Source organism: Henckelia pumila, chromosome 2 (genome assembly GCF_033568475.1).
Source record: "Henckelia pumila isolate YLH828 chromosome 2, ASM3356847v2, whole genome shotgun sequence".
Taxonomy (NCBI): Eukaryota; Viridiplantae; Streptophyta; class Magnoliopsida; order Lamiales; family Gesneriaceae; genus Henckelia; species Henckelia pumila.
In genome coordinates, this window is record NC_133121.1 from 4275603 (window position 1) to 4339840 (window position 64238).

At 35.6% G+C, this 64238-nt stretch overlaps 6 protein-coding genes and 1 pseudogene across 6 annotated transcripts; 4 read left to right on the forward strand and 3 right to left on the reverse strand.

Annotated features, from left to right (window-relative positions):
* The first annotated feature begins 7828 nt into the window (after window positions 1-7828).
* LOC140884485 (protein argonaute 16-like) lies at window positions 7829-9682 on the forward strand (annotated as a pseudogene).
* A 14554-nt stretch (window positions 9683-24236) lies between these two features.
* LOC140884120 (plasmodesmata-located protein 7) lies at window positions 24237-25993 on the forward strand. The gene is made up of 3 exons (XM_073290795.1): window positions 24237-24998; window positions 25121-25237; window positions 25523-25993. The coding sequence occupies exons 1-3, from the start codon at window positions 24281-24283 to the stop codon at window positions 25528-25530; spliced, it is 843 nt and encodes a 280-aa protein (XP_073146896.1). The 5' UTR covers window positions 24237-24280; the 3' UTR covers window positions 25531-25993.
* A 5914-nt stretch (window positions 25994-31907) lies between these two features.
* On the forward strand, window positions 31908-33234 carry LOC140884624 (glutathione S-transferase F12). Its single transcript, XM_073291424.1, has 3 exons — window positions 31908-32093; window positions 32224-32272; window positions 32752-33234. The coding sequence occupies exons 1-3, from the start codon at window positions 31947-31949 to the stop codon at window positions 33189-33191; spliced, it is 636 nt and encodes a 211-aa protein (XP_073147525.1). The 5' UTR covers window positions 31908-31946; the 3' UTR covers window positions 33192-33234.
* A 3874-nt stretch (window positions 33235-37108) lies between these two features.
* LOC140877071 (glutathione S-transferase U19-like) lies at window positions 37109-37993 on the reverse strand. The gene is made up of 2 exons (XM_073280560.1): window positions 37676-37993; window positions 37109-37508 (listed from the first exon to the last, which is right to left on the reverse strand). Exons 1-2 carry the CDS (start codon window positions 37991-37993, stop codon window positions 37164-37166), a joined length of 663 nt encoding a protein of 220 aa, XP_073136661.1. The 3' UTR covers window positions 37109-37163.
* Window positions 37994-38604: 611 nt separating this feature from the next.
* Window positions 38605-44846, reverse strand: LOC140881447 (autophagy protein 5). The gene is made up of 8 exons (XM_073286773.1): window positions 44587-44846; window positions 44169-44293; window positions 43203-43269; window positions 41882-41971; window positions 41272-41359; window positions 40173-40319; window positions 39656-39778; window positions 38605-39061 (listed from the first exon to the last, which is right to left on the reverse strand). The coding sequence occupies exons 1-8, from the start codon at window positions 44713-44715 to the stop codon at window positions 38724-38726; spliced, it is 1107 nt and encodes a 368-aa protein (XP_073142874.1). The 5' UTR covers window positions 44716-44846; the 3' UTR covers window positions 38605-38723.
* Window positions 44847-46386: 1540 nt separating this feature from the next.
* Window positions 46387-48270, forward strand: LOC140883766 (protein ALTERED XYLOGLUCAN 9). Its single transcript, XM_073290351.1, has one exon. The coding sequence runs from the start codon at window positions 46746-46748 to the stop codon at window positions 47844-47846; it is 1101 nt and encodes a 366-aa protein (XP_073146452.1). The 5' UTR covers window positions 46387-46745; the 3' UTR covers window positions 47847-48270.
* Window positions 48271-50460: 2190 nt separating this feature from the next.
* On the reverse strand, window positions 50461-58858 carry LOC140879869 (uncharacterized). Its single transcript, XM_073283815.1, has 16 exons — window positions 58638-58858; window positions 58467-58550; window positions 57625-57765; window positions 57433-57503; window positions 56124-56217; window positions 55496-55573; window positions 55269-55335; window positions 54166-54251; window positions 53989-54039; window positions 53329-53376; window positions 52961-53081; window positions 52704-52884; window positions 51672-51809; window positions 51464-51576; window positions 50915-50980; window positions 50461-50818 (listed from the first exon to the last, which is right to left on the reverse strand). The coding sequence occupies exons 1-16, from the start codon at window positions 58821-58823 to the stop codon at window positions 50706-50708; spliced, it is 1638 nt and encodes a 545-aa protein (XP_073139916.1). The 5' UTR covers window positions 58824-58858; the 3' UTR covers window positions 50461-50705.
* Between the last annotated feature and the right edge of the window lie 5380 nt (window positions 58859-64238).

Sequence of the window (64238 nt, forward strand, 5' to 3'; positions counted from 1 at the left end):
CCAACCATGTGCATGCACAAAATCTTGATGTGGGCAAAGCACAAGACATCGACTCAACCACAGAGGCGACTCAACCCCGCGATGCAAGAGGTAGTGAAAAAGGAGGTAATCAAGCTCCTTGATGCAGGTATTATCTACCCTATATCTGATAGTGAATGGGTGAGTCCAATTCAAGTAGTGCCTAAAAAGGGAGGGATGACTGTAATTAAAAATTCCAGCAATGAATTAATTCCTACTAGAACTGTTACGGGGTGGCGGGTTTGTATTGATTATAGGAAATTGAATGATGTCACCCATAAGGATCACTTCCCCCTTCCCTTTATTGATCAGATGGTTGAGAGACTTGCAGGGCATGCGTTTTATTGTTTTTTGGACGGTTATTCCGGATATATGCAAATTCCTATAGCACCTGAGGACCAACGCAAAACCACTTTTACTTGTCCTTATGGTACTTTTGCATATAAACGGATGCCTTTTGGGTTGTGTAATGCCCCTGCCACTTTTCAGCTATGTATGATGGCTATTTTTCATGATATGGTTGAAAATTTTATAGAAGTGTTTATGGATGATTTCTCTGTGATTGGATCGTCATTTGATGCATGTTTGCTTAATCTGAAAAAAGTGTTACAGAGATGTCAGGAGAGCAATCTAGTATTAAATTGGGAAAAATGCCACTTCATGGTGAAAGAGGGCATTGTTTTAGGGCATAAAGTGTCTGAGGTAGGTGTGGAGGTGGACATAGCAAAACTTGAAGTAATTGAAAAACTGCCACCTCCCGCGAATTTGAAAGGAATTCGAAGCTTTCTTGGGCACGCGGGTTTCTATAGGAGATTTATTAAGGATTTTTCTTCTATTGCTAAACCCCTTACTAATCTGTTGATCAAAGAGGTGCCGTTTAATTTTTCTGCTGAGTGCTTGCAGGCTTTCCAGATTTTGAAGCAAAAATTAACAACTGCACCAGTGATAGTAGCACCTGACTGGAATTTGTCGTTTGAGTTGATATGTGATGCCAGTGACACTGCATTGGGAGCCGTGCTTGGACAAAAGAGGGACAAAACACTTCATGTGATTTACTACGCCAGTATCACCCTGTCAGCCGCCCAACTTAATTATGCAACTACTGAAAAAGAGCTTCTCGCAGTCGTGTTCGCCTTGGATAAATTCAGATCTTATTTAGTGGGAAGCAAATTCATAGTTCACACAGATCACTCGGCATTGAAGTATTTGATGAGCAAAAAGGATGCTAAACCCAGGTTAATTCGTTGGGTTTTATTGTTGCAAGAATTTGATTTGAAAATTGTTGACAGAAAAGGCGCGGAGAATCAAGTTGCAGACCACCTTTCACGCTTGGAAAATCAAGGAGCTGATGCGCAAATAATTCATGACGATTTTCCAGATGAGCAGTTGTTTGAGGTAACAAAACTACCTTGGTATGCAGACATAGTAAATTACCTCTCAAGTAAGTTTCTTCCCTCACATTTAACTTATCAACAGAAAAAGAAATTTTTCGCTGAGTTGAAATATTTTTTGTGGGAAGAACCTTTTTTGTTTAAGATATGTGCAGATGGCATAATTCGTAGGTGTATTCCAGCGGAGGAGGTAAGCCCTATACTCTCACACTGTCACACATGTCCGACTGGAGGTCACTTCGGCGTGGGTCGTACCGCCGCTAAAGTACTTCAGTCGGGATTTTATTGGCCTTCATTATTTAAGGATGCATATACCTATGTGCTTGCTTGTGATGCTTGTCAGAAAGTGGGTAATATTTCTAGGAGACACGAGATGCCCCTTAATAATATTCTTGTTTGTGAAGTTTTTGATGTATGGGGTATAGATTTCATGGGACCGTTTCCTGTGTCTGAAGGGAACAAATATATTTTGGTTGCGGTCGATTATGTGTCTAAATGGGTTGAAGCACTGGCTTGTAGGACGAATGACTCTAGGGTGGTTATAAAATTTTTGAAAAAATTCATATTTTCTAGATATGGAATCCCTAGAGCCATAATTAGTGATGGAGGAACCCACTTTTGTAACCAGCAATTTGATAAGCTTTTGACAAAGTATGGGGTCACTCACAAGGTGGCAACACCTTATCACCCCCAGACTAGTGGGCAAGTTGAGATTTCTAATAGGGAGTTGAAAAGAATTTTGGAAAAGACTGTGAATTCCAACAGGAAAGAGTGGTCGAATAAATTAGATGATGCATTATGGGCCTATCGAACTGCTTTTAAAACACCTATAGGAACTTCTCCCTTTAGGTTGTTATATGGCAAAGCATGCCATCTTCCTGTTGAACTTGAGCATAAAGCACTATGGGCTACTAAATTTCTAAATTTTTATATGCAGGCTACAGATGAAGAACGTTTGCTACAATTGAATGAACTTGACGAGCTTAGGTTGGATACCTATGAGAATGCCAGAATTTACAAAGAAAAAACTAATAAATGGCATGATAAGCGCATTGTCTCACGTGAATTCGAGATAGGCCAAACTGTTTTATTATATAACTCACGTTTGAAGCTCATGCCAGGAAAGCTACGAACGAGATGGTCAGGACCGTTTACTATCAAGCAAGTGATGCCGTATGGTACTATCGAAATTCATAGTCCTACAACAGGAGCTTTCAAAGTTAACGGGCATAGGATAAAAATTTATCGACGTGGTATAGTGGATCCAACACAGACCACCATCGACTTTCAAGACCCGATAAATTAAAAAGGGAGGTACAGTCGGGCTATAGACTATAAATTTAGCGCTGTCTGGAAGGCAACCCAGTGTTCTTTTTTCTTATTTTCCTTGGTTTTATTTATTGCTTTTTAATTAATTATTGAAGTTTTTGTGTTTCTTTTCGAAATTTTTTTGAAAAAAAAAAAAGAAAAAGAAAAAATAGTTTTTATTTTTCTCGCTCGAGCGAGAAGAGTTCTGACCCCGACATCATTTTGGGCTCGCTCGAGCGAGCCTCCTAGCTCGCTCGAGCGAGCGGGGAGTTTACAGAATATAGTCGGGACCCCCTTTCTTCTCCCCTCATTTTTTCTTCTCTCAAATTCTTAGAACCCTAAATCCCAAAATCGCATCTAATTCGATCTCACCAATTTGCAGGTTAAATTCTCCGCTTCCGTTCGCTCCTCTACTCCAGTTATACTCAATCCATTCCCCTCACCTCCGTCCGGCCCTCTCCAAGCCGAATTCCTGCACGCTGTCTCTCCTCCACTCCAGGTATAATCCAAGCTTCTATACAGTCCGCAATCTCTCGCCGGATTTTGCTCAGATTACTTTGAATTCAATGGGTCCTAAAAGAGCATGATTGGATGACGCCTCTACATCTCAGCGAGCTCCGGCATCTTCATCTTCCTCGGGCATTGCCGAAAAATTCGTTAATGCCGCTGCAAAAGAAAGGTACGACCGGGCTAAATTGAATTGCACCCCTATTCCTAAGAGGGGTGTCGAATTAACTCATAGGGATAGTGGTGTTGCGATTGATATAATGAATAGGAATTGGGAATTTTTCTGCCAACAACCAAAGGCGGCAGTTGTGCCTTTAGTTCGAGAGTTTTATGCTAATGCTGCTGAAAGAGAGGATGGTAAAGCCTTTGTTAGAGGAAAAATAATTTCTTTTGATGAACATGCTTTGAATGCTTTACTTCAAACTCCTACGGTTGATGATAGTTTTTATAAGAATTTGAAAGTCGACCCCAACTATACTGAAATTCTGGAGCAATTGTGCTATGAAGGGGCGGCTTGGCATGACCCGGTTGCATTTTTACATTTTCCTGAAAAATATATGTTATTGGACTCATCCACCTGGTTCGCATTTGCTGCTAAACGTCTGATGCCTATATCTCACACGAGCAGTGTGAACATGGCAACTGCCATTCTGTTATATGCTTTGAGTTTGGATTGCCCGATCAATGTCGGTAGGCTTATTCATAGTGAGATTCGTCGCTGCATCTATACACCATCTCCTCTGGGTCTTTTCTTTCCTAGCATTATTTCAGAGTTATGCATTCAAGCTGGAGTCCAGGTTCGAGCTGACGAGGAATGGCTGCAGCCACGACAGCCTATTGATGCTGCACTTGTTGCAAAGAAGAAAGCAAAGAGGAAGAAGGACTTTCCTCGGGCAGGACGCGCAAGTTCTAGTTCTGCTCCGGCACCTCCTCCATGACATCCCCGTCGTAGGCCATTCATGAGCTCACTGCTTTTGCTCACGTTCAGAATGATTTTATGGCAGCTGCGACCGCGAATTTCCAAAGGATAGATGCTCTTCTCTCTGGCCTTACCACACAAATGAGGCTCGACACCTCATCTATTCCTGATGCTGTGCCATTCCCGCCTCCATTTCATTTTCAGTACGCTGCTCCAAACCCATCATATCAGGAGCCACCATTCCAGCACCCGCCTGCACCACAGGATGCTTCTGTTCCACAGCCTCCTCCAGAATATGAGGAGGATCCCGATGCTTTTGCACCGCAGTAGACCAGGGAAGTTCCTTTTTATGTTTTGTGCATTATGTTTTTAGTGTTGTCCTTTGCATTTGTTGTGTGTTTGTCAGCGTTTCTGAAGCATTGAGGGCAATGCTATAGATTAGTATGGGGGGTGTTTAGTTATAATGTTTCGTGTTCATTTTGTTTGCATTCATTTTATTTCGTCAGTTGCATATAGTTCGTTTACATAGCATATCATTTCGTTACTGGTGTGTTGAGTAAAGAACGAATTGGATAGCATGGCCAATGATGAGATTGTTTTTGCTCTGTTTTGAAACCGTAATCCATGTCCATCTGCCTGTCTGACCACTACGAACTGGTGAAACCAATTAGATGAATGATCTTTGATTTACTCGGTGATTTGTACTAGAATATGAGTTTGAAAAATGCAAACCAAGAGATGATTGAGGCATCGTTGTGATTTTTGGGCCTAATTTTCTTTGAATTCATTATCTCTAGTGCCCTCTTGAGCCTTCACTTATATGAGTACGTGAGGTACATTTTCTGAAATTGTTGATAATCATCGTTCACTGTTGATGATTGGTTGTTTCTGCACTGATTGAATTTGTATGAGTTGATGGTGAATTGAAACGTGTCTAGAACTAGTTTGAACACTCTTCGAGGCGCAATACGGGCAAAACTGTGATTAGGGATAATTTAGGCAATTTTTCTGTGAATCGTTTGAGCTTTTCAAGCTACCCATTGATACATTCTATCCCTAGTACCTTATTTGAGCTTTAATGAAATCGAATGGCACGCGTGAAAACGTGTGGTAAACCCCCATTCGTCATCTTTTTACGGACCTACATTCACTACCAACTACTAGCTTAAACACTAATTCCCACCTTAAAAGGAGTAAAATTGCATGTGTAAATGATATGTCCTCCTGCGTCTGAATTTGAAGAGTGGAATAGTGTGAAAAAAAAAAAAAAAAGGTAGAATGGATTAGAAAGGACATTTGAAAATATGTGAATCAATGGTTGGATGAGGTGATTTGAAATGAAACAAGAAAAAGGAGGTGAATAATAATGGTGTAGTCATAATTTACTCCTTGCTTTGAACTGTTATCCTTCATTTGTAGCCATAAGCCAGGCCTAACGTTACAAGCTTATTAAGTCCTCTTGACCGAGTCACAGTTGCCCAATATACTAGTGGAGAAGAGTTGTAAGAATTTTGCATATGGACTGTTGATAGACACTATTGATAAGTATGAATTTTTAATCAATACACGCACACACTATTTCTTTTTGTCTTAACCTGATTGTGAGTGTGGCGATTCCAGCTGTTTGATTCCTTGGTTACCTGTAAAAGTCCTCATGAGATAGAAAGTGTGGATGGGATTTATATGAAGGTACTTTGAAACATGAGTTGAAGAGATTATAAGTTTATGCGGTGATCCAGTTTATTTATAAACTTTTACGAGTTAGTAGGTTTGATGTGATTGGATTGGATTTGAGTTGTTTTTGAAAAAAAAAAAAAATTATTGCTGAGGCCATTGCTCCATAGTATTTCTTGATTCTTGATTGTGTGTTTGTTTAGTCTTGCTCGAGGGCGAGCAAAGTTTAAGTATGGGGGAGTTTTAGCTATGTTTCATATGCATATTTTTACTGTTAGTTTTGCATGCATTCATATGTTTTTGTGGTTGTTTTAGTTAGTTTTAGCATCTTTAATTCATTTATTTGCATACACTAGTAGAATTTCGGCATAATACTTCGCTATTTTTTACTTCGGTGATCACTATTGCCGAAGTAATACATAGTTATTTACTGCGGTTATAAAATTAACGAAGTAAAATGCATTTTAGACTTCATCAATTAAAAAAACGGGCTTCACTTAGATTTTTAAGTGATGATGAAGTAAAAAGGTTAAAATAAAATTTTTAATTTGTACAAGGTGAAGTAATAGGTTATTTTTCCAGCGTCGTCTCCCCCTCTCTCAATCTCTCCAAGTGCAAATATATTTAGGGCTTCTTCATTCGTCTCCCTCCTTTCTTTGTTTCGTTCCAGCTTGCTCCCAGCATATACACATTTAAGCATGTATGGATATATGATGCATCGGAGTTTCTGAAGATGTTGAAGGTTCGGATATGGTTTCCGCAGCTATCGAATCCTCCGACCGGATGCTCTCACTTTTGAATCGAGTAGTTTCACCGGTTCGTATGAATTTTCGATCTTTCAAATTCCTGTGCCCTATTACTTAATCCCGTATTGTTTCTCTCCATGTGTAAATCTGAGAAATTTCATCGCCTTCGGGGATTGTTGCTTGTGTTATAGTCGGTGGATGTCGATCACTTTGCAGTTTAGGGCTTGAGGTACTTGATATTTTCATTTGATTCGTGGTTTTTCTTTTATTCAGTTAATTTTTTTAGTTCTTCAGGGGCCTAATTGTTTGTGTAATTCCTGTTTTTTGGTGATTTGGTTTGGGTAATTCTAGCATACGAAACATCTGAGGAGTTAGGACCGTTTTGAATTAACAAAACTGGTTCATCTATCTATTTGAACGAATATGTTTGGAACATAGGTACAAACAACGTAAACAGATATTAAATTTAGGCACTTTTGATTGAAGACGTATCACTTGGAAAAGCTTAATGTTTCAAGCTTGTTATGTATACTGATAAAAGCTTATAATAATCTTATACCGATAAGAAAAATCAGAAATTCGTCTCGAACTCATATTTACATGCATGTTTTGTGAAATTTTTATGCTGACAGTGGCAAATATTCTGTTTCTTGAGTCACCGGCTGGTTTTGGCTTCTACGCATTTCAAAAAATCCCCATAAAAATCGCTTTAAACTCTCCAACTCACTCCCTCTGGTACACTTTAATGACAAAGCAAAACCTAGTTTTCTTTCAATTTCTACGTAACGTTGTTTATTACTGGGGAAACTAATTGCATTTTCATCATAACATTAGCTTCTTGATTTTCGTTTCTAGGCTAAGTTATTTGTGAATGTGAATGAATCTTCTGCTATATCGACGTTGTTATTACTGGGGAACTGTTTGCATTTTTCATCATAACGTTAGCTTCTTGATTTTCGTTTCTGGGCTGAGTTATTTGTGAATTTGAATGAATCTTCTGCTATATCAAATGATTTATTTAGAATGCTGTTATTTCTGAGGCACAAGTTATTTAGTTGCTTGATTTCGGTGGCCAAGCACTTCAGATTTTTCCTATTCCACAAAATTATACCGCATTGCTGCATTGTCCTTTGGTGAACATTGATTTACGATGTTATTTTAACTGGCTGAGAGTTGAAACATGATCTGGTCTAGTTTACAAAGTGTTGGATGTTTTTTTGTTTACTGTTTCACTTATTGTTCTAGGTTTTTAGTTCTACTGAGTAATGGAATCGCCTGCTTTACCACCAAATGCAAATTTACAAGAAGCAGCACTACCTAAGAGGTGTATAATTGACCGAACTGGATTTGGTACATCCGGACGACCCATCTCTTTGCTCGCAAATCACTTCAAAGTCTCACTCAGATGTCCAAATGAAATATTTTATCAGTACAGTGTAAAATATATTACCATGCTATTTTTTCCAAGTATAGTAATGAGCATACAAGTGAATCATTAGATGGTCCATTTTTAATGCAGGTTTCTATTAGTTCTGAGGATAATGGAATGGTTGACAGCAAAGGAATTGGGAGGAAGATCGCTGAAAAACTTTACCAAACATACTCTTCTGAATTTGCTGGAAAGAAATTTGCTTATGATGGGGAAAAATGTCTATACACAATGGGGCCATTGCCGCAGAACACGTTGGAACTTACAGTGATTCTCGAGGAATTTATTGCCAAGCAATAACGTCCATCATTGACCTTTATTTACTTGTTTTTGTGCTTCTTTTTTCCTGGTAAATGCTGCCTGAGTCCATTGCATAGTCCTAGGAGCCCTTCTGATTATGGAGATGGAAGTGGCTCTGGGAAAAGATCAAAGCACTCTCTGCAGTCGAAAGTTTTTAAATTAGAGATAAGTTATGCTGCAAAAATACCCTTGAAGTCCATTTCTCATGTCGTTCAAGGAGCCGAAGCAGAAAATGTGCAAGATGGTCTGAGGGTCCTTGATGTCATATTGAGACAGAAAGCAGCTAATAAGTATACCAAGAATACCTTTTTGATAGCATATAAGCATTTTTTCTATCATCTTGTACATAAAAAATGGATATTGGCGTAGAGGCTTCCTTTTAGTTCGGCAATAGTTCTTTCATGATGATCTTGAAACCGCGACCTGTTGTGGATTTCCTGCTTGCTAACCAAAATTTGAAGGATCATAGCAATATTGACTGGGACAAAGTAAATGGTTCTTAACTATTTGCAGTCGCTTTCTATGACCATTATTTCAGTTATGTTTGTCATGATTGTGAGTCTGGAGCACAGGCCAAGAGGATGCTCAAGAATCTGAGGGTTAAGGCCAGACATATCAACAGGGAGTTCAAAATTATAGGTTTGAGTGAGAAACCATGCAATTAGCAGTTGTGAGTAAATACGTATCTTGCAGTGTTTTGCCTTCATTCCTTCCTGTAAGACGTCTAATGGTGGTTATCTTTTCAGTTTTTCATTGGAAGTGAAAAATGGTGGTACTGCTAGAGATGATGGTGGGATTTTGGAGATCACTATTTTTCACTACTTTGTGAAACATCGTGGTCAAGAACTAACATTTTCGGCATACATTCCATGCCTTGATGTTGGAAAACCAAAACGACCAAACTATTTGCCTTTGGAGGTATATAATTTTTTGGTAATTGTCTTATGAACTCTACTGCAACTTTCTTTCTAAAATTTCTTTATGTATCTTTTTTCAATTAAAGCTATGTTCTCTAGTCTCTCTTCAAAGATACAAGAAGGCGTTGTCAGGAATGCAGAGAGAATCCTTAGTTGAACAATCAAGGCAGAAACCTCCAGAGAGAATTCGAGTTGTCACTAATGTAAATTATCTACCCAGTGAACTCTTTCCCTTCCATCTCTTATGTTGTGGTTTCACTTCTTGATTGAATCTTGTAGGCTGTTAGAAACTATCAGTATGAATCTTTCTCAAATCATTGCATTCTAAGTTTGTTGCAAGTATCTGATAAAGGATATATGTCTCTGGATTGATTCAGGCTTGGAGGCATTGGCATGAGAGAACACCTGCAAATATGATAGATCCTATATTGAAGGATGGATTAATGTATAGTTTTTTTCCCCAGTGTTTATAGAGTTAGAATTTGATTATTTTTTATAGACGCACTTTTAGTTTTGTGGAAATATTTGTGGATACATGCATATTTTTGGGTTATTTTGGTGGATATACTTGTGAATTTATGGATGTTCGTTGTTTTGAGATGAATAATTTATGAACCTTATTAGTCTATTTTAAGTTTCAAAAATATATTTATATTGTGTAATTATTGTATCTAAATTTTAATGTAGTGGAACAGCAATTTCACTAATTGACGAAGCAAAATAATGTCTTTTACTTTGTCAATTAGTGAAATTGCCGAAGTACAAGACTTTCTTCTACTTCGTCAATTACTATCATTGCCGAAGTATAAGCATATTTTTTATTTCGGCAATTTCATTAATCGACGAAGTACAAGCATATCTTTTACTTCGGCAATTTCATTAATTAACGAAGTAAAAGAAAGTAATTAACGAAGTAAAAAATATGTTTTTACTTCGGCATCGGCCCAATCCTGAACCGATTTTGGCTCCATGAACCGACCAAAGACTTCGGTAATTTCAGGGCTACGACTTCGGTTATAACACGAAGTAAAACGGTATCTATTACTTCACGTGACACTACTTCGGTAATTATCTATCTACGACTTCAGTTAATAACCGAAGTCTTTTGCGACTTTTCTACTAGTGATAATACTCCTCTTGGTCTGTTTTGAAGGAAAACTTGGCATTATTTAGATTTTTGGACAGAAGGTTGCTCGCTCGAGCGAGCTCATGGTTGCAAGTTTGTTCCAGAAGGTTGCTCGCTCGAGCGAGAGGCTATGCCCGCTCGAGCGAGCTAGACGGGGAAAAAAGCACTAGTAGAATTTTTGTCTTTTACTTCGCATATTAACTGAAGTCATAGATAGATAAGTACCGAAGTAGATGCACGTGAAGTAATAGGGTACTGTTTTACTTCGTTTAATAACCGAAGTCTTAGGTAGAAAATTACCGAAGTCTTTGGTCGGTTCACGGAGTCAAAACCGGTTCAAGATTGGACCGTTTCCGAAGTAAAAGAATGTCTTTTACTTCAGCAACTTCATTATTTGACGAAGTAATAGCATATATATGACTTCAGCATTTAAATTGAATGATGAGGTAATTGTTATATTTAACTTCACATGTTATGTATTGTAGTGAAGTAAAATCATGAATTTTACTTCAGCGGATTCATTAAGTGACGAAGTAATATAATATATATGACTTCGGAATTTACATCGATTGATGAAGTAATAACAAAAAATATATATATATATATATGAAAATTAAAATACACTATTTGGATTCATTAATTATCCATTAAAAAACTAAGAACATCCGTATATTTACCAATCCACAATTATGCATCCACGAATCCATGACTATAACCCAAAAAAGTATGTATCCACAATTATTTTCACAAAACTAAAAGTGTTCTAACAAGTATATTCAATAATCCACAAAAACAAAACAAAGATTTATCTCAATGTGCACGACCAATTTAGGCACCTCAACCAAACATTACTTTACTTCAGGACTATAAAACACTTTACAAGACGCCAAGTATTGTCCATTTATATACCTAAGAATACAGTCGAGGGCCTCCCTGTCCTTGACTTGAATTCTGGATGAAACTTAACCCCCACATAAAACGGATGGTTTGCAAACTCCATATTCTGCATAAATAAGTCGATGGAAAGCAAAATGAAAATTATAAATCCAAGGCAACTTCAGGGGTGCAAACTAAAGAAAATCAGTAAAGGTACTTAGGAAATAAAGTTTTACTTGGCAGTTCTTGATCCATGGAACTAACTAATCCGAACAGCTAGTGCAAGAGAAAATGATAGAACGATAGGCACTTTGCAAGAATCAACCTCCATTCGCTTTCCAGTTTCATGCCTTCCTACGAATTTCAAGCCAGATTCTTCTAAAATACCAACCATATCTGGATTCACCTGTAACGATCAATACAAAAAATATTCAAGTAAAATGTCAATAAAATAGTTTAGTTTTCCAAATTTTCTCATCAACTAACCTCATATATGTGCCGATGTCGTTCATCCACATGCTCTGAATTATGGTAGCTGCAGAAAAGCAAATACAATTAGAAAGTTTTAAAAAGAATGATTATACAGCAATCAAAATGTTTCCAATAGCCATTTGCATTCTCTTGAACACTCCATCAGCTGAGATTTCTGAGTACTGATATCTGAATCAGGAGACCAAAGTTCCACTTGTATGATCCAATTACCCCATTACTAGTCAAAATGAGATCATTTCGACGGGATCTCCATTATTGGATTTCTATTAGAACCGGGAAAAATTAAGATAGACACAAACATATAAATTGGATATATAAAGATAAAGAAAACTACCAACCTTAGCCCATGGAAGCTTATCGCCTGAACAACCACGAGGGAAGTAGATAGATGTTGATAAGTTATAAAAATGAAAACAAAGAAATTTCTACTACAGATGATGGAAAAAAAATGTTCCTCTTATTAGAGGGAAAAAAGGTGAATATGAAAGCAGGTAAACAACGCAAGGTTACGAGATGTAATTATATTAATATATGTATGCATCCGATGTTTGTTTGCTAATTGTGTACTTGCCTGTTAAGGGCAGAGTCAGGAGACTTGTACATCCTCTCTCAAGTATTAGCAGTAAAGAGAATAATGTTTTACTAACATCACAAGTAAGTAAATGGCAAGGATTGACAGATGAGCAAAATACCATATTCTACTGGATATAGTGATAGCTAAACACAACAATATAATAGATTTTAAAAATAGTGTGTGGAATCAACTACACCAACAATAAATGCCCTTTTCCCTGAATAAATTCTAATATATTATATGTATGCTTCCCTGTATGGAATCAATTTTACATCAATCACAGTAGTGGGTGCCTTTTGGATTTTGCAGCGCTTATTCTATGCAGAGGGGAAAGCGTGCAACAGTAATTATGAGCACCATAAATAAAATAGCGTGGAGATTTGAAAATTATTAGATTTTCAAATATTCAAATTGTTTTATATATAATAAAAAGTAATATTTTTAAATAAAAAATAATATTTTCATGGATATCTAAATAAAAGATCCAAACTCACAAGAGTTTTTGTGATAATATATAATTCTTTTAACATGTATAAAGAGAGAATTCTTGTTTGGATAAAATGATACTTGCTCAAAATAAACATGTTTTTAACTATATAATTTTGAATAGAACCATTTATAAAAAAAATGGGTATAAACATCAGGAAACTTATCATGTGTATAGTTTACACGACTTTCTTCCGAGGAGATGGCAAGAGTCTTATGGCATAGACTTCGAAACTCTCTGTGGTATACCCATCTCGGTCAGCTACAACCATTTGAAATATCCTAACCCGAATTGGTCTAATCAGACTCCGACTCCATGTTGCACATAGCCTTCGACCCTCTCGGCCTCTGATATAAGAAAACAATATTCAATGATTTACACAAAGTAACGCGTGAAGAGAAATGATCAAAGGGATGAAAGTAACGGGTACCCAAGAATGGAGTACCTTCTTGGAAACTTTGTTCTCTCGGACTTCATATCTTTCTAGGGTTAAATCGCATAACCATGCACCTGGACTTACAAGCTGTCAAGTGAAGTTTTACAAGCCCAACATTAACTGAATAAATAGAATAAGAAATTTCCTTGACTAAATAAGAAATAAGAAAAATTACCCATTCTTTGGCAAGATCGAGTCCGAAAAGCCTACGGTAGTGAACGGTGTACTTGAGGCTACCGTGGCTGAAATATGTCGGAAAAGCCAAGGAAAGTGGCATAAATCTCTCTAAAACTCAAATACAAGCAACCTACAACCATAAAACACCAAATCGATCGGGAAACGGCCGGAAAATGCAACTAATTCCGACAACCGAAATGAGAAATCGAGAATTTTCATATGGAATGGGTATCGAGAGATAGATTGCATCGAGATCTTACCAAATATGTAGTCAAATGAATGTTTCCGTCAAAGAGGAGGAGGTGGAAGGCTGGAGATTCAATTCGCGGTGCTTGGGCTGAAGAAGAAAGGGGATCGCGTTTTTTTTTCTTCAAAGATAAATGTTAGATAATAGAAAAGTGTGAGGAAATAAAAATCTAAGGTATCGGTTATTCGTTTTTACTTCATCAGTTATAATTATAAATTTTATTTTTTAATTTTTTACTTCATCAAAACTAATATACCGAAGTAATATGTTTTCAAAAATTATTAGTGAAGCTCGCGTTTTTTAAATTCTGAAGTAAAATATAATTTTTTACTTCGCCAATGTTATTACCGAAGTTGATTGTTTCATATTACTTCGTCAATAATAATTGCTGAAGTAATAGGTGGCGAAGTAAAAAGCCAAAATTCTACTAGTGAAGGATTCTGCCCGCTCGAGCGAGCCAGGTTGGAAAATTTATCTCCCGGACAGAGAACTGCTCGCTCGAGCGAGACCCTATGCTCGCTCGAGCGAAAATCGCGCACAGAGTTTTTAAAAACGGAAAGTCTTACTCGGGAAGGATGCCAAATTTTGAAGATCCTTGGGCATATAAATATGATTCTTATCAGCAGAATAAGGGTTGGAGATCAGATTTGAAGGCAAGAGGCGGCTATCACCATCAACTCGATTCTTCTTCTTCTTTTATTTTATTTTTGGATTTGATTATTGATGTTTAGAGTAAAAAACTTTTGTTCTTAAATTATGTTGAACGTTGAGTAGTTTCTTTCTTTCGATCAAGGCCACGTGATTGGGCCAGACAGTTCATGTAAAAACTTGATTTGTTTATTTGAGATTTTCAGACTTGATTGAGTTTATTGATTATCAAATTTATCTTTGTCTTACAAATTTCCTGGCCAGTTGTTTGTTTGCTCGTTAATTGATTCCAAGTCGACAGAGGAGGTATCGAATTCGATCACTTTGATTTTCAACATAGTGTAAAACTGACTAGAAATAGAATTCGGTTTCAGTATGCGGTTTAGGTGTTTACTGAATTTTCACAGTGATTTATGCATTCAAATTTGATTAGAATTACGAAAGATTAGTTCATCAATATTTGAATAGGTTTGATTATTCTAGAAATAGTCCTTCGAACAAATTAGGAAAATTTCCGTGAATTAAAATTAAGTCTGATATCTTAGATCAACTGCTTGTTGCATGAATTGTCTGGTACCTACGTGACCCTTGATCGAACTTTTCCAAAATTTTAAGTAATCCAAAGTTTTCCAGCTGCGTTTTAATTAAATTGATTTTTATTGAAATTTTAATATTTAGTCTAAAATCTGAAATCATTATTTTTTAATTAGTCTAGATTAAGTAGAAATAAATATATTTTGGTAATCATACTTTTACAGTCCATGTGGGTTCGACATCCGAACTTTTGTCCACTTTATTATAATTTAACCTGGTTCGCTTGCCAGTAGAATTTATTCATATCGAAATAGCCGGTCATTTGGTATCTTATGTGTTTCATACATTTGATAAAGAACATATTATTCATTATTTTCAAAGCATGAAATTTAAGAGAGTTCTATTGTAAAAAAAAACATATAAAGTTAATATGATATTTATTGTACAATTTTTTAAATCTATTGAATTCGGCCCCTCTGATCGAAAATTTTGGGTAAGACAATGCGCGCCCATATTAAGTTAATAACTACTCAACACGTACTGTAATCAACTTCTCAAAATTATTGGTTTATTTGTTTGATATATGTACCATTAATTGTTATAATATTATAATATATATGATTGTAATATTTACAATTTTTCAGAATGAAGTCTCAGCTTCTTCTTATAAATTATTTTTAGAAAAAATATTTAATTCATATTAAAAATACTCATCGGACTTATGGATTAGGTATATGATCCAAATGGATTTATATTTGAATCGAATTGTATACGTACAACTTACAAGCGAGTTTTTCTATGATCATAACGTGGATTACTAATAAGGGCAAATTATTTAAAACTCCTCATTACCAAACTTCTCTTTAACTTAACTCCCTACCCACCATTTTCTTTGTTTCCACTCCCTAATGGTCCCCATTTTTGAATATTTTTGAATTAACAATTAATTAAAATTAATCCTTTGTACGTGGCTTTGTTATACCTATCAAACCAGTCCCGGCCATGCAAGACTATCGGTTATGCAAGGTTTCCAGCCGATATACTCTAGATTAGGGTCCAACATGCTTCCGTAAGATAAATTAAATTCAAATATCTCTTTGACCATAATGTCGTCGGGTCATACCTGCCGAGTTTTACGAAGTGCTCCTCACACTCCAACCACGCAGTCGCAACAGATGGTTTCTGCACAAGCTCCTTCAACGACACCCAGCACAGCCTTAATTCGTTTTCTACCTTAAGGCGTATGGTATATAAATTTAATTATAAAATACGAGCATGAAAAAAAAGAGACTTTAAAGAAATTATTCAGAAATAATATTATTACATAAATCAACTCCTTTGAAGAGGAGAAGACAACTTGTTTAGCTACTCATAGTAGCCTTGTTCTTGAAATACATAAAGAAAACTTAATACAATAGAAAGAGAAATATTACAACAATTTATTTGTAAGAAAATTGAAGGGAATGATCGATGTCTTCAGCTTCCTCAAATGCCTGTATTTATAGCTGTAGTTCCACTCGTTTCACCGAGAAACTTCAGGGAATCTTACAGCTGTCTTGTATTTCTTTATGTCATTATTGATGGCATCTTTTACTAGTGGACGAGGCAGCTGTCTTGAATTTTTTATGCCATTATTGATGGCATCTTTTACTAGTGGAGGAATCGCATGCCTGCCACTTTCTTTTGGCTTTATTCTCCTCACATGTCTGCTTTATTGTTGTCGGGGCATCTTTTGCTTTTGAAGTAGACCCCTGTGAAAACGCATCTTTGGTGGTCCTTGTCCACCTTTGCTTGTCTCGGAAAAATCCTTTCGATCCGTTCGGGGTCTAAAGGTTTTTCCAAATTTTGGCTCCTTCTGATTTGGGCATTCCGGGCAGATATTCTCTGACCATCGTTCAATATGAGCCATGTTACAAAATTTTCGGCGAGTTTCTTTACTCCCCGGCAGCTTGTTGTTCCACAAAAGATTTCTCTTCTTTTCGAAGAGTTCCTCCGCAAATGCTGTAGTTTTTCCAGTCATTGTGTTCAACAGGAACGATCCGTTCACAGAATTCTGATAAAATTTGAATGGAAACTTGACTTTGTCCATCTCAGTAAGACAGACCCAAATACCCCATGCCCTTCTGGTTGAGATCTCATTTTCCCCGAAAGTGGACATCAAGGGTATTTCTTCAGTTTTAGGATCCTTGATAAATTTATGACTGTTTATATCAGGTCTCCTCAGCTTGATAAAATGAAAGGGTTCGTGTGATACTTTCACTGTTGGTTCTGGAGCTGCACTGAAAAAATATAACTCAAGCATATCTCCTCTGGATAAATGATCATTATTTGCCCATGTTTCTTGGACTGCTTCCTGAATCCATTTTGGTAACTGTGATATCTCCAGAAAGCTTGGTGACGTTGTATAAACTGAGGTCAAAGCCCCAAATTCATACCAGAGTTTTACATCTTTAGGATTGACATTGTTTTTTAGCTAAACCCTTGGATATATTCCTGCAACATCAACCCTGCAAGTGTTCGGGTTGATTTCATTCCTTGTATTCAATTTCTCCAACTTCTGTTGATAAACCTGGAATGGAAAAATAATAGATGGATTAGTATCAATCTTAGATTTGCCCTTGTCGGTGTTGGGCCTAAGATTGATCTCTTCCTCTTTTACCCCAGAGGCGGAGGGTTGACTTGATGAGTTATCCTCATCAATTGTTGCTTCATCCAGATCATCAAAGGCTGATGATAGATTAGCGCTTGTTTCTTGAGTTTTAGATTCCTCAACATCTTGTTTCACAACCGGTGGTTGTATTTCTTGTTCTTGTAAAACCAATGGTTTTAGTATATCTTGTTTATGAGAAACCAGTGGTTTCTCTGTAGCCTTCACAATTGGCCCTTGAATAGCAGCCCATAGTTGTGTTTGAGCTTGCATACATCCTGTAATTCGATTGGATACTTTGATCCGATCAGCTTGTTGTAACCTGCCGGCCATTTCAGCATTAATGGCTAACTGGTTGAACTCGTTTTGAAGCAACCCAAGGTGTTCCCTGAGATGCCTCTACATTTTCAGGATGGAATCCACGTCAATACCTTCCATCTCTTGTTAAAAAAATCTGCAAGAATATTTTCATGAGATTTAATAATAACAATATCAAAAATATAATTTTGACATAATGCTTGCCATCTTAATAACCTAACTTTCTCAGGTTTAGATTCAATCTTATTCTTTAGGAAAGCTTTTACCTGGGTGTTATCAACCTTCAGAGTGAATTTTTTAGCAAGTAAAAATAATGGCCATTTTTCAAAAGCCTTTTTTACCGCATAAAATTCCTAGCCTTCTCGTTGATATGCCATCTAATGGCCTCAGATTCTGAAAAAATACCGCTACAGTATCTGCATGGTATTTCCCCATCTGGAGTGATTTTGGTAAGGACTGCTGCCCACCAATCGTCGCTGGCATCCGTAAATAATACCATATCATCTTCATCTACGGGTATAGCCATTTTTGGGAGATTCTTACATATCTTTTTTAATTGGTTTACCCCTTTAGTATGGTCATCGGTCCATATAAACCTAGCATCCTTTTTTAACAAAGGACTGAACACCTTTCTGTACATTACTAGATTGTTAATGAACATTCCTGCAAAATTAACTACTCCAAGAAAACTCTGGAGTTGTTTTACATCATTGAGTTTATCTGGAAAATTTTTTACCTTTTCCACAATATGGGGTTGTAGAATTATTTCAGTTTCATCAATCTCAATACCGAGGAATTCAATTTTTCTTGTTGCTATGACTGCTTTCTTTTCAGATAACACCAGTCCTTCTTGTTTACAAATTTTAGAGAAAATCTCTAAGTGTTTAATGTGTTCGTTTATATTTTTTGATGCTATAAGAATATCATCAATATAAACAAACATAAAGTTGAAATAATCTTTAAAAAGGTTATCCATCTTTCTTTGAAATATCTGGGGTGCATTAGCCAATCTCATAGGCATAACTTCCCAAATATAGTGTCCTTGTGGAGTAGAGAAGACTGTGAATTTTTTACTTCCTTCTTCCATTTGAATCTGGTAAAATCCAGACTTACAATCAAATTTTGAGAACACTTTAGCATTTCGTACACAACTAATTAGGTGTTCTCTACTTGGTATGAAGTACCCATCAAAGTCCAAGATTTTATTAATACCTTGGTAGTTGATAACTAACGTGGGTTTCCCTATTTTTATTTCACCATGATTTTTGACTAGAAATCCTGGGCTGCTATATGGTGAAACTCTTTCTTTGATTAGACCAAGGTCCAAATGTTCCTTGATAATTATTCTCATATCCCTTTGATCTGTTATGTTCATCGGGATAGGCTTATATCTGACGAATTCATACTCTTTGCCTTCCTTTAGAGTAAGGCTGACTTTGAGTTGATTTCTATCCCACCATGCCAAAGGATGCTCGTTGTAACTTTCCTTGAGCCTCTTTTTGACATCTTCAAGGGATACCTTATTCTCTAACTCTATATCTCTGTGATTTAGAGTTACCTTGAGAAGCTCCATATCATCCGTTTGGAGTTCTTGTTCTGTTGTTATTTTCAACATGGTTTCTCCAAACCTTCTTGGATCTTTTATTTTTGGGTGAAAAAGTTGTCCTTTATCACCACGCTGGCTGCGAAATATTATCGGCAATTGTCGATAAAAAGCAACCTTGAGTCTTTGAATGATAATTTTATGATCACAAATTGTAGTGAACATAAGTCTTCTTGACTCATTGTCTTGTGTGTACTTTTTAAACATTTGTAAGAAGTTATTTCCTAACAGGATATCAGCTCCTGTATCATGGAAATAAATTGGTGGTGTCTTTACCTTGTACCAAAGTGTCTGACATGCTCCTCCCATAAGGATCTCTGCTTGTTTTATTCATTTGCAAAGAATTAAAATTCTTCGAGAGAAATCTCGTCCAGCAATTTTTGGCAATTCTTCTTCACATTCTTCAGGGAAGACTCCTCTTTTTGTTGTACAAATTCTTGCTCTGAATCAATATAAGCTGCAAAGTATTCAGCCTTATATTGTTCATACAACATTCCTATCGGAATGTATATGGAGAAAGGACTTGTTGTCATTTTTTAAAGGGATTACTAAATGGCCCTGCCATTTTTAACAGACTGTGTTGCAACTCAGTAATCCGATTAAGACTATTCACCTTTAGTCTTTCTAAAGCTTCAGAAGGTAGAGTATGGTTAATCCTTTCTACCTCTTCAATGCGTTCTAGTAAATCATGTTCATGACTTACTAATTTCAACAGTTTCTTCTTCTTCTGTTTATAAACAGAGTTTTCGAATCTAATTAAGGGATTGTCCCTTATCCAATTCTCTTGGTTTTCCATCTTGCAGAATTTTTATTGAATCCTCCAAGTCTTCTCTTTTTCCATGAACTCTATTCCTTTTTCAAGGCGTTTCCATGGTTTATGGTTTTCCAGAAATTCTAGGCCAAGAATGAGCTGATCCATTTCTTTTCCTGGAATTCCACAGATTTGAACTTCCAATTCTCCAATATTTATCACTCCTTGGTAAGTTCCTTTTTCTTGTTGTTTCAAATAGTAAATCGAGTTACAAGGGAACTGATTCCGATGGCTTGTAATTTCGAATACTATTTTCACTTCTTTCCATCCTTCTGAAGATCTAAGTTTTCCTATTATAGAAAACTCCTTTTCTTCTGATGGAATTTCTTGAATAGGAGATTTGTCTCATCTCCTACTTGTCATTCGGTCTCCTTGGAACGATAACCTTCGGGGTTCTATTTTAAGATCTCTGTATAGAACAAGTTTGTCTTGAATTTGAATGTCTGTTTCCTGAATTAAAGAAAACTCAATTCTTTCCGGGTATATTGCATGAGCAACTTTTCCAAATATCTCTGAAATTTCAATGAACTCATTTCTAATAAATAATTCAGAATGATGAGTATTAGAAAGAGCATATGAAATTTGATATGTAATAGAATATGGTCTATTACCTTCCTTCATTAGTCTTTTTTCCTTGAAGTTTTGATGTAACGTCAAGGCTCGACTAAAATCTCTATCAGCTAAATTGTAGGCTATTCTTGGATAAATAACTCCCACAATTTTTCCTGCGCACAAATTTCTCGAGATAGTTCCTAGAACCGCATCTTGTATATTCCCCATCCTTTTATCGCATACTACGATGTCTATGGGTGAATCTATTCCTTTTTTAAAAGTAGCTTTGATCATAATCTGGATTGCTCCAATATGAATCCAAGACATTGTCTTTGCTACTTCTGCTTTTAATTTCTGTAATTCCTCTTGAATTTCTTCAAAGGGAATTAATTGCATCTCAATTTGATTACTGGTTAATTCCATAGGAATCGCCATTTCCCTTCTGGATACCTTATAAATCAAATTATGTCTTCTTTGTCTTAGCCTTAGGTTTCCTAAGACTCTTTCAACTTGTCCTGCCGAAAATCCTTGGTACTTCTGTAATGTTGGATTTTCTCTCATAATCTTTTGGACCATATTATGAGATATCGTGGTTTGACTAAAGAACCCAGCCAAACTTTCATGTGTTTCATGTAGAAACACCTCCTCTTTACTCTGATTCTGATTCTGATTCTGATTCTGATTCTGATTCATCCTCAGAAACTTCTTGACTAAATAATATCTCTTCTTCGTATATGCTTTCATCTGAGGGGATATCCTCAAATTGATATACTTGGACTAGATCTTGAAAGAAAACCGCATCATCCATATTTGGTGTTGCTTCAAAGAGTTTGACTCCTTTTTTCTCATTTTCTGGACAATTTGTAGATATATGTCCTCTTGCTCCATATGTCCAGCAGTTGCAATCCTTAAAACTTTCACTTGCTCTTGTATGAGTTCTTCTGAAAGTTCTTCTTGATGGTGTTCTTCCCCTGCTTTGTGATGAGCTTGTTACTGGGGATGTTCTTGTAGGTCCACTTTTTTTTCCTGATCTATAAGATCTGGCCTTTTGTTTGGACCAAAATGTTCTTGGTTTCCAAGAACTTCTCATTCTTTTATTATAGGGATTATTTCTGAATTTATTCCTTTTAAATCCCTGTGATCTATTTTCAATGATCGTTGGAAGATCATTTTCTCTACAACATAAAGGTGTACGTTTGTCTATACCCCTTATTTTCTTGTAGTTCTTCTGTAATGCTGTCATATGACACCATTCTGCCAATTTTCCTTTCAAAAAGGATGCGCGTCTTGCCAATGTATCAAGATGACCTGGAACGTATTCTTTAATCAGCATTTCTCTCCAGGGACTTGGCATTTTTGCGAAAAATAGCTGAATAGCTACATTTTCCTCGACTCCTGAATTCCATCTGTATTTAGTGAATAACATAATGTATTCATCAACTAAACAGATATCATGTAACTCGAGGCTATACAGAGCTTGAGTATATCTTCTCTTTTTCTCTGTATCTTGATTATTGAAATAGTCTACCCCTATGAATTGAGCTTTAAATAGGGTGGTCATTCTTTCTCCAATCTCGCTGAGGGATTCTCCTGCTAAGATTGATTCCTTCGTATCTGGCATAGTCATCTCCCATGCAATCTTGACTGATCCCATTAGACTCATTTCTAGAAGTTTAATGAATCTTTCTTTATTGAGATCTAATGTTCCTGCTGCAATTCTCATAGCTGACGTCCAATCATCTATAAGATCTTCTCTGTTTTTGAAGTCCAAAACATCAAGGTTTAACATAACCCCGTAAGGATGTATTGGATCTAAAACAGTTTTTCCGTAAGGAGTTTGATGGAGTGGGATTTTACTCCTTCTTGATCTGGTTCCTGCTGGATGTGAATTTTCTCCAACCTGGAACTCACTATGTGGTTCTTCTGTTTTAACCACATATCTTGGGGAATTCCCTATGGGTTGTTCACCCTCAAGGGAATTCATTTTTAGATCTACTACTTTGAGATTCGCAAAAGAATCCGCAATATCTTGTAGATCCTCGAGATTTAATCTTTCTAAAGTACTCATCAGATAGTGGTTTTCTCTGATACTGATTTTATAAGATTAATCATCATTTCATCATCAGTTAAAGGTTTTTGAACCATTTTGGATTTACCTTTCTGATGTAACAAAGGTTCGGTACCAAACGAGAGTGGTAACCTTCCTCCTGTATTACCTTTTCTAGGACCAGAAGTGTGTTCTAGATTTATGATTTTATTTTGAAGATCCTTTAGAGTCCCAAGAATTTCTTCTTGTTTCTTAAGAATTTCTTCAATTTGCCGAGGTATTTCATACAACTGATTGCTGTAATATTGTACCGTCTTTTGAATTTCTCTAAGATCTCCGGAGAGTTTAGAGGAATCTGGGGTAATCTCTAAAAATTTAGAGTTAGAAATCATCTTTCTTTATCTCTTCAAAATTGAGAGTATTAATCACAACCTGTCGTAAGTAATCTATTGTGAACAGATTAACTTATTTATAGGATTTCATATAAATAAAATCCTCTTGATTCAAACCTTCGTTTGAAGTCATATTTTGTAAAAATCTTCTCCTCAACAAAGAAAAGCATGAATTAACGAATAATATTACGTCTGAATAATTAACCTAAAGCTCTGATACCATTTTTGACCCAAATTCGTTGTACCATGCTTAAGCACGAAATCTACAGATTTTAGCATAAAGTCTTTAGATTTTGAGCATAAAAAATCATAAATCCAGTACAAAAATTAAACAATTTAAATATTCAAGTTTGGTGGTCCTAGGGAGCTATTGCAAAGAATCTTATGGGTAGAGAGCTATGGTAAAGTCAAGTTTACCAATTTGGGGATTTATCACCAATTTGCTCTACTAATAATAACTTGTGGGTTAAAAAAAATAACAAAGTAATAATGACTTTTACATGCATGGATTGCCCACGTAGAAATTTTACAACAAAATGAATTTACATCCACAATCAAAGCCTCGTATTTATAATTAAGGAATATCTTACAAAAGAACAATATTTGAATGTCACGTTTATTAACTGAATTAATTAATAATGACTTATTTCAGAGGAATAAAATTGCGTTCCACCATTTTATGCTACCATGCAATATAATATAATATTGCTATAATTAATGGCTTTTTTTTAATCTTCATTTTCCGACAAATAAATACTATATATGAAAATAAATAAATATATTTGGGTAATATGAAATATTCTAAGAGCCCGTTTGGATTTTGTAGAGATTTTTTAAAATAAGTGCTTTTAAAAGCTACAATTTTTTGCTTTTAAAAAAGCTTTAATTTTGACTTAAAAAAGTGTTTAACCAAACACCTTGTTAACTAAAAAGCACTAAAAAAAATGTTTTTTTGGCCTAGCTTTTGAAACCAAACGGGGCCAAAAAGGCCAATTTCTGCTTAAATAAATACACTCTCATAGAAGCAGCCATTTCAATCGCATATTACACAAACGTTCGTTCCCTCAAATTCTTCTCACACACAATCAGAGTTCGTACGTATTCATGGATAAAATCGAAGCTCTCCAAATTCTTGGACTCTTCCATGTCTTCTTCATCTTCCCCGCACATTCGTCTCTGGACGCGTTCCTCTACGGCGGGTGCTCACAGATAAAATATGCACCCAACTCCCCCTACCAATCAAATGTCAATTCACTCCTCACCTCCCTCGTGAATTCAGCCACTTACTCTTCCTACAACAAGTACACTATAATGGGCTCCAGCTCACAAGACGTAGTTTACGGGCTCTACCAATGCCGGGCCGATTTAGCCATGCCGGACTGCGCCACCTGCGTGGCTCGAGCCGTGACCAAGCTCGGCCCGCTCTGCCCCCAGACATGCGGCGGCGCCATACAGCTGGAAGGCTGCTTCGTCAAGTACGACAACGCTTCGTTCATCGGGGTGGAGGACAAATCGGTGGCGATGAAGAAGTGCGGGCCGTCGGATGGTTACAGCTCCGATGAGATGAGCCACCGCGACGCCATGCTGGCGAGCTTGAACGGGGCCGGAGGCGCGTACAGGGTCGGGGGGTCCGAGGACGTCCAAGGGGTGGCGCAATGCGTGGGAGACTTGACCGCCGGGCAGTGCAAGGACTGCCTCTCGGAGGCGATACGGCGGCTGAAGGCGGAGTGCGGCGGCGCTGTGTTTGGGGATATGTTCTTGGCCAAGTGTTATGCGAGGTATTCCACCAGTGGTGCCCAGATATACGCAAATCAGCATCATGGTATAAATAAAATTTTCCCAACTTGAAATATATTTCTAGTGTAATTAAAGTATACACTTTGAAATGGAAAAATTGAAATAATTATATTGTTAACATATTGTTTTCATTAAATTCAATTACAGAGTCATCTGATCACAGCGAGTCGGAGAAGACATTTGCTATCATTATCGGATTATTGGCCGCAGTCGCCTTGCTCATCATCTTTCTCACCTTCTTGAGAAGGTTGTCCCGTGGAAAAGGTGAAACTTTATTTTATTTATATTATTTACAAAAACTCCAATCAAATGATATCACAAATCAATTTTAGAAAACACCATGGAAATATTATTTTTTATTTTAGACAAGAGTCATGTCGATGGACCGTCTAATCATGAATATAAATCCATTAAATTATTTGATCGAGACTACTCTTATTTATTAATTTTTAGCTTATAAAATTCAATCATCCCTTTTAAATTATTAGAAATGTCAAGATTTGTGTAATTTTATTGTATCTAATGTTTGGTTTACATTTCGTTTTGCAGGTAAATAAGATAACAAATAGGGCGCAAAATTTTCACGCATTTGGGTGAATGACCATACCATGTTCACTCTGAATATTCGACGTAGATTTGCTTTATGGCGAAACCCTTTTTGCCTTTTTTTTTAAAAAAATAAAATAAAATAAAAGTATTCATAGTGGACATCAACTTGGCTTTCAATCTTTTTCAAAAACCACTTTTGATCTTTGTCTTTATTAGTATTATTAAGTTTCTTTTATAAAAATCAAGTTAAAAAGAGAAGTGAAATGGAAGGTATTAAGATTCCAACTCTTTCTCGACTTGTAGAAGTTGTGTTGTTTTTGTGAAGAACGAATACGTTTTCGCCCCTTGTTCTACTTTATTTTAATTAAAATGCACTTAGATATTTCTTGATTATTGTAATATAGTTTAAACTTATTTATAATAGTAATTTAATTTTGTTGTTGAAATACTTATATATATATTGAATTTTTTTTTGGGATATTGGAAACGGAACCTGATATGCACGCAAGCACACATATATCAACTAAGGTTTTATTTCCTATTTGATTGGTAAATCGACCAATTTACGCATACTTTATACATAGATTCTAATACATAAGAACAAACTTGAAGTAACGACATATTCCAAAAAAAAAAAATCAAGAAACACAACACAAAAATGCAAAAAAAAAAAAAATCAATCATATTTCAAACATTACATTGTTAGGAATCAATCAGAACAAACTTGATATTCCGATAACGTTAACAGACAAACACAACACACAATGCAACTCAAGAACACAATATCAGAATACGGATAAAATTCAAAACATGCAGATCAATCACCAACTCACACGAAAGCGAATAAACGACACAAGTATTTATGTGATTCAGCAAAGAATTTGTCTACGTCCACGGGAGAACAACACAACACTTTTATTAATCACGAACAGAATAAATCCAAGTTCAAACTCGAGCTTATTACAAAACCAGATCAGACAACTCTAACGATAGATACAGACACAATTCAAGCTTTAAATCATTGAATCTTCCCGTCACAATCTACGTCTCAGTTCTCTCCTCTGAATTCTCTCTTTTTTTCTCTCTCAAATATTTTCTGGAGGTTGAATAATTTGATTTTCTGTTATGTTTGTTACGACTGCTTCTATCTGCTTATATAGAGAAAACACACCGAATTTTTTCTTGGGCTTTTAGGTTTTGGCTCAATCTTAAAGTCAGCATGATCCAACCCGATAAGTCTTCTCACATCAGTTTGATATGCTCTCGTACTTCGATCTGCCTTCAAGCTTACAGCTTCACGGACAATCCATCTGACTTATAACCAAGTCTCAGCACTCGAGCAATCGATCTGCCTAAACTCATCCAAATAACTCATCTGACCACCACCTTCGATCTGATCTCAGTATTCGATCTGATCATGAACTCATCTGTTCACTAAGCTCATCTGATCTCTAATCTTTGATCCGATCTTTTCCCATTCAATCTGACAAAAGCACACTTCAACATACATATTAATACTTAAGTAGGAAGAATTCATGACAAAGAAAAAAAATTAAAGGAGAAAGTTTTAGAAAAAGGCTTGAATCCTTAAAGTGGTCACCATTAATGCCAACTTTTATTGCATCACTTTTGCCCATTACTCGAATACACACGAGTCTCATCAAGTAATAATTTTATTATTTCGAAAATTATTGAAAATGATAGTTATCTTAAACATACACGTGGGTAGGCTTTAGCTGCAAATTTATAAAATTAATTCCAAAATCAAAACTCAATTAATGTTAGCTTATCAAAATGCTAGTGCTTGTACCGGAAAAATATAAATAAAAACAAAAATGCGAGTATTAAATAATAAGACATAAATTATAAAACAAAGTTGTGCAAAGATAAAGTAACTTATAAAAGTGTCTTGAAAGAAGGGATTTGAGAATTAGATGAATGTTTTTTTAAGAATGGTAAGAAGAATTTAAAAAAATTCATCTGTATGTTCTTGTATAGAATTGTCTTTGTGTACCTATCTAAGGTTCTTTCGTCTTTTAATTAACGTTTAATTTATGTAAGGACTCAGACTTATTTACTCCAAAACCCAAAGAATCATATCATCTTCAAAACATAGGTAGTGTTTGAGATTGCTTAAAACAACATAAATAATTTCTAAAACGATGATCATGTATTAATGCAAAGTATAATTTAAATTTCCTCAAGTTTAGTTGATTACTTATAATTCATTGAATATCAAAATTTTAAATTTGAGACAAATTTTGGTCTGAGATAAAAAAAAAAAAAACTGTAAACTTTTGATCATGTCCAATGAGATCGGTCGATGCTACCCCATTCGGATAGTGCCCGAATGGGGTATGAACGATGATTTGATCTGCAATGATAATTCGGACAGTTCGATCTGGCTTCAGGGCCCATCATCGACCGAGCCGTCCAATGACATGCCATAAACCGAGGCAGTACGGATATGCTAGCTTGTAAACGGCCCCATAATCAAGATTCTAGATCCACCCGTGTCGAGAATTGGTCATGGCTAGCCACACCTTATTAAGCTAGCCATTGAAATAAGTTTTGAAATAATTTCATTCAATTCCATGCATCTTTCTGAGCATCCCCACGAACTCACAAACTTTGTTGCGGATTATTTGACTGAACTTTGACAACACTGTCCCTTTTCTTACATTTCTCGATCCAAGGTCCAATCTTCCGACACTCATCTTCAATCTTGACATTGCCGGCTCCAAGGGGAGGCGGGTGAGGGGCCTCAATTTTTTTTTAATTTTTTTTAAGTATTATTTTTTATATTTAAAATATTATGTGAGCATCATTTCTTTAGTAAAAAAAATATTTTTTCCTATTTAAACAAAAAAGTATTTTTCATTAAATTGATCAACTCATATGAGTTAGGTTATTCAAATTAGGTCAATCATCTTTCATCTATTTATTAAATGGGATTTATTTTTGTCTATTTTTGTACTACGGTTGATTTTTTTAATTGATTTAATTGTTGATATCAATATACTAAAATATTTTAATTTGCTTATTCGACAATGATAATGATTTTTACTTAATTAGATTATAATTATTTTTTGTTTATGTTACTATTTAAATTATAATATATATTTTTTGTCGGATTTGTTGTGACAAATATATATTATTTATGTTTTCTTAGTTTGTAGATTCTTATTCTATTTGTATTATGCATTAATTCATCTATGACTCACGATATTTGAATATTCATTGAGTTTTTTTTAGTTTTAGTTGTATTTTTTATATTTCGATTCAATTATTTATGTAATTATTTTTGGTTATAAAAATTTAAAAATTTTGATTTTTAGATTATAAAGTACAACTTGCGAATTTGTGGCACCGTGGTAGAATAATTACCAATGGCACGATGTGCGCCTAAGTGCGAAAATACAGTGCAAACTTTCTTATGCCGAAACCTAAATGTTAAGTCAGCAACACTTTCAAATGCCACTTCTTCCCGTCGCATCCGTTTTCAGGACGATCTAGTCACAGTTTTTCACTTCTCAGTGAGTGATAAATTTGTCCCCGGGACTACGTTTTGTATCAATATTTAATTATAAAAATTATATAAGCACTATTCCTTGAATAAATGCCTAGGACCTCTAATTAATATTCAGGAAACGACCCTGATTATCTTGAATTCACCATAGTTCTCATGATAGGGATCAATCCATGTAGTCAGCATGAGGAGCACGACGCCTACGAACCCGTATTCATCTCTGCCGAAATAGTCCTTTCCCGCATTGCTCCATTTAGATTCTTCAAAATGTGAATGAACTTTTTCTTAGCACCCCCAAGTTCTTCTCCGTTGCTTTTCCATATTGAGCTCCCACCATAAAAAACCTATGGATATTATAAATAAAAAAAATGTTAATTCTGTGTTACATTTCAACATTTTAAAACACAAAATGGAATAATTAAAGAATGTTCATATACACAGAGCCGTATCTGTGATCAATAGGCCTGAGGCGGTATATGAAAAGTGGGCCCTCTTGTTACGGCAAATAACTGTAAAATTTAATTCGCGAATGACATATACATTAAAAAATATATAAATATACCATAAACAATATATTACGTCAACGAAAAATCAAAAAAAATATTTGAAAAATATATAAATACTATCCTCTACGGTTTATAGTGAAAATATTTATCAAATCTGTATAATCCAATTATCGGATCATTTCTTTCTCAATTGACAACATAGCTAGCACATTTACTCTATCCTGCGACATTGTTGACCGAAGATAATTCTTGATTAACTTCAACTTTGAGAAGCTTTTTTTGCTGTAAATTTAGGATTTTTGTTTGGAGATCCTTTAAAGTTTCAAGAATCTCTTCTTGTCTTTTAAGAATTTCTTCGATTTGTCGAGGTATTTCATACAATTGACTGCTGTAATATTGTATCATTTTTTGAATTTCTCTAAGATCTCCGGAGAGCTCAAAAAAGTCTGGGATAATTTCTAGAAATTGGGAGTTAGAAATCATATTTCTTAATCTTTCAGAGCTCCGTTACTTAAAACATGTTGTAAAGAACTTATTTTAGCTAGATTCGTTTGTTCATAGAATTTCATATATGAAATTCATCTTGTTCAAACTTTCGTTTGAATTCATGTTTTGTTGAAAATCTTCTCCTCAACAAAGAAAATAAGATTTAACGAATACTATAATGTCTGAATAATTAACCTAAGATTCTGATATCATTTTTTAGGATAATTTTTTGTACCATGAATAAGCATAAAATCCTAAGATTTAAGTATTAAATTCCTTATAACTATAAGTATAGAACCTCAAGATTTGAGCACAAATTAACACATATTGAGTACAAGAATTAAACATCAAGTTTGTGGTCCTAGGGAGTAAATACAAAGAATCTAAAGGGTGGGGAGTTGGACCAAGAAAGGTTTGGGTTTGAGAATTTATTTATAATTGACTCTTTATTTATTGGTATAACCTAATCGACTCGATTATTTTTTACAAAGATGGATCAAAGTCAAACTGAATTAACCTTTCAAAAGAAATTTATGAGAAAAACTTATAAAAAATCTATATAAAATAATATTAGTTAATAACGTTAAAATCTATATCAAAAATAATATTATTTGGGATCCAAAATAATATTAGTTAATAACGTTAAAATCTATAGCAAAAATAAAATTATTTTAAATAATCGAGTACTTCTGTTTTTAAAATAAAACAGAAACTTAGGGGTGTCAAAAATCAACCCAACCCGTCAACCCGATACGATTCAACCCGAAAAATATCAGGTTCGGGTTGGAGGTTTTTGGGTTCGGGTTGAATCGGGTTGACCCAAAAGCCAACCCGAAAAAATTATTCGGGTTCGCGTTGGGTCGGGTTGGGTTCGGGTTAACCCGAGTTGACCCGAATATTTTTATTATTTCTTTTTTATATATATAATTAAGAAAGATTTGTTACAATTTCATATGTTGGTTATTTGAAAAATATTTATTTTATATTGATATAATATATTTTTTTGATTTAATGTTTATTTTGTACAATTTTGATTTTTTAAAATAATATTTTTATTTTTTGTAGTAAATAAACTTTAAATTTTTTACAACTAAACTTTCAAATTTAAATTATATATAAGCTTAGATTTTGTTATCATATAATTAAATATAATAATATTATTATTATTTTGTGTTTTGAATTTTTATTTAATTATTTTGCAAAAAAAATAAAAGATAATAATAAAAAATCGGGTTGTTCGGGTTGAGCGGGTTGGTTCGAGTTATACGGGTTCGTGTTCGGGTTGAACATTTTTCGGGTTGGTTCGGGTTCGGGTCGAGTTCGGGTTGAGGACTTTTTAAATATTTTTTTTTTCAACCCGATCCGACCCACCCGAATTGACAGTACCCCTAAAAAACTCTACCAATTTAAATGAAAATTTTGAAAACTAAAACCAAATAGTGATTCGGTTGGTTAATTCGATTTAATCGGGCCCGAACCTGGGCCGAAACCAGTCATGGGCAGGTCAGTTAATTAAGGGTTGATAAAATACCAACCTGAACTGGACCCGGTCCATGGCGTGTAGTCCCGAGCTACAACCACTACGAGTCTCTTAAAATATACGAAACTGCCTTTGGTGTCGGTCTGTGTTTTGACAAGTACAAATAATGTCTGGAAGTTGCCAACTACCGGATGTTATCGCGTGGCAACCACCTAGGAATAAAGCACTATCAAGGTAGATGGATCATGTTGCTTTAATTCACCTAATTCAATGCAATTTCGAGCAACACAAATAAGCCCAAAGCTTATAATGAAGATTATTAAGTTTTTTGGCCACTATATAAGCTAAAGGATTTATTTGTCGAGGAAGCCATTTATTATATCTTTTAACACAATACATAGTTTTGTTTTTACATTGAGAGAAATGGTGGTTAAAGTATATGGTCCGGCCGATGCAGCTTGCCCACAGAGGGTCTTAGCCTGCCTTTTCGAGTTAGGGCTCAAGTTCGAGCTCGTACCCATTGATCTCCCATCCGGAGAGCAGAAAAGACCTGAATTTCTACTCAGACAGGTTTCTTTTTAAAACTATATATATATACTTGCTTATTGATGAATAATATTGAAGATATATTCTAGATAAAATATTACCTAGGGGACAAATTAAATATATATCTTGAGTAATATTTCTTGCTTTTCGACAGCCCTTTGGACAAGTCCCTGCTATAGAGGATGGCGATTTCAAACTTTTCGGTAATCAACACAATGGAGCCATATTCATTCAGGGAATTTTTTTTTTCAATCCCTTTTATATTTGTTTATTTGTAATTTTGATCATCGCGTGTTATAAAATTTCAGTTTTAGTACATTATTTTTGTGTGTTTTTTTTTTTTGACAATTTTGGTATTTTTAATGATCAGACATCGTGGAACTAATGCTGTACTGATGTGACGTTGATGTATATAGTGTCACGACCAGCACTCCAAACATAAAAATACTAGAATATTTGCCAAAAAAAAATATTGAAGGACTAAAACTGAAATTCCATAATATAGATGATCAAAATTGCAAAACGAACAAACTTAGAGGACAAAAAATGCGGCTTTCACATTCATTTATGCATACATATATATAGTCATATATATATATTGAATCATGCATGCATGGTTTTAAATATATTTATATGTTGTTTGGAAAAATATTGACTGAATTTTCTCATGCACATATGTCAGAATCCAGGGCCATAATCAGGTACTACGCAGCAAAATATCAAGGCATAACAGGTCTTGTGGGAAACAATTTGGAAGAGAGAGCTCTAGTGGAGCAATGGATGGAGGTGGAAAGCCACAACTACAACCCATTAATTTACGCTATGGTCCTCGAGGTCATCGTGGCCCCGCGAATGGGCCGGGCCCCAGACACGGAGTTGGTACGCGACCGCGAGGGCAAATTGGGAAAAGTGCTGAACATTTACGAGGAGAGGTTGTCGAAAACCAAGTACCTCGCCGGAGACCGGTTCACGTTGGCCGATCTTACTCACTTGCCTAATACGAGGTTCTTGATGAATGAAGGTTTCGAGCATTTGATCAAAGATAGGAAAAATGTGTGCAATTGGTGGGTCGACATCTCGGGCCGTCCGGCTTGGAAGAAAGTGATGCTGCTTCAAAATTGAAATTAAATAAAACCAAATTAATAACATATATGTTGTTTGGCATTTTATAATGAATTTCTTTTGAGTAGTCTTTCAATACAAGATCATTCAGCCAAAAAAAAAAATTTCCCGGGTCCCAAACAAATTGGGATAGGGAAGAAATAACAAAAGAGGCGATCGCATGAGCAACCATGTTAGCCGATCTTCGAACATGTGAAATAGTGATCATAGAATGCTGAGACGTCAATAACTGTCGAATGTCAGCCGCAATAGCACCTATATAACTGAAATCCTCCTTCAATCGAGTGACTGCTTGCACCGCTAGGAGAGAGTCCGATGTGATTTGGTGAAACTGAATACCATATTCCTGGGTAATCTGAAAGCCACCCAAAATTGCCTGAAGTTCGGCCAGTGTGACAGATTGTGGCCTCTCTAATCTCCTACCAAAAGTCAATACGGGACAACCTACATGGTCCCTAATAACCCCACCAAAGGCATAGCTGTTGGTTCTCTCATTGTATGCCGCATCAACATCCATACGTAGACAATTAACCGGTGGAGCAATCCACTTCTCCTCAGATTTGCAAATTAAACCTCGCTCTCATTGCCAAATTTGAGAGCCACCCGAGCAGAAAGAAAATCACCTAGAAGACTTTCACTCCAATCCACATTCAACACGGCCGAGAACCCCTTCGATTTATGCACCACACACAGCCTCTCACACCAAGTGGCCCAAGATCTCATAACAAAAACCTCGAAATCCAGCCTGCTTAATGAGTCTTTCATCCATAAGAATATATCAAAGATCTCCAGATGCCACATCTGCTTCAAAATGACCCAAAACCGGGTACCCTTCCACCATGACTTGACCACGACACAAAAGAATAAAGCGTGGGCTGTGGAGTCACAACTCGAGCAACAAAGTGGGCACGTTCCAGCCACAGGGACATGGTGAGATAAAAGGTTCTGCGATGTTGGGATATCCTAACTCTGCGGCCTTGCATCCATCCCGAACCGAGTATTTGCCTTTAGAGTCGAACATCCAAATCCGGAGATCCTCTTGTTGAGTATGCGACAGTGGAATGGCCATAATGTTTTGAGCTATGTGAAGAGGAAAAATTTGTTGGATCTTCCCTATAATGAATTTCTTTATCAATTGTGCACATACGCATTTTTTTGGTCTTGTCTTTAGTTTTAATTTAAGCTTTTTGGAAAACAACTTTTTGGGCTTTTACAGTTTTACAATTGGGATCAAAGAGAACAAGATCATCTTTTGACATCTTAATCAAATTTTTTATTGCTTGATTTGATTTTGTGCACGTACCTGTTTCTAGTACCAAGATTGTGTTGTTTATATAGGGGATCGAGTGTAATGTGCATGCATGCATATTTGAAAATCCAATGTGGCCATGTGGGTGGGTGTAAATTTATAAACATACACGTGGGTAGGTGTAAATTTATAAAATTAATTCCAAAATCAAAAACTCAATTATTAATGTTAGCTTATCAACATGCCAGCGCTTAGGGGTGGTTTTTCGGTATACCTTATTATAAATATTGGTATGAAAAAAATTCATACCGATATCGATAGTAAAATTTCAAAACTTTGGTACGAAAAAAATCTATATTGATACCGTATAGATACCAAATAAAATTCGGTATACCCTTGTGTAACTATCTATTGTTCTTTTATCTTTAACGTTTAATTTATGTAAGGAGTCAGACTCATTTAAATCCATAAACCCAAGAAATCATATCATCTTTAGAAATTAGCCAGTGTTTAAAATTGCTTAGAACAATATATATAATTTCTAAAACTATGTTAATGCAAAAAATAATTTAAATTTTCTTCAAGATTAGTTGATGACTTATAATTCATCTAATATCAAAATTTTAAATTTAGGACGAGATTTCGGGTTCGAGCGAAAAACAAAAAAAGTTGTAACCTTTTGGTCATGACCAATGCAGGTGCTTCGATGCTACCGTGGGGTAATATTCCACATGATTTTTGACCAATCTTTATCTTACACCCTACAGAAGAAGTGGGTCGAATTACCCGTCGAATGCCATGCCATAAACTAAGGCAGTACGGATATGCTATTGGTGCCAAACTGGACTCCAATCTTTATAGGCTGTCTTTTATGGGCTTCAATACGCTATTAGAAGACAAATGGATTCAACATTTATCTATTTGGGTTTTCCTAAATTTGGTATTTATGAATGAGCTCATGAAAAAGTTAAATGGGCCAGAGAATTTTTAACATAGAGATTTTTCTCTCCATCTTTACTATTTTAACAATAGATCAATATTTAAAATGAAATTGATATAAATTAAATTTTAAAAATTATACCTTCTATCATGAAAGTATACAAATAAGTTACCCTTAAAATTACTTAAAAATAAAAATGTTCACTTATCGGAATTTCAAAATAAAATTTATATATTAAAATATAATTTAATACTATATTAAATTTGGAGAGCACTAGTAGAATAAATTTTATTATAAGTTCCTCAAATTTATATAAAATGTAGATATACAACATTTGGTATGAAATATAAAGATTGTAACTGACTACACATTTTTGTTTCATCCGATGTTGGTCTCAATTTTTACAAAATATTATAACTATAAATCATTATATTATCCACATATATTGATTTATCTTTCATGTATTAATTATACATATTTCATTATCATGTATCACGATTCACGAGTCAAATTAAATAATATAATCAATCATAATATATAATAAAATCAGAGGAGAACATTTGGTCCGTTAGTTTATTTATTTATTTTTTGGTATAACCTAACTGACTCAATTATTTTTTTACAAAGATGGATCAAAATCAAACTGAATTATCCTTTCAGGAAGCCGCAATGCCGAGGACTCGGCCCAATACCCTCTTTTTTTGGGCCGCAACTCAAACTTGATTGGTTGGACTTATAAAAGTCATTTTTTTCAAAACAAAATAAAATAAAATTGAAACAAGTCATTTAGTTACATTTATAAAACTGATGGGAAAAAAAATAAAAAATTAATGTCTACTGACTAGTACTTGGTATTAATTAGGGATGTAAACGAGTCGAGCCGAGCTTTTGAATGTTCGAGCTCGGTTATTTTATAAACGAGCCGAGCCCTAGCTTATTTAACGAGCCTAAACGAGCTTAATATATTTAAACTATAAATTTAAATATTTATTAAATTAATTAAAAACTAAATTATATATTTGAAAAAAATATAATATTATTATTAAAATTTGTAATTTTATCCTAATAAATTAATTTTTATAGATTTTTCAATATTTTTCATAAGTAAAGTGTAAATTTATAAATTAAATATCAATACTATTATTTTTTCGTCTAAAGATGACTTACGAGCTTGTTAACGAGCCTGTTAACGAGTATGTTCACGAGCTAACGAGCCGAATATTGTAAAGCTCGAGCTTGGTTCATTTGTCTTAACGAGCCTCATTAAACGAGCTCGAACGAGCTTTTAACGAGCCGAAACCCGAACTGTTCGCGAACTGTTCGTCTCATTTACATCCCTAATATTAATCTTGTCAATCATCAAATACTTCTTTTGGGAGCTAAATGGAGCTTCATTATTTAAAACCAATATATAGTCAAAATATTTATTCTGAACAAAATTATATACATATATATGTATTAATTTATTATTATTTTTTTGAAAAAAGCCTAAAGAGATCGGTTTTCAAGTCGAACATTATTTATTGATTGGACAAAGATTAAATAATAATAATAATAATAATAATAATAATAATAACCCAACAACTAAGTTTCGATCCTTTTTCTTCTTCAAATTACAACACAAACACGAGATGAAAATGATTATTCTCAAATGCATACCATATTCTTTTATTCGCAAACCATGCCAAAAAAAAAAAAAAAAAAAGTAAACCAGAAATTGGCCATCAACCGTGGCTAGCCACACCTTATTAATCTAGCCATTGAAATAAGTTTTGAAATAATTTCATTCAATTCCATGCATTTTTCTGAGCATCCCCACGAACTCACAAACTTGTTGAGGATTTGGCAGAACTTTGGCAACACTGTCCCTTTTCTTACATTTCTCGATCCAAGTTCCAATCTTCGGACACTCATCTTCAATCTTGAATCCACCATACTTCTCGTAGGCATCGAACCATGCAGTCAGCCCGAGGAGCACGACGTCTACGAACCCGAATTCGTCTCCGCCGAAGTAGTCCTTCCCTCCCATTGCCCCCTCTAGCTTCTTCAAAATGTCAATGAACTCTTTCTTAGCACCCTCCAATTCTTCTCCTTTGCCCTTCCAAATTGAGCTTCCAGCATCAAAAACCTATGGATATTATAAATAAAATAAATGTTAATTCTGTGTTACATTTCAATATTTTAATACACAAAATTGAATAATGAAAGAATGCTCATATACAATGACATGATTGTTTTAATAGAAAGTTAATTAAAATCTCATGCATGTTCGATCCGCTTCATAGTAAATGGGACCTTTTTGTCGATGAAATCAGCCCAGAACCGAGCTCGGGATCGTCCGTAGGCACAAGCCGGGAGCAGCGGCGGTGAAGCCCATGCCTCATCGATGTAATACACGATGTTAGATGATTCAACAATGGGTTTACCATTGTGCAGAAGAACAGGAACTTTCTCATAAATAGGATTTGATTTCAGCAACAAATCACTCTTCCCTCCAAAGATGTCCTCCTCTCGGGCTTCATAGCTCAACCCTTTCTCCTCCAGAGCAATTTTAACTCTCAAAGAGAATGGGCTAACCCAGAAATCCAAGAGAACAAGATCATCTTTTGACATCTTAATCAAAGTTTTTATTGCTTGATTTGATTTTGTGCATGTACGTGTTTCTTGTACCAAGATTGTGTTGTTTATATAGGGGATCGAGTGTAATGCGCATGCATATTTGAAAATCCAATGCAGGCTTTGTAGTAACCGATGCTGGGTTACAAACTTTCAATCGGCTGTCTCTTTTGTCTGGTTTGTTTGCACTTAGTGGATGCCTATACAATGCAGAAATGCAATGAATGAACACTGACAGTGTCTCATTCAAGGGAAGTTTAGTTTGACACATGTGCCGACAACTATTAGAAAAAGCTTCATTGCAAAGAACAAAAAGATGCAACTGGTTCATGGTATTGTATGCCAAAGACCCAATCTTCTGTCAAACATATGCTAAAAAGATTCCATTCAACAACAAAGAAGCCGAACCCAAGTGAAACAAAGAAAAAGAAATGGAGATGTTTTCAAGAAAGTCGATCTAAAATAACATATGTTCAGAAAACACATCTTTGAAACTATCAGAAATGGAACCAAACATTCAGCCAAAGCATTCTTATGATAGAATTCTGACATTATTTCTAAGGAATACTACCTACCACTTGAACGAACGGCCGTGGGTGAAGAAACCATCAAATGAATGACTCGAACTCATATTTAACAGTAAACTATTCTGTACACGGTATACACTATGAAATATACCTTTCCTGAGATATGGATAAACAACATAGAGAGTTTAAAACCATTCCATTCATATGTTGATCGGTTCCCTGATTTTGACATATACACAGATATGAAGGTAGTGCTCAGGGTTTATCAAATTGTTTGCTATCCAGACAAATGGAATTTCCAGTTTTGGCTCTATTCCCTGAATCCGGACAAGCTTGATCTCAGCATTGTCAGATAGGCGCCCTGCACGTTCATTTGATACTTCTGCAGTATCTTCAGGACTTCTTGAGCTACTTGCTTCTTCTGATCCATGCTCTTCTCCAACCTCTTCTACAAGTGGATTTGCATCAATTGAGGATTTCTCTGCAAAGAACTCGGGTAACAGAGCTTTTACCGCATCATACAAGGTGAAGCAATTTCCTGCAATATGAGGAATGTATAAATGTTTTTACACGGGAGCGCCACTAGATCATGTAATAATTTGTTTGAATGTACAATGCTGGAAGGGAAAAGTCCCACGAAGCTCAGCTAATTTCAACTACAGGTAAAAGGATATATATTCGGTGTAATCTGCCCATCTTGCTACCCCACCCCACCAGCTGAACATTCTAAATACATAAACATAAGCGATATGATTTGGGATTTCGGCAGGAGAGTAATATCAATGAAGCAATTTTTAAAATTTTATGGCAGAATGATATTAGTGGTTCTCCTATTCAGAGGTTCGGCAAGTATTGACAAACATCAGAAGGTGGATATGATTTACCCTGAGTATTAAACTTGGTGGTGGCTAAGTTTCTTCTATTTGAAATTCTAAAATTTAGCAACCCAAAAGAAACACATGTTGCCCCAACTTTTTTATTTTTGGACTACACTGATTGAGGCGCAAAAGCTCACAGACTAGCAAGACTCAAGTTCCATAACGTGTGCAACAATAAATAGGTAACAAAAATTTTGTTAGATCCACGGTTGATGTAATTAATTATATAACAAATGGAACGACGTCATCCTCACCATAAATCTCCACAGGATGGTTTATGTAAGAAATTTTGTCCCAGCTATCAACAACAGGAGAATCTTCCAAATCATCAATATCTTCAACAATACTCCGAAGGTACAAACGAACTGGAATTCTACCTGATGAGAGAAACCAAACATAAAACTGATTAAATAGAAAGATAAATGCATGCAACATTCTTCCTACTTGATAACAATGTTGAAGTAACCATTCCGGAGCAAAAAAATCAATCCAAGGGTCTAAGGAAACTAAAACTAAAACTGGCATTGGCAATGTCACCACTGCTTGCACTTCTAAATGCCGATCAAGTAATCTTTTAATTGTAAAACCAAGATTTGGGGAAAAAGACATCCATCAAGATTAAGTGAACTGAAAGAGCAGGAAGAACACCCAAAAAAAACAAAGGAAAAACATCCACCAAGATACGAGCCATTTGACACAAAATATCTACAGAGATTTATGAAATGAATATCTATCTGTACATGACAGAATTATAACTACTGAACGTCTAACCTGCCCTGGTTGGTGCAATAGCATTAGAGTCATTAATGCCTTGAAAAGCTTTTGAACCGGAAGAACTCAATTTGAAAGAAAAGTCATCTCCAGCTACGTGATCAAGTTTAAGTTTGGACGAAACACCGCGGTAAACTTCCATCTGGCCTGATGAATAACATTATTTAAATTTACACTTTTATCCATGGTTTGAAAACTAAGGGCGAACATAAAAATATCAGAAAGCTTATCGATCAAATTTCATGTGTTATTGTAATACAACAAGGAACGTACGCACAATGTTAGTGCATAAACCAGGAAAGATAGGACCAGTAACCGCAAACTCAAGAACACAGTGACATGCACGATGAAATCATGTTTCTCACACTTACAAAATCCTTATATTTTTTTAAACAACTAGCAATTCCGATTACTATCTACAAAAAAATACGAGGCAAAAAAATTTTTCTGATAACATTTATACACCTGAGTTGTTAAAAGAGTGCATCTTTACACCGTCAAAATGCAAGGTGGCATGTTTGTCAATGTAAGTTGCGTCATTTATTTTAGAGTGCATCTTTACACCGTCCAACAGAAAATAAATGACGCAACTTACATTGACAAACATGCCACCTTGCATTTTGACTTACTCAATGGAAACATGAAAAATAAGGTAGCAAAATAGTCTCAAAAAAGGAAGGCGAGACCCAAGCCCATATGAGATCTCCTATTTCAGCCACAAGCCCACAACAAGCATAAATCTGCCATATTTTCATCCCAATACCGTGATTCTTACTGAATCGAATTGGGTACTTTAGGGAATATGGCAACTCTCGTGGTGGGTTTAGGCCATGGCTAAAGCAGGAGACCCCAAATAGGCTTCGCTCTCACAAGGAACTTCTAATAATGGAAAGAACAAATATCAATTAGTAGTCATGGTGCTTGATTTCTTTATAATCATTTCAAATAGCAATTCATAGAACAAAAAAGAAAAAAGACAGAAAATATACAGCCAAAAGGTGTATAAAAGCCTATCATTTCCTTTTCCAAAAAAAAAAAAAAAGAAGAAGAAAAAAGCCTATCATTTAAAACGAGCACATAATCTAAGAAAATTTCATACCATTTAATACAGACAGCCAAAGTTCTGCCTGATCAGATTGAGACATATTCATAATATTCTTGCAGTTGCCATTGATAATATATGCAGCCTGTGGAGAAGCTTATGCAATTAATAAGTCAGACAGGTGGCTGAACTGCTTGAGGTAAGCATTTCATCTCTTACAATTCAACCAAATAAAAAATGTAAAGTTAGTTCTTGAATTAGTATAATAAAGGATGATAGAAAAGGAGTTTATACAAGAAGGCAAGCCCAAGGTGAGAGAGACCAGCATCTTAACAAAGGAAAAACGTGAAACACGAGATGCAATCATGTCCTTCTAATTGTTTGAGGGTGAATATCTTCCTCTCTATTGCTAACGGGTGCACACACCAGAAACTTTAATCAGTAAGGTTGGACTCTGATCTTCCTCCCCACCCACACCCAAAATCCGAATTTCAGTTTCAAGGTTTGCCTATGAAAGGATTATTTCTCAGCGAAGCGGGTTTCTTATCTTCTGTGAGTGGCTGAGTGCAAGTGTGCCTTAACAGCAATTAAAAGAAAAAAAAGCTACTCAACTTTGAGACCACCAATGGAAGTAAAAATAAAACAGAACAAAAATGATTTCTTTAACCTCTTTCAGTGCATTTATAAAGCTCCACTTTACACTCTCTTCACCTTCACAAGGGATCAACAAATTCCCAGGATATCCTCTAAAATGCACCTGCAGGCAGATACAACAGCACGCTCAGTGAAAGTGGGAAATTGTTAGCTGGTTCTTTTGATTCAAGTAGCAGGGAAAGCAACAGACTGAAGTATTATAAGTACAGATCGATCAAACAAGATGAAATATATAAAAATAGAACTGATAGTAAATTCCCGGAGATATCTCCATAATCCCCTGGTAGAGCTAGTACAACCACAAACAACTAACGACAATGAACAGAACAACCGATTCTCTTCCTCCATCTCCTTCTAATTACCCCTTCCCACGTGAATTCTCTAAATGGGCCTCTTGGGCTTTCTAGAATATACAAATTTGATATTGGGTTTGGTATGGTCTTCCAGGCCCCTAACAGAAATGCATAAGCAAATAATAAGTGTGCCTAGAATTCTTGGACTAGTATGTTGCTTTGACTGACTCGAGTGATCCACAATTTAATCATTTAAGATGTAAATATGCAGGCCAAGACTCTGCCGTTGGCACTAATCTGAGGAGTTCACCTCACTATAATTTAATTTTGTTGGAATATGTTCTCAACAGGCAACAAGGCATCCTTTAATTGTTAAGGTTACAAGCCCAGGAACACGTAAGCACAACTGTATGTTTAAATGATACATTTTCAACCAAGCACTTGATCTACCAGGATCCTCATCAATACCTGAATGGAATGTCGAATTCAAAGAATACCTAGCAAGAAGCTTTTAGCTTAAGGGAATACACCTAGGATGTCCTTTATACATCACATTGTACAAATTTATTGCACTTGAAGCCTTAAATAGTAAGACTGTAAGAGTGACAGTGGTTAATTCAAGTGACAGTTACCACCCTATGGTGGATTTGCATTGTAAATATGTTGCCTCATCCTATTAAGGTACTTCAAAATGAGCCAAGGAGTTAACAAATGCCAGATGCAAACTTATCAATCAACTATTACATGCTTACACATTTCACACCTCGAGTAAAGCCATTTGTATACTACAGTTAAAACCCACTTTACAGTCAGATAATTCAAAGGTGATGGAATGAACATTTTACTTTTGAACTGGTATAACGATGCCAGTTAAAAAGCATCCCAACATCTTATAATTTCAAAAGTAGCAACAGCCAACATGTCTCCGCTGAGTTCAACAAAAAGTTTTTTTGGTTGGCGACACACAAAAAAATTCACATAAAGATTAAGTACTTCACAGTTTAGCAAAGAATCCACCATAAGCCAGAATTAATTTCATACAGTTATATTCCAAGGTCTCTCCGGTTCTGCACAAAGAAGATCAAAAAGTACCCCTGTAGGTATATACCTGGAATGGGTAACAATAATACCAATCAGAATTTTTTTTTAAAAAAAAAAAAAAAAAAAAAAAAAAAAGGGCTAATTTTATGGAACAATAAACATGCAAATTTTCTTAAACAAGAAGCTACAACGACATAGAAACCCCGCAAAAACAAAATTAGAATACAGTAGCTCCGTATCATTACAATGCACCATAGTCATTAAAACCTTTGCCCCTTGAGGCTTAAAACAATGTGCCCAGGCACAAACAAGATTCAGTCAAGCACAAGCTTCAGCGTGCAACAATGGCACGAAGCATGCTTTAACTGTCCTTAAATGCAACAATAGTTAATCCAAAATAATAATTCATTTATATTTGATTATACACCAAAAAATACACCTTTTATAATTGTTCATTAATTTGCAAAGTCCATTTTCAATGCTATGAGATGGTACAATTTTAGAGCATTTAAGTTTCATAATTTTACACGCTCGTGTGCATCATCTGCTTGTGCCTTCAGATTTCAACGGCCACAAAATACACTGATAAGAGATTATATAAACCTCACTGATTAGAATTGTGTAAAAAAGAAGCATGAACTAAAGGAACTACAAATTCTATAATTACGTATCAGCTAAAGACACCGCCTTTGACCTCCACCACCAAGTGGAGAACATCTAGGCAGCGGTACCATGAAGAAAACCGCTGGCGTAATATCATGTCGATATCTTCAAAATTTATTGTCCAAAACAATATTTTTTTCTGGCTCGAAAAGCGATTGAATGTTGAAAAATAAACCACCACTTTAATCCTTGATGGATTTTTATTCCCTTTCTTATAATTATAATCCTTTCTTTCATAATGGCAGCATCTGGATGGGATTCATTTGCACCTATAGATCAAGTAATGAGCATGCAAATACACACCATTTGAGCGGTAAACCTTTGTAATCGAACCACACAGTGTCAACTCCAGGAGGAAGGGAACTGCTAAAGAAAGGCTTAATCTGCGGAACTAACAGAGGCAAGTACCCCAACCGAGAGGCCAATATCTGCAACAAAATCCATAACACGAAAAAGTAATGATAGTAAGAAGGACAAAAGCCCATCAAAATCGAATTTTAAGCTGTTAAGTAATATCTGTCATTTAACCCAACAGAATAAACACAAAATGAAAACCCAGCAGACAGATAGTCATTTAGTAACAAAAGCAAGCCATAAATCCCAAACCCATCTGGTAAATACATTAAAGTAAACACAGCTTCATTCTCCATGACATTTCGCCAACCACCAGTTTGCAATCACATATAATACTGATCGTCAAAACATAAATAGGACAAGGTACCAAAGCGGGGGACGGAGGTGGAAGAGTGGTGACTTCAGAATCGTGGAGATGAATTTGAAGTGGAATCGCGCCTGCCCAAACATATTGCTGCGCTTCGTTTCCCGCCGCCTTGTAATCGTCTATTGTCATCAGTTCTAGATCAACGAACAAAGCTTCTGGCTTGAGTTATTACTCCACCGGCGCTTCCGTGCAGTCTCCACTCCGATTCCGAAGCCGTGAGACCGCTAAAATATTTTCCTTTATTTTTTTGGGGAGAATTGAATTGTTTAAACACTTTTACTTTGTCAAAATATATTTTTTCTTAAATAAAATTTATGGGATATTGTAAATTTAAAAATAAAATTAAAAAATTCATTGAAGCATAAAATTTTTTTCTCTAAAGATACTTGTATGTAAAAAATACATATACTATTATCTGATTTTATCATAGTCACCAATTCTATATATCTTAACGGGATTTTTGTTTTGTAGATACGTTTTTTTTAGGCTGGTTAATCAAATTTAGAGTCCGTTTGGATTTCATAAACTTTTTTTTAAAAAGAGTAACACTTCTGTGAGACGGTCTCGTTCGTGAGACGGGTTAATCCTACCCATATTTACAATAATAAGTAATACTTTTGGCATAAATTGTAATACTTTTTAATTGATAACCCATACAAGAGACCCGTCTCATAAAAATGACCCTTGAGACCGTCTCATAGGAGTTTTTGCCTTTTAAAAAAAAATTTTAAAAACCTTTAATTTTTAATTTTTTTAAAAATCTCTAAATTTAAAAAAAAATGTTTTAAAGCACTTAAATGACCATCTAAACATTTTATAAACTAAAAAGCTTTTTTTTAAAAAAAAGTGATTTCTGATCGGGCTTTTGATATCAAACGGGGCCTTAATGAGAAATAATACTTTTAATATAAAATTATATTTTTTTTGTATTCATCTACTTACAAATTATGTATACTAGCAATTATGCACACGCGATGCGTGTGTTATATATAGTATACAAATATCAATATCAAAATAAAAATGAATGTAATTTAGATGAGTTATTTTGAATTGATAATATACATAGAGAAAGTTAGCTTAGAATAAAATGAGGTGAGAATAATTTTAGAAATGAGAAATAAAATTTATTATATAAGACGATGAGAAATGCAAGACGGTTGGAAAAAAAAATTAAGAAATTGCAAGGTGGGATGTGAAATGAAAAGTTGGAGGTTAATGAACCAATTGAAAAAAAAAGAAAATAATAAAGTTAGTGTTCTCAAAAATAGTTTTTATAAGTTTCTCAACTATTATAAAATAGTAGAGATAATATAATTTTTATATCACAAACATTATCCAACAAAAGGTAATTGCAATATAAATTAATATTAAAATATTCGATAATCACTTTTATATTCTTCCTTTTTTGAGTAAATATTAGTTCTGATAATATGCATTAAACACGAATCAACAAATAAATGTGGATAACAATTACATTTTCTAAAATCAAAATGAGCTATATAAACACTTTTGTTTTTTAATTCTTGTGAATAAGCTTCATATATTTAAGTATGTGGTTAATTCAATGTGAAAATCCATTTACAAGAGGTATGAAAACATATACCAATTTCTCAACAAAAAAAAAAAAGAAAAAAAAAAAAGATCTCCCATGGGTAAATATTTATTGCATCCAAATTTGTCATTATTATTGGAATTATTACTCCGAAAAGGGGAGGAAAAAAAAAAAAGAAAAGAAACGAAAAGAAAAAGGTTAATATTAACTTCAATGGGTTGGAAAGTTTAATCCTTCATTTCATTTGGTTAAAATCAAGTTAAGCTATCTCTTTGGGATGATGACCGCTGATCTTTTGATCGAAAAGGTTGTCTGCACCTGCAAACTGCAATCAAATCCCCTAACGTAGCCGCCGTATTGACGCAGATCACACCCCCAGAGAATTCCCTTCTGGTTTTTCTCCATTTCCCAATTGAGAACAACACTTTCATGCGTCGTTACTACGCACTAAACGGCAGCTAATTAACAAATTTGTTGTTCAGTCGCCATCGGCATACAGACCAACTACCAAGAATTGGCCTTTTACTCATTTCAATCAAATCCCAATTCGCAGAAGTTGGAGAGAAGCGCAGGAAAGTGTGTCGATCGAGCAAGCAGAGGGCGACAAATGTTCGGGGCCGTCCAGTTGGGTCTATTGGCGGCCTGTGTAGTGTTGTTTGTGCCTATGGGAATGGCGGGTTGGCATTTGAGCCGTAACAAGATGCTTTTTTTTAGCTGTGCCCTCTTCATTACTCTGGCTGTCGGTGTTCATCTGATGCCTTATTTCCCTTCAATCTCCGATTTCCTCTCCCCGGCGGATATAATTTCAGCCCCAACTGGTGAGTCTTCTTTGAGTAGTGATTCGTGTCTCTTTTTCTTACATAGTGGTATGTATAGTGGTGATGAAGAATGTGAGAGTGGCATTGGTTGTAAAAAGAGGTCTTGGGAGTGGATTCAATCTGGTAAGGTTGCTGAATGTCAGTTTCAGAGGTTGAAGAAATTGGATGCGTCTATTTTGTTAAATGGGTCTTGGGTAGTGGTTGCTGGTGATTCTCAGGCGAGGCTAATGGTGGTTTCTTTGTTAGAATTAGTGATGGGATCCGAGGGAATGGAGAGAGTGAGGGGGGATTTGTTCAAGAGGCACAGTGATTATTCAGTGGTGGTGGATGAGATTGCTCTGAAGTTGGATTTTTTGTGGGCTCCATATGTTAGGAATTTGACTGAATTGATGATTCGTTTTAAGGGAAACAACAATTACCCGGATGTTATGGTGATGGGAGCTGGATTATGGGATATGCTTCATGTGAACAATGCATCAGATTATGGTGTTTCATTAACACAATTCAAGGATTCTTGCTTGGCACTTATGCCGGTTTCATCGGATTTGGAGGCTATGGATGGAGGGCTAAGCCAGGCTCCGTCCACCCAGCTGGTGCATTTCTTTTGGCTCGGGATTCCAACATTGATAAATTCAATGTTGAACACAGAGGAGAAGAGGGAGAGGATGGCTGATACAATGTGTGATTTATATAATAACAAACTTATCGAAAGCGAGCTACTGCGACAATCTGGTGGGCCACTTTTGAAACTAGATATTCGATTGTTAAGTGAATTATGTGGGCCTCAATGTACAGTTGACGGAATGCATTATGATCAACTTGTATATGATGCCGCCGTTCAAATAATGCTGCATGCATTGCTCATTGAATCTAATCAGAAGCTACAATAATGGAATCTTGAATCCCTGTTGAACAATAGAGGAATTTTTATGGATTGCAAATATTTGTTGTACACTTTGGTGTTTTCAGTCTTGAATATGTCAGTCTTTCCAGTGTTCTCTTAGTTGGCACTCGACATCAGTCAAATTCTGCTGTCGCTCGCAGCAGACACGGAGGTTTTTTTTATTTTGGTTCTTTGGCACACGAAAACTGATACACGATAAGAAGCAACTTTTGCTGTTAGTCAGAGCAACTGCTAGTACCTCACATCCAATTTTGGTGTGAACATCTATGTAATTCTGTGTTAGTATCCTAACTACACCTTTTCAACCCTGAAACAATCGTCAGGATTTTTCATTCCTGCATTAGCTATTTACATCATCTGATATACACGTAGACAAGGTTTTTTTATTTGTTTCCTTATGTTGGTTCTTAACCGAATGTTTATTTTGCTTAATAAATCCTTGATTAATTATCTTAGCTTGTTATAGTTGTAAATGTATATAATATTTTGTTACATATTCATGAGATTATCGTTATGTGTTTATCTTTTAGCTATTTTATCTGTGCCTCGTGATTGAACTGATCTTGACTTGGTTTGAATGTTGAATGCTGCCAATTGTTCATGAACCTATTCATCTGTTACTAAATATTAAATTTATCAATTCTGTGTATGGTGGTTTACGATGAACTTGATATCATGCCCTTGTTGGCCTTGGGAGAGTTGGTATTATAAATGCATGGCTGAATTTTACTGCTTGCTGTTAGTTATAACAATGGGATTAAGATAAAGTTATAAATATCTAGAATGCTACAGGTAAGGCAGAAATGAAGTCACGAGCTAGTTCACGAACGAGCTTCTGCAAGTGAGGCCTTTAGTGGTGTCTTTTATGCTTGTGCTTGTACATTGTTTTAAGTCAATTTTTAATAACCATAATGGCGATTTCGATATCTTCCTGATTTGAGTGGAACAGATTCACTTTGCAAGTGACCTGGGGAAATTCTATGCCGCCCTCCGGGGTAGTGCCCGGAGGGCAATCCAACGGCCCCGGGCCATGACACATCACAATGATGTGATGTGCAAAATGGCCCGGGCCATTGGATCTGCCAGATCGGGCACTACCCATGGGGCGGCTAAGAATTCCCCAGTGACCTGATCAGCTTGCGTCGAATGAGATTTGATGCACCTAGATTGATGTCCTATCACTTCATAGGAAACGTGGAAGAAGAGGTTTTAACGTATGAATGGTGTGATATGACCTTTTTGAAGTTGAAGAATGGAGCCACCTGTTGAAAGAAAAGTGTCTCTTTATATATATGCAAATAAGTGGATTTAATTGGTGTGGTGGAATGCTTGTGAACGTTGATAACCATTCAAAGGATTGTTGATGAATCATCATTACTCATTAGAGCACGAAATGCATACTGCCAAATCCACTGTTAGGAACTTCATCTGGTTTCCTCTTTATGCAAGAAACAATGAGACAATTTGATGGTTTCATTTGGCAGCCACCGTGGTGCAGTGAATTTTGATGCTTTGAAAAGCCAAGTGAAAAGAGCTACCTGAAGTAACTTCTTTGACAATTTTAACCACTTCTGCTATTCATTCTTTTTATTCAATGGCACCCAAGTACACCGACAAGCTTGGGCAGAAAATAGTTCTTGGCTGCATGAAACTTATTGAATTTTCTATATCATAACGGAAAATGAAGGGGGTGGATTCAACTAATCCTTGCAAATGGCAAGATTTTTAGATGTCCATTGATCTAAATGTCTGCCTGTGTAATGAAAAAGGAATCAGCTTTCCATGTTCCAAGTGGTTATGAAAGAAGTAAATGAGATCAAGGACTTCCTTAACTGGTATGAACACTGGATGCAAGAAGACTTAGCATCAAGAAAATTTGGTGCAGAAGAATTTAACCGATGAATAATCATGATATTTATTTACACTTGAGCTATATCACCTTTATGGCAGCATATAAGACATTGATGTGCAAGTTCATGATGATGGCGGCATAAAGTCGTGTGCTTGCATTTGGGGAAAGGCCTCTTGTATCAGGGATTGCGAGGATGAAAGGAGATGGAGTTGCACAAGTGTAGCTGATACATGGAACAAACCATTATCGACTTGGTTCGACTAAAATTTGGACTAGTGTGTTGAAGGAGAACAGAAAAGTATCCATGGATTACATTGGTGAAGGGTGAGTGCGTTGATGGCTTTTTAGAAATTTTTGGGATTCACTAATCCAATCTCTGTTTGAAACACATCAATCATATTTATTTGATTTCTATGATTTGGATAAAGAGCATTCATGTTAGCCGATTCTGCACGAGCATTATCGAGACTCGAGTATTTTGTGGAGTTTGAAATTAGTAAATTGTTCTCTTAAACATAAAGAAGAAAATCAATCGAACAAAAATAGCAAATTCGTGGCAGTGCTATGTACATCGTGAAACAACTTTTAGTGGTTCCAGAAAGGACAATAATAAAAAAAGACTATTTCTTTTATTTAGCTTGCTATGTAGGATCGCCAAAAGTAATTCTAAACGTAACTCTTAAAATTAGAGGCAAATGACCAATAATCAAATAAAGACCAAACCCAAAATTTAATTTTAGAAAACCCATTTATTACAAACAAAATCAAAAGAAAAAGGTACTACAGGAAGAGAGTGGGGGGGGGAACTATTACAGCACTACAATCGAGTACCATTTCAAATTGAGGTTTGGTTTGTCACTCGACGGGATTCTTTATTAAACTAAATCTTTTACAAGACCTAGGCCAACTGCCAGATTATATAACAGGCTTTTTTTCAAAAGAAAATGCCCTATTTTTAATGCCCCTTTCCCCCGTTTTTTGACGGGGCAACCATCAGAAGGGACGTAAAGAATGAACTAGATCTCCAAGTGACAAAATGAAACGACTCAATCTCGAAGATAATGCGTGCCTGATGTTTTCCATGTAAGCCGCCAACTCAATTATTTCTGCAGATCAAGGTGCCAATGATTATGCATTTTCTTCCCGATGCCAAGCAAGTTGAATAATAAGCATAGGCTGAGTAAGACCGCAAATTTGCTTACCTAGAAGTAACCTCAGTTGCATATATTTGACAGCTGTCTTAAATCTGTAAACAAGAAACGCAGATCCTGCAAATTGTACATTAATATCATGAGCACAGGTGACAGGACATCCAAACACATTCAATATTCTTTTCCAAAAATGTTTAAAACAAAGTCCAAATTCGGAAGGAAATCTCGCAAAGGAAGACGGCTTCAATCATATCCGAGATAAGAGGATATCGGTTTAGTGGTTTAAACTATGTTGATATGTGATATTTTAATAATACACCAGATCACAACTGGATCCCAGGGCACTAAGGCAGCGCTTGTAAGCGAGACTCGAGTAAATATTCTCTGATGGAAGTTACTATACACTCATCCACATATTGGAACATGGTCATCCATCCAGGAGAATTATTTTGCCCACTTAAACGTGGTTAGTTCCTTTCCACGACCAACATGAAAAGTACAACCAATTATCACAGGAGTGTATTCATTTCCGAAAAAAGGTCCTTATTCACTTTGTTCGAGCATTCTATATCTTACAAGAAAGTAGAAAGGATTTTTCACCTGTTACAGAACTAGCATCTTGAGAGAGGCCACATATCGCAAATTTAGCATAAGCCAGTAATCGTATCCTTTGAGGAGCACCCAACTTGCTGACCAAAGACCTTAGTAGGCCGCTGAATATGAGGGGATAATCAAGTAAACTATAAAAAGCGCCAAACCAAACCTCAATTCCTTGTAATGTGAATTGAAGAAACAGGATTATCCTTACTCAGTTCGCAAGATGGCAAGGAAGTGAGGAGGTAATGACTCCATGAAGGAAGAAATGTCCTCCATTTTTAGAGACTTCAGCTCCTGCTTTAAATTTTTTCTCTCTTCAGGTGGCATTTGACTTCCAAGTGAAGATTTACTTTCGATCATTATCAACAAAAATCATAATTAGTTACACACTCAAAACGACATCATCAATATTTCAGTACTATTCATTTATACTGCTTACAGGTCTCGAAGTATCCTGATTTAAATCTTCAAACTGTAAAAATTATTGGGGTGATTGTTCACATCCTAACCTACCAAAAGAGAATGTCAGTATTGTTCTACCTTGTGTTCTCTGACCAAACCAATTTCAAAGAGATGTTAGAACCCAATTCAAATAGGTAGGAGAGATGCTGGGCTGCTGGCCATGTTTAATCGCATTGCTAATTGAGCTGGTAAGTTATTTCAAATGAATACTCGGATAGTTCTACAGCCATCCACTTATGATATTCAATTGCTGGAAATGAATTCACAAATTCTTTAATCACCAATATTCTCTGTTTCCCTTAACTCGATTCTTCTCAATAAAATTGAAATAATTCTTTTCGGAGTGGTTGATCTCAAAAAACTTACAGGGATACAGAATCTTGAACTTAACATTACAGGAATCAAGCAATCAATCCTGTGTTGCTCTATGTGGTGCTTTCCAAAGGCAACCAGTTCTCTCCCGATTTAGAGAATGGATGCAGCTCTGCCCTTGCTTGTTCCTTATTTTCGAAATAAAAAATATAGGGAATACTAAGGCCAGCATACACAAACTAATCTAAAACATTTTTCTGGATTAATAAAATTGGTCCATAACAATATACAGGCAGAGGAAAATTGAGTCATGCAGGTCTCTAGGAGGGTGTTTTTGACACGTTTGCTATCACAAATAATTCGGAAAGGAATTTTTTTTCAGAGAAAAAAATTGAGCCCAAGAGATTCATTCTTCTTGCATTCATAAAATGTAATGACCAGATAGATTGGCCAAGCTAAAAACAACTACCTGTCAATGGTTCTTCCAGTAAATATGACAGGAAAGTATCTTGAGAACTTCCCAACACCAAAGGCATCACCCAGCTGCAATATTGCTTGTGAGTCCATTAAAATTAAAGCCTCCCAAAGTTTGCAATAGTTCTGTCTGAATTCTTCAGCCAATGACTTGTAGATCCCATGATCCAGAATGACTTAATTCATTTATAAAAGCAAATAAAAACTTATCCAGTTAAAAATGAATGGTAACAAGAAGTGTCTAGAACATACCTAATGAAAAGCCATTGGGTCCATGTGGAGAAACTAATATGTTCCCAGGATGTGGGTCTCCATGAAGGAAACCATGGACAAATATCATCTCAGCAAACACTTCCACCAGGGCTTTTGCAACCTATATACAAGCAAAAAGAAAATAGAACGGAGAAATGTAAAATGAGGGCAAAGCTTCAAAACCATACATTGAAGCCATTAAGTTTATATACAATTCATGCATCGGCTAAATTTCCAGATACTGAAAGCTTCAAAAACTTTTTGCATGGGAAGAAATCACATATGTACCCTATTGCAATCAGAATAGCATAAATCATAAATGATGACATCACAAGACACAATATGTACTAATTTGCCAGCGTGCAAACCTCAAGAGGACTAATTCCTGTTTGCTTCAAAAATTCCAAGTCATCAACCTGAAAACTAAGGACTTTCAGTTAGTGTGAATGTAAGTCAAAGTTAAAAAATCAAATCACATTTTAAATGTATGTCAAACAGTCAAAAATATCAACATATTAACAAAAAATCACCTAATAACAATGATATCAACCATTTCAATCACTTATTGGAGAATCCATTTTTATCGGATTTCACCTAGATTAACAAACGCCAACCAACAGAAACTTACCGCTCTCCCCAACTAATAATTAAAGTAAAAATGATAACGCACAGAAATTTTAAATTAATGATTGATCGTGCGAGGCACAAGCAATCATCAATCTCACATAAGAACTATGACAGAAGAGAAATTGCAATACTAATATTGCAGGCATATAAATGGAAACAAAGAGTTAAAACATACAAAGAACAAAAAAATAATGAAAATTGGCCATCTCCACAGATACACGAGTATGATTTGGTGACTGGTCATATACAATCAGCCAACAGTGCTACAATTAAGAAAATTGAGTGAACTCTGCTTTACAATCTGAAACTTTCGCAAGGGTTTGAAGAAGAACAGTTGATGGACTTATAAGAGAAACACACTTCACAGGTTTGTAGTCCCAATAAAGCACTGTCAATCGCACCTTTTGTCCTGTGCAAAACTGCATAGTCAGAACCTGGCTGCTTGTATAATCCTGGAGATATTATCATGACAATTAGCTAAAGACAGGCAAAAAACAGTATTTCAATAGTGAGAAACAAAAAATGCTGAAGAAACAACTATGTAACTAGACCAATGTGGAATAAAAGATTTAACCTACCCAATAAACACAAGGAATCTTGACCATGCTGTTGTTTTTGAAGTTTTTCGCCGCCCTTTCCGAGTTTTTAGCCTCTTGAATGAAATCTACATGGAAATAAGAAATAAAATCAACTGAAGCAAGTTCATTCTTCTTTTTGCTTTGACTTAGAGCAACATATGTCATGAATATATAATAGTGAAAAATTCATCCCAAATATTTACAAATGAAAATGCGATTGAAACATACAGAAGGCATTGCTATTTGCAGACAATAAAGCTTGGTTAACAACAAACTAAGACAGCCTGAAGTCGCTCATGTATGAAGTAGCAAGCATAAATGACCGGGGTAAGATAAATATTAAATTAATGGCAAATGACCCGTTGAAAAATAACTGTATATATGCTAGCAGCTAGTAGAAACAAATACAAAACTTCTCCAGTATGGAATACTTGTGTGCTTTCAGGTAAGGAAGAGTAAACTTCTGTTCTTTCTTCACTTTTATGTTCCAAAGAAAGATGATTTAAATATTCACCAACAAGAATAAGACTTGGTCTGTAAAAGACAGGCCTATGGCAGCTAACTGGCCAAATAATATACCGCTCGTGAACCCTTCAGCCTGTATGATGCTATCACATGAAGAAAAATTATTTGCCACCAAAGATATCGCAGAAGGAAAACTCCACCATACGCAAAACACATTATATCTGATGAAAAAGAAAGCAAGAAAATGATTTCAACAATTGAGTTGGTCAATGCCACAAATACACCTACCTCAGCAAATAACAGTAACTTCATTCACGTCTTTGAAGGAAACTGGAAGCATTTAAGAATTTTCAATAAATTATACAGAGAAATAGACCAAAATTTTACTGCATACATTATAAATATTAATCAAGATAGCTGGTCGGTAAAACAATCAGGGTCAATTCAAACTAAATGGATTTAAAACTGTCAAAAGGAAATTTATTTATATGTTTTCAGTACACAGCATTACTGTCTAAATGAAAGAGGGACAAAAACAAGGAATCATTTGATGTTTCAGACAGCTTCTTGAGACTATCAATGCAAGCTACAAAATCATATCAGCGGTGTATAACTGCAACCATGTCGATACAACTCACCAAGTTCAAAAGCAATATTCATAGCGAATTCTGAAACCATCCAATGAAACCTGTAATCTGGATAAAGCTGGAGAGAGAAGCAACAGACAGCTTAACAGGTAAGCAGTATGGGTGTCTTGACAGTATATTTATCGTTCATACACTCGAAGGAAACACAAAAATTTCACATGCAATAAAATTTTACAAATTCAGACAAAATAGGACCAAATGAGCCATTTAAATCTCACCCATGCAACTGATCTTGAGAGGAAATCCATGGTAGCAAGGTCAAATTTCATCAGATATTGTAGTCCTGGATATTGGACCTGTGATTTAGAAAATATCACAAAAAACAAAGCAGGCTTTAACTAATCTCAAGTTTCCTTTTGCACTAGAACGACAGAATTGTTTGTTTTTTGGTCAACATTTGATTACATATGGTCCACATTACTTGTTTAAAGAGTGCTGTAAGCCAACAAAAAAAGCTGGTTCGATGTTCCAAAAACAATTAAGGTTTTGATTCGCAAAAAGAGAAAGTTGATATTTGAATTCAAACAAAAACTCTAATGATGTACATGGGAATTGGGATCGATTTAAAGTATACCAAAGAATATATATATATATATATAGAAGAAATTAAGTGCCCTCAAGTGGCATTAGAACTATATTTGTTTTAAATCAAGCTGTCACCACAAAATCCACCAAAATCAGAGGAAAATAAAATTTCCTCGCAGCAAGCCATTTTCCTTATTTTCAAATCATGGAAGAAAATTGCAGAGGGAAACAACACAAGTATAATAATGTTTCAAGGTATTGTAGTACATTATGGTAAAGAAAAAATAAAAACTTGGAACCAGGATAATTCAATGGGCAAACCTTGACTGCCACTTCTTGCAAATCTTTCAGAACGGCACGGTGAACTTGAGCAATTGAAGCAGCAGCAACTGGTTGCTCGTCGAATGAGCAGAATCTAAAATTCAAGCATCAAATAGCCAACAGGTTCAGATTCTAAGAAGCTATATTTAATAGGAATTGATACTTACAGATAATGGAATCGAGGCACACTAAGAAAGTCTGAAGTGAGAATAAAACTATTCCAGAGATTTACGATAGTAAACAATAGTGTCTCAATCTTTTAAGTTTTATGCCAAACTATTTAGAAAGCGGAGGCATGATGCCAAAGGCACACTTTGAGCGCTTTCAAATGCATCAATGAGTACTTGCAAGTTCCTGATGGCGTACACTCTTATTATCTCTTCAAAAAAACCAACTTAGTGTTTGTAGGAGGATCAGGCAATTGGTAGTTATTCTAAGGAATATGAATCTTAATCATTTTTGGGTAATATCGGTGGTGGCAGTGGTACAGGCACTTGGTCGTGAAACTATGCTCAAGTACCATCTGCTTCCCATTCATTTATTATATTTATGTCTATGCCCAGACAGAAAAGAAGCCGAATGAATTCAAGCCAATGTGTCTAGAAATTTACGAGAAATCCCGAATCTACTGGTGGTTGTGCGAGGATCAAAGGAGACCTAGACGTATACTGTCGTGGCAACGCATTATTGCATAGCAAGGAACAATGAAACTCTCCTAGTTACACGACTCAAGTAAATCAAGTCAAGTACGCAAATGTTCAAACTCAGCAAGATAATCCAGAAGCATGGAGTATGCTTCCATCCAATTCAATTGTAGTCGTTGACAAATTGAGGAAGACAGCATATTGAAAGCAAATGCCTCTCAAATTCATACCTTGACAATACATAGTGATGAAATATATAGTCGATATATTTTCAAACTTAAATAATCGGCATTTCTATCCGGTATTATATCTCTTGTCACGTGCAAGAATCCTCAGAACTTCGAGTAATGGGATTCGGATACTGAGTGACATTATCATTTATCACAGACGATTTTCAAATAATTCATGGGTGGAAACGGAAATAGGTCACTACTCACTAGATGACAAAGACACGACAAACTTGATAACTGAAGCCTCTTTGGAAAGTCCTTAAAACTTGAAAATGTCTAAATTTGGACCGATAAATTAGATAACGAAGAATTACCCGTAAATTAAGAAGTGAAATCAGTAATATATTGCTGCTTGAATGAGCAGGAAGCGTGTTGTTTTAATAAGAAAGTGATTCATGTACTGTGTTAAAGGAGACTTAACATGTATCAACTTACATCTCTGATAAATCCTTCCCCAGACTCTGGATTATAACTTCTCTGATGGCATCGAAATTACAAGGAACTGCCTGAAGCATAATACGGCATGATAGAACATGATTACATGAATTATAACCAATCCATTAGTTACATATATAGCACAGAAATTCACTCGACAAATAATTCCAGGGAAGATGATACGCTAAAAACCTGATCTTGTAAAACCGAAAGAGTAGATGAGTATTCTTTTGGTACTTGACGCATGGCTGCAACAAACTGACCAGCTTTGACATAGAAACCTTTGTTGGTATCACATAATTTTAATATCTTACTTGCTGACCGTTGATGAATCTGCACAAGGTCAAATGGCATAAAACTGAATAAGAAGGATGGAGATGTGATAACATCGATAAATAGTATTCAAATAACCCCTCATACATAAACTTTGACTTCAAACCCAAGTATGTTTTTGAAAACATAAAAATAATTATAGCCTCGATTTCACCAAATTATAGCTTCTAATTTTTATTGGAATAACCCGAGTACAAGGTTATTAGCATTCGGTGAAAAGGTGAAAAACTATGGGTATCAACCAGGTTGGGCCGCCTAATATTTAGTTCTCTCTCACTTAGCATGTAAAAATGTAAAGTAAAATTGCTGGAAATTCTTAACATGGCATCAAGTAATGAAATAATAAGAGGAGAAACATGTAGTAGATTATGAATTATGATTTACTGGCTCTTCACTTCAAGCTTCATTGTGAAACTTATCTGCAATGGCATTTCATCAATATCATCTCAAACCTACACCTTTTGGAACTGTAATGTCTTACAATAGAAAAGATATAGCATCATAGAAATAAAATTAGAAAAATTAATATGAACCTTATAAATGGTAAAAATGTAACATCAATATTTACTCCCGTCTCAGACTTGAACATTGGTGGGGTTTAACAATACTAGCAAAGACCTCTAACTGAGGGACCATAATTGCAGCGATAGGAGATAAATAAATAAACAATTGAACGAAGGAACGAATCATGAATGCCGAACCTCGGACAACACACGCCCGTACTCATCGGAATTTGCGGGTATGCAGCACAGAGAAAGCTTGTAATCAACCATGCACGAAGCAATCTGCAAAACAATAAGAAAAAACAGTTCAGATATGCAAACGAGGTCGAATAAAACCGGATAAACGAAGACGAAGAGCAGTAAGGGTACGGTGAAGATGGCGCGAGAAGAGCGAACGACGCCGTTTGAGAAGTTGGAGGGGAAATCGAGGGAGTGGGTGGCAGGAAGGGTCTGCGAATGGGCGGCGCTCTGGTAGATGAGAGAGGCGACACCAGATGCGGTTATGACGTATGCTGACGTCTTCACACAGAGCCTCAACGCTCCATGCTTCGCCATCTCAAGCGCACTGGACTGGGGGGCCAAGTGGCCCGAGCGCGACCCCAAGAAAGGAAATTAATTTCTTTATTTTTTAATTAATTATATATATTATATTATTAACCGTGTTTGGGAGAGCTCACGGTTTTTTTTAATAAAATTTTAAAATTTTGTTAACAAAAAGATGAGAAGTACTTCCTATAAGTTCTTTCAAACACAACCTATATATTGTTTCTCCCAATTGGATGTGGGGTGTATTCATCAATTAGGGTAGTGTTAGATCTGTTTGGTTTCATGGATGTGATGTATGATAAATTAATAGAAGTGTGGTAAAAACATGATGAAATATGGATGAGCAATAGTGCAATACATAGATATTATTAATATGAATACTATGTTGTTTTGTATGTTTTAATTTTGTAGGATTATTGTGTTTATTACTATAGAATCTCTTAATTGTCCTCTCAAATTTATACTGATCCTCCACTAATATCATGGGTTGAAAGGTATTTTTTATCAAGCCCACATATAATGTTATATCGGGTCATGAGATGACATTGGATTAACAAAAAAATGAAAAAAACATGGGATGAGTAAATATTTGTGGATCATCCCATTTTTATCCAATGTACCATACAGTATACTGAAATTAATTATATATAGATAAATAGTATTAAGATATCATTTGGTATCATGAATGGGATGTACGATAGATGAATAAAAACATAATGAGATGTGGATAAGCAAGACATATATATGAATAATATGTTGTTTTGTATGTTTTTTATTTTGTATGATTATTGTGTTTATTCTCTTAATTATCAATGTCAATTTCACACAATTTCACTTATATGACACTCATCATCCACTAATATCATGAGTTGAGAGGTATTTGTCATCAAGTCTACAGCTACTATCATATCGGGCCGTGAGATATCATTGGGTTAACAAAAAATGAGATAAACATGGAATGAGTAGAAATTTGAGTCTCATCCTACTTTCATCTTATGTACCAAACGGTATTAAATTAATTTTATAGGATGTTGAATAATGATGGATAAGTAATCACATGTTTTATTTTGATGATTAATTTTGTGATTGATATTATGATTAACTGACGAATTACAATTTTGCCCTTTACTTATAATATAGAATCTTATTTTTAGTATGTATTTATAAAATTAAGATTGTGATTTTTATTGAAAAATGTACATTATTAATAATCCACATGTAAATTATTTTAATTCACCAAAATTATTGAGTATAAATATTATTTATTTTTTAAAATTAAAATTAATAAATTCAGTTTAAAAAAAAGTTTTTTCATGAATAAGGATAAAATTCAATGAAATGTATTAATCATATCTTAAATTATTAGAATTTTTATTCATATTTTTATAATTTTTAAATGAATTTTTCATATATTAAATTCAAATAAAATATATAAATATATCTTCAAGTATTTGAAATTTATATTCATGTTTTATAATTTTATTTAAATGAGGTTTTCATATATTGTTTTTGGGAAGTAAATGATATTAATGTAATATTTTTTAATTAGAAACATAATTACTTAAAATAATTATTTATCCATCATTTATTTGTGATAAATCATCAATGTTTAAATTTTAAATTAGCTAAGTAAGAATGAACTTTATGAGTTAATATGTGCTCTAAAAAATCAAGTAAACATGATATTGATAAGATTATTAATATAATCATATATTTATCATAGCAAGTAAACGCAATATAGATATACAAGTAGAGCTGTCAAACAGGCCAACCTATTGCGAGGCGGGCGAGCCCACCAAAAACACACCTTTTGGCGGGTCGAGGGCAGGCCGGCCCACCATCTCGGCGGACTGGAAATTCTCAACCCAACCCAACCCAAAGTGGGTTGCGGGTTAGGCGGACAGACCCGCGGGTTGGCTCACTACAAATAAAAATAAATAAAAATCATTATAATTAATTATAATTTTTATTTCATAAATAAATATTAATAGAAACATATTAATAAAAATTTTAATTATTAATTTCATACGTGTAAATTTTATATAAAGTAATTAATACAAAAAAAAATTCACAACTCTTATTAAAAAATACACATATCACAATAAAATAAAATAAAATAATAATCCTCCAGGCCCGCGGGCCAACAACCCGCGCGGGTAATGGGCCTAGGCGGGTTGGCCCACCTAGGCCCACTTTTAGTTGGGTTGAACAACCCACTTAAATTGTGTGGCGGAGCGGGCCGACCCTGCAGACCGAACCCAAATTGATGGCTCTGTATACAATATGTCACATCAACGGGTAATTATTGTGTCATTCATGACTTTTGATCTCCTGAGCACTTGTGTGAACATCGGTTATTGTGTCATTCACATATTAGATGTATAAGATGACACATTAACTGATGCTCACGCATGTATCCATGAGATCGAGGGATGACAACGGGACGTGTCTGGGGCGAGTTTTGCTAAACCTGAGCCCATCCCGTCCAATGAACCCGAGGGATCCAATCTGGGTTAAACCCGTTGGATCCGTAAAAAATAAAAAATAAATTTATTACATAAAACTTTTTACAAGTTTTAAAATTAACAAAAATCATTAAATTTAATTTCAATTTTATATTGATAATATTTAAGACAAAAAAATATTATCAAATGTTAAAATTTATGAACTTGCATTTAATTAATAATTATTAACAAAAAAATTGATAATGATATATTTTCAGATTAAAGATATCATAATAAAATAAATTTATTTCAATCCAAAATATTATAAACTCAAATGATGGATAAAATATGTCACTACCCATTGGTCAAAGACTCAAAGTGGCATCATGTAGTAACCCAGAACTCATTTTAAGATAATAATATGTTAAACTTGATTAAGAGTTGGTAATTAATCAATTTCGAAGTATTATTGGACTTCGAAAGAGAATATGGGCTTTTGACTTTGGGCCGGATCGGAAGCTCCGAACCCAGATCGGAAACTCGATCCCAGCCACTTCGGAAGCTCAGCGGAAGCACCGAGATCGGAAGCTTCGATCCTGGAACGGAAGTTCCGATCTCCAGCTGCCAGCAATGCTCGATGACTCAGCCGCGAGTTTTGACAAGTGTTGAACGTAGAGCAAATCGGAAGCTCCGATCGCCCGATCGGACGTTCTGATCCCGACGTGTCACACATGCACGCAGTGAGCTGGATCGGAAGCTCCGATCCTGAAATCGGAAGTTTCGATCCTGGCCGGGAATTTTGCCTATAAATAGGGCTCGTTCGATTTCATTTTGAAATACGAATTTTTGAGTTTCTTTCTTCAGTTATATAGTGTGAGATATACACTTGAGGGCCCTATCGGTTATAATAAAGGTTCTGGAATAACCAATGTGTGGTTATAATCATCCGGGACTAGCGACTCCAAAGGGCTAACTACGGACGAAGGTATGGTCCGAGAATCTATTTAAGTTTTGGGAGTACTTATTAGCTTAGTTAAGGCTTATAGAATTTATGTAGTGATACGGTGAACTTTTGAATATAGGCTTGGAACTTAGGATCTTACTTTACTTGAACTAGCCTAGAGGTACGTACACATTGACTGAGATTGACAGCGAGTATACATGTTTATATGTTGCATTTATTTGGCATTATTATATGGCATGATATATGATTTACCGCTTTCTATATTCATATGTCATGCGCATATACACGTTGAGCCTATACCTTGTTATACCTGACTATAGAGCCGCTCAGCTCTATACTCGATAGTTTGTCACTGAGAGTACCGCGACGGCGGGGGCATTTATGTCTGTCTACTATGGTGTACTAGACGAGTGTGGTTGCACCCAGAGGTTGATCCGTGCGGTGGCAGCACTCATGTGGCGCCGGTTCTGAGCATGATTTTTCAGATGACCCTGTACCAGTCATCATGTTGCATGCATTATATACATATGTTTACTCATGTCTATGTACTGGGCGTTAGCGCTCACGTCCTAGTTGTTATCTTGGACACCCTATTCCATGGGGCAGGTCGCAGGATGGACGGAGCTGGTAGTTCAAGGCAGGACTAGGGAGCAGGAGCCTTGAGGATTTTATTATACAGCAGGATTCGATATAGCTGTATAATGTTTACTGTTTAAGGTTTTTATTTGGTTATATCACTACAGATTTAAGCCTGAATTATGTTACTAAGCTGATATATATTTTATGGTTTTGTTTTCGCATGTTTTACTCTGTAAAGTTATTTTGCTGTATTAAGTTTAATGCATGCTATTAGTTGCCAGTTAGTAGGTGATACCATGCAGGGTCACTACATTTTTGGTATCAGAGCATGCTTAGATTTTGGGATTAGTACTTTGGTTTTAGTTTAGTCTTGAGTAATTCTTGCGCATTTGGGATTTTAATGTGCAATTTTTTTCAGGATATGGCTGACGAGAGTCACGATAGTGTTGGCCAGGGAGGTGGTCATCATCATCATCGCCATCATCATCATGATGATCATCATCGTCATCATGAGGGTAGACGTCGCTACTCTATCAATAAGTTCATGCAAGTGGGACCGAAACCCTTGGTGGGAGGCGAGAATCCTGAACAGGCGAGGAGTTGGATGTCTAAACTCGAGAGTACTTTTCGTGCTTTCGATTGTACCGAGGATCAGAAATTGGAAGTTCTAGAATTCGTTCTAGAGGATCGAGTAAGTTTTTGGTGGGATGTCAAAGCTGCTCAGGCACGTACTGAGAGAGGACAGGTGACTTGGGGGGATTTCTGTCGGGAGTTCCAGAAATTGTATTTTTCTTCGGCTGTTCGCCAAGCACGATCTATGAAGTTGCTTACTCTAAGGCAAGGATCAATGACTATTGATCAATATCAGCAACGATTTCTTGATCTGCTACCTTTCAGTCCTCATATTAATAAGAGTGATGCATCGAAGTATGATATCTTTCTACAAGGTTTGAACCAAGATATCTACTCACAGGTTGTCGTCTGTGATGACCCGGTATCTTTTGAGACTTTGGTGAACCGTTGCCGTCTTGTGGAGACTAGCAACAGGCGGGCACAGTTGATGATGCCAGGACAGCCTAGTGGATCTTTTGAGCCTCGAGCTCAATCTGTTGTGCAATCTGGACCTACGTCTTCTTCTACTCCTACTACTTCATCTGGATCTCGTAGTTCATGAGGTATGTTCCGTTTTGGGAAGAAGAAGAAGAAGGAGGAGTTTTGTAGTCATTGTGGAGGGAAGCATCCTGCAGCTTCCTGTCGGAGAGCTACTGATGCTTGTTATATTTGCGGTCAGCAGGGACATCTGTGGAGAGATTGTCCTCAGCGCATGAGTTCTGTTTGTGGATCGGGATCACAGGTTGGATCTCAAGCTTCTATTGTTTCACGTCAGCAACCAGCACCACAGAGTTCTTCTGGTTATCGTCCCCAGACTCAATGGCT

Excerpts from the sequence above, each read along its gene's own strand:
- LOC140884624 (XM_073291424.1), top strand. The coding sequence starts at position 31,947 with ATGGTGGTTAAAGTATATGGTCCGGCCGATGCAGCTTGCCCACAGAGG. Across the intron at positions 32,094-32,223 it reads CTGAATTTCTACTCAGACAG|CCCTTTGGACAAGTCCCTGC; the intron begins GTTTCTTTTTAA and ends GCTTTTCGACAG. Across the intron at positions 32,273-32,751 it reads TGGCGATTTCAAACTTTTCG|AATCCAGGGCCATAATCAGG; the intron begins GTAATCAACACA and ends CACATATGTCAG.
- LOC140883766 (XM_073290351.1), top strand. The coding sequence starts at position 46,746 with ATGTTCGGGGCCGTCCAGTTGGGTCTATTGGCGGCCTGTGTAGTGTTG.
- LOC140884120 (XM_073290795.1), top strand. The coding sequence starts at position 24,281 with ATGGATAAAATCGAAGCTCTCCAAATTCTTGGACTCTTCCATGTCTTC. Across the intron at positions 24,999-25,120 it reads ATACGCAAATCAGCATCATG|AGTCATCTGATCACAGCGAG; the intron begins GTATAAATAAAA and ends ATTCAATTACAG.
- LOC140879869 (XM_073283815.1), bottom strand. The coding sequence starts at position 58,823 with ATGGCGAAGCATGGAGCGTTGAGGCTCTGTGTGAAGACGTCAGCATAC. Across the intron at positions 56,218-57,432 it reads GGGAAGGATTTATCAGAGAT|ATTCTGCTCATTCGACGAGC; the intron begins GTAAGTTGATAC and ends CTTGAATTTTAG. Across the intron at positions 55,574-56,123 it reads TGCAAGAAGTGGCAGTCAAG|GTCCAATATCCAGGACTACA; the intron begins GTTTGCCCATTG and ends TCTAAATCACAG.
- LOC140877071 (XM_073280560.1), bottom strand. The coding sequence starts at position 37,993 with ATGTCAAAAGATGATCTTGTTCTCTTGGATTTCTGGGTTAGCCCATTC. Across the intron at positions 37,509-37,675 it reads CTGATTTCATCGACAAAAAG|GTTTTTGATGCTGGAAGCTC; the intron begins GTCCCATTTACT and ends TAATATCCATAG.
- LOC140881447 (XM_073286773.1), bottom strand. The coding sequence starts at position 44,715 with ATGACAATAGACGATTACAAGGCGGCGGGAAACGAAGCGCAGCAATAT. Across the intron at positions 44,294-44,586 it reads CACCTCCGTCCCCCGCTTTG|ATATTGGCCTCTCGGTTGGG; the intron begins GTACCTTGTCCT and ends ATTTTGTTGCAG. Across the intron at positions 40,320-41,271 it reads TTGGCTGTCTGTATTAAATG|GCCAGATGGAAGTTTACCGC; the intron begins GTATGAAATTTT and ends GTTATTCATCAG.